Raw genomic sequence first — 60948 nt, 5'->3', positions numbered from 1 at the left:
AAAGGCCACATATTGTTGAATTAGCCAGAGGCCACTTTTTAAAAAAAGTCTACCTCGCAGTTCTGTGGCGAAGCTAAAAGGAGCCAGATGTACACAGTTTTGGGGGCTGGGATTATGATTTTGGGATTAAATATCCCCCCCCCCGCCTTACCTGCACCTTTGGAAGTCTAGCGTCGTACAAAGAAACCGCTGCAGGGGGAGTTTATCTAAGCATCCTTGCTCCGGAACAGTGAGGCAGACTTGGGCCTTGGAAGGAGCTTCGGAAAACAGGAGAAGCCGCCGAGATTGGGAGCCAAACCGGGGAGGAAGAGGAAGCCGAGAGCGGCTGGGAGTACACCTGAACAGGTAGAAGCTACCTTGTCCACCAACGCTCAGCCAACCCTCCGGGGTAAGAGGCGGTCTGCGAGGAGGAAGAGATCAGCGGCGGGCTTGGAATGTGAGTTAAAAGCAACCAGGAGTGTCTGCTTTCAGCGCTGCTAAAATCTGAGGGTGTGGAGCGTCCTTCTCAAGAGAGCGAAAGGGACAAGGACTTTGTCATATTGTGACATTTCAATGTGTCGTGGGGGTGTGTGTGGGTGTGTGTGGAATTGCAGACAGCTTCCCCCCACCCTGTTCGATTACATCTGTCATTGTCGTCTTCTTTTTCTTCTTCTTCAAGAATTTTCTGAAATTTTAACGCGTACAAATTTTTGTTATCTATCGGACACACCGGGGTCCCTCTCCCGAGGGCCTTCTGGCGGTTCCCTCCCTGCGAGAAGTGAGGTTGCAGGGAACCAGATGGAGGGCCTTCTCAGTGGTGGCGCCCTCCCATCAGATGTCAAGGAAATAAGCAACTCTCTGACTTTTAGAAGACATCTGAAGGCAGCCCTGTTTAGGGAAGCTTTCAACGTTTGAAGTTTTATTCTGTTTTCATATATACTGGCAGCCACCCAAAGCAGCTGATGGGAAAATCAGAGAGCCAGTATGGTTTAGGGGTTAGAATGACTTACTGGGAACTGAGAGATCCGGGTTCAAATCTCCCCTTGGCCCTGAAGCTCACTGGCTGTGACTTTGGGCCAGTTGCTGCCTCTCCGCCTGACCTAGTGAGGTTACAGGGAACTGGGCAGAGGGCCTTCTCGGTGGTGGCACCCTCCCATCAGATGTCAAGGAAATAAGCAACTCTCTGACTTTTAGAAGACATCTGAAGGCAGCTCTGTTCAGGGAAGCTTTTAATGTTTGATGTTTTGTTGTGTTTTTAATATTCTATTGGGAGCCACCAGAGTGGCTGGGGAAACCCAGCCAGATGGGTGGGGTATAACTAAGTTGTTGCTGTTGTTGTTGTTGTTGCAACAGCTTCCCCAACTGTGGGTTTATCAGCTCCCCTGAATGTGTCCATTCTCAGAAGGAAAGGGTCAAGCCTTTCCCTTGCCTCTTTGCACCAGGAGCAAAGCAGAGTTGGGCCATCCGCAGTGGGGATCAGGACAGACCTGGCCGCTGGGTGAAGCAGGGGTGCAGCAGGCAGACTCCTTTCGCAGGTGGGGCGGATTTAATTCCCCCCGAGCACATCCTTCCAAGACTCACCTCCGGGATCGCTGGCCTGGTTTAATCCCTTGACCCTTTTCCGAAGGGATCCTGCGGTTTCCGACAGCTTGGCTTCATTTTTGGGAGGCCGGCCGCGCCGCTCTGGCGTTTTCTGGGATTTACTGGGAACAAAGGCCCCAAACCCTGGGAGCTAAGCATAAGCTGACTGGAGTGTGTGGGTGTGTGCAATCCAGGACATTGTTGGGAACCTCAAACAAAAGGAGGGGGGCTCATGGGGGGCTGACCGGGCAAAATGCAGAAACCGGAATATTGCTGACCAGTGTGATTTCGGAGCACCCATGGGTGGGGTGGTCAGGAGCCTCATGCTCTACCGACTGAGCTACCGGCCCGGCTTTGTGGTTTTTCTCCCCCCAGATATACAAAACTGGCAGTGATCTACCCAGTTGTTGAACCTTTTTTGGGGGGAGAGACCCAAAGTTATTGACCTGTTGGACATGCCTGGTACACCGTATTTTTCGCTCTATAAGACACACCAGACCACGAGACGCACCTAGTTTTTGGAGGAGGAAAACAAGGAAAAAAATATTCTGAATCTCAGAAGCCAGAACAGCAAGAGGGATCGCGGTGAAAGCAGCAATCCCTCTTGCTGTTCTGGCTTCTGGGATAGCTGCGCAGCCTGCATTCGCTCCATAAGACGCACACACATTTCCCCTTACTTTTTAGGAGGGAAAAAGTGAGTCTTATAGAGCAAAAAATACGATAATTTGATGCCCTCTCCCCCCAGCTCTGACAAGCGAACGATAACGAGACTTGTGTTTTGCTTCGTGTCGATCTGCATTCAGGAAGCTTAGAGAACAGTTGGAGATAATTGAGCAGAGAGGCTGAGTACTGCTGCCCTTTTCTTTGATGGGGTCCCTGCTTCAGGCCAGTGGCTTAACCGGCAAGGTTCCTTGCCTGCGTTTCTGCTTGCAAGCGGGGAAAGTTGTAGTGCATTGAGTTAAAGCTCCACGCGTCCTGCAAATTGAACCTTCACCTTGGAGTTCGGTGCAGTTTACTCTCGGGGATTGGAGATCTGATAAATTGTGTGTGACGTTGACCCTATCCAATGTGGGCAAGAGAAGACTCCCTGGAAAAGACCCTGATGTTGGGAAAGATGGAGGGCGCAAGGAGAAGGGGACGACGGAGGACGAGATGGTGGGACAGTGTTGTCAAAGCTACCAGCATGAGTTTGACCAAACTGCGGGAGGTGGTGGAAGACAGGAGGGCCTGGCGTGCTCTGGTCCAGGGGGTCACAAAGAGTGGGACACCACTAAATGACTAAACAACAACAAGGGGGCATGGCTAGGAACCTTCCTTAGGTGTGTGGCTGTCCACTCCTAGAGACAGCGACTGTGGACTCCCCTTGGGGACATGGCTATGAATCCGTGCATTTCGGAATACCGTATTTTTCGCTCCATAAGACGCCCTTTTTTCTTCTTAAAAAGTAAGGGGAAATGTCTGTGCGTCTTATGGAGCGAATGCGTGGTCCCTGGAGCTGAATTGCCCAGGGGCAAAAAGCAGATCATGCTCCTTTTTTTTGAAAGAGGGAAATGGATGTTGAAACGAAGTCGCTGATTGTTTGCCGATCGGGGAGAGAGATAAGGGATGCTAGAGATAAAGGAGGCTGCCTGGGAGGGGGTAGGTAAAGACAGGAAACTTGCAAAGGGGGGAAACAGGAAGACTAAAGCAATGAGGAGAGAAATTAGAAGAAAAGGAGGAGCAAAAAACTGCTCCAGCTAAGGAAAAGACACTAAGGCAAACAAGAGGGAAGGGGGTGTTGAAAGGAAGCAGCTGATCGGTGGGATCGGAAGAGAGATAAGGGACGTTAGCGGAGGCTGCCTGGGAGGGGGGAGGTAAAGGCCCATGGATCCTCAGGATTTTTGCATTGGGTCACCCCAAATTCACCATCAGATCACATGTCTGTGGCCACAGCATGAACCACAAAAATCATACATCCACTGTTTCGTTCAGAATATTTTTTTTCTTGTTTTCCTCCACTAAAAACTAGGTGTGTCTTAGGGAGCGAAAAATACGGCGTATCCCTTTCTACTGCTGCTTGCTAGCAAACTGCGAAACTGCAAACTCAGGGGCGCGAATCCGTCCTTCCGACCTGTGGCAAAGGATGAGGCGTGTTGGCTAGCCATCAAGCCAACTTCACTGTAGACATTGGTCTCAGATGTGGCCCTCCGGCCCTCTCGATCCGGCCCTCGGAACTGTCCCCAGGCCACGCCCCTCTGTAGCCACACCCCCTCCTCAGGCCACACCCCTCGCCAGCCCTGCCTTGTGTGTTCCTTGAGTTCCTGGCTACAATGCACCCTCAAATCCTTGCTTGGGGCTGGAGGGAGGATAGCAAAGGTGTGTATGTAGCAAATTAGCCCAACTCCGCAAAGGCAAGATTGACTGACATGTGTTGCCCCGCCTACTTTCCCTGTGGCCCCACCCACTGCTAATATGTGGCCCTCCAGGAGCTGTCTGTGGCCCCTCAAGTCCCCTCCCAGACATACTATACCCAGAATTCCCTGGGAAAGAAGGATTGGCTGTTAAGCCACCCTGGGAACTCTAGTTCTCTGAGGGGGTCAAGAGCCTCTTAGCTGCAGTTCCCAGGGTTCTTTGGGGGAAGCAAGGAGCCTTCGCAGCAGAGAACTCTGGGAAGCCTAGTTCTGCAAGGGGAACAGGGAGCCTCCCAGGAACCTATAGTTCCCAGGATTCTTCAGGGAAGCGATGAGCCTTCGCAGCAGAGAACTCTGGGAACTGTAGTTCTGAAAAGGAAAATAGTGAGCCTCCCCACAAACTATAGGTCCCAGGATCTTTGGCGGGGAAGCCACGGCTGTTTAAAGCGGGTATTGCGCCAGCGCGTCAAACACACAGGTGTGGGAATTGCCAGTCGTTCAGACGGGCAAAGAGAGAGATCCACAGATCTGGTTTCGTCCCCCCAGATGATTCACACCTTTATTATTATTATTTTGCTCTGCTCAGGCATTATTACAAACCAACCGGCAGGGAAACAGCGGCGAGGTTGGTGGCAGGGAGAGGCGGGACGTCGAAACAGCTGGTGGTGGGTGGTCGATAAAGCTGCGGAGAAACGAGGGAAGGGCAAGCCGAGGGGGCCAGATCTGCGACAGAGGACCGGGGGCACGAAGGAGGGCTTGTGGGGTGGAGTGGGGACCCCCACATCTTACACGCTAGATGAGACAGAGGAGCGAGAGAAGGGGGCGGACGCACCAGACGTGACATCTCCGGAGAACCTGATGGTAAGGTAAAGGGACCCCTGACCATTAGGTCCAGTCGTGGACGACTCTGGGGTTGCGGCGCTCATCTCGCTTTACTGGCCAAGGGAGCTGGCGTACAGCTTCCGGGTCATGTGGCCAGCAGGACTAAGCCGCTTCTGGCGAACCAGAGCAGCGCACGGAAACGCCGTTTACCTTCCCGCCGGAGCGGTACCTATTTATCTACTTGCACTTTGACATGCTTTCGAACTGCTAGTTTGGCAGGAGCAGGGACCGAGCAACGGGAGCTCACCCCGTCGTGGGGATTCGAACCGCCGACCTACTGATCGGCAAGTCCTAGGCTCTGTGGTTTAACCCACAGCACCACCCGCGTCCCGCGTTTGATGGTACCCTCACTCAAATTTGTGCTGCTTGACTGTTCCCTCCCGTGGTCTTCAAATAAATCCAGGTTCTCGCCACATATATTTCTGTGAATCGCGGCCATGTGGCTGTTTGGGTGGCACCGAGGACAGGAGAATAGGCTGGCTGGCCAGTGGCATGGAGAGACATCCAGCTGCCCTGGTCTCCTCCCTGATAAGGGTGGCTAAGGGCGGGGGACAGCGGGGACGATGCCCCACGTCCAGCAAGGACACGGCGGCGTTAAATGTCCGGCGCCTGTTTGAGAAGGCAGGAGAGCAGTTCCTATCTGGTCTCCTCCACCTGCTCCAGCCCTAAAAGCCAGGCTTGGGGAGGGCAAACGTTCTAAGAGGGGGTCAACTTCCTGGTCAGGACAACGGAATTTGGGGTCCCAGGCCAAAAACAACCCAGAAAAATAAAGCCCATTGGATCAGACATTTGGGGAGGTCTTGGCACCCACCTCCCCAATGCTGTTTCGGAATTTTTTTTGTGGGGTGTCAAATTCTCCCCTTCTGCCCCCCATTCTTCAGCTCCCCATAACGAAATGGGGGAATGTGTGGGCCTGCTCACCTCTGCCTGGTGGATCCAAACTCCATTGACCCAAGGCATAGCTGTCAACGTTTCCCTTTTCTTGCGAGGAATCCTATTCTGAATAAGGGGATTTCCCTTAAAAAAGGGAAAACTTGACAAGGGATCCCAAGGGATTCCCGGAATCTGCTCAATTCCCTCTCTCTACACTCTTCAAAGCGCAGTCCTCGACTCCCCGACTTCCCAGCATCTCCTACCATCCACCGATTTATTCTTTGATCGCGCAGTAAATGCAACAATCCCACACCGGTTTATAAGCTTGGCGTTGTCCTAACTTCTGAGCGCAATCTTGCAAGCATCTTAGGGCCCAATTAGTTATCTCGGCTCAACTTTTCCTCCTCAATATTTTCAATCAGCACTGGTTTTGGGGGAACCTCCTTTGCTCTCACCAGCCTCCCCACCCCCAAAAAACTGGCTTGGTCTGTGGAAATTTGAGAGGCAACCCCTGTCAAGACAACATCGTCTTCCAACCCTAGAGAGGGGGGAACGGAAGGGAGAGACACTGCCCCACTTCCTGTTCCCATTTTGGAGCCGCCATGTTGGAAACAGTGATATAACAGATGTGAGGAGTTGTGTGCCTAGATGGACCTACATCCCCTCCAGCCTTTCTCCGGTGAAAATAGGGAGGTCCTATTTCATAATAAAAATGATGTTGATGATGATGATTTTATCATTTATACCCCACCCTTCTGACTCCGGGCAGCTTCCAACATATTAAAAAAATAATAAAACATAGAACATCGGATGTCCCTATTTTCAGGGGAGAAACGTTGGAGGGGATGGAATAGGACGTCCCTATTTCCAGGGGAGAAACGTTGGAGGGAATAGAATAGGATGTCCCTATTTTCAGGGTAGAAACGTTGGAGGGGATGGAATAGGACGTCCCTATTTCCACATGAGAAACGTTGGAGGGGATGGAATAGGACGTCCCTATTTTCACAGGAGAAACGTTGGAGGGGATGGAATAGGACCTCCCTATTTTCACCGGAGAAAGGCTGGAGGGGATGGAATAGGACGTCCCTATTTTCAGGGGAGAAACGTTGGGGGACATGAGATGAGCAGGTTGGGGATCCCTCAAGGCACTTCCTTATGCCAGCGTGGACCAAGTGGGTCAACAGAGGGTGGCCTTCCACGCATCACAAAGGGGGCACAGAAAGGAGACGCGGGTTGGGATGAACTTTGCAGATGCAAATTCAGGAACAGCTGCTAGCGCTTAATACGTCTCTGCATAGCTGGGGAGGCAGAAGCGGACTTGGGCACAGCGGCCACTGCTGGCCATTGGGACAGGTGGCTGCGGGAGGCTGGGAGCCTTCCAGTAGGTTGTGCCAGGGCTTGTGACGGGCAGAAGAGCAGGAAGAGGCAGCTGATGGACAGAGTAAGCAATTGACTGACGAGGGGAAACACTGGTCCAAACACATATACAGCGACCGACGTAAATCTGGTACAAATTTGCCCGGTGTGCACCTTTCAGAGAACCCAGCAACACCCCTGTTAGGCGGGCCGCTCCGTGATTGCGAAGAGGGTGGTTGATCACCCCGTAGGGACCAGGAGGTTGAGCTGTAGCTGCCTGCGTAAAAGCACCCCAGGTCTCAGTTTTTGTGGCTGGGGAGGGCAGGAACCCTGTTCTGTAGGCCCGTGAAACCCAAGCGACACGCCCTAAGCCCTGGCTGCTTTGGCACTTCGAATTTGGCAAGGGGGGCGGGTGGGCAGTGGAAAGACAAGCCCCTTGGACCAGCAAAAGTTTGCAGTAGACTCCGCTTCCCATCAGCCTCAGAGGTGGCTGGCACGCCCAATGGTCAGAGGCGCCAGGAATCTCCAGAAGCCCACCTCCCTAATCTAAATCCTTTCTGCCCCTGCTCCTCAGTCAGCTCACCTGCTCTGTCCACACCTGTCCGGCTTCCCCAGCCTAGCTAGAGCTGCCCGGCTGCCTCGCCCCCTTGTCTGAGCCTTCTGCAGCCATGCTAATCATTGGGACGGATCAGGCCCTCCCAGCTGGCTCTCTCGGCTTCGCTTGCCGGCCCTCACCTAAGCGAGTAAGTATCTTTTGCCAGCGGTAGTCGCCAGGACAATTTGGATCTGCGAGGCGGGAGGATGTCAGCAGGTGGCGCCAGAGGAGCCAACTCACAGGATCATAGAGTTGGAAATGACCCCACAGGGTCCTCTCGCCCAAACCCCACCCACAAAATAGAGGAATCTCAGCTAAAGCATTCGTGGCAGGTGGCCACCCGACCTCCTAGTTTCTCAACAAGGGGCAACACTGAGAATGAGAGGGAATTAGCAGTCAGGGTCACCACCTGAGGGTCTGGTTGCAGTGAGAGAAGGTTGGCTGAGGACCCACCAAACGTGGCAGGTCGGTGCCCCCGTTTTGCTCGAACCAACCAGCCTCTCCTGTATTTTCCTCCCGACCGGGTTTCGGTTTGGAACCGCTGGTCAGTCCTACAGTTTTTACAAGCCGGAGAGGTAACCGTCGAAGAATTAAGGAGGGAAAATGAAGCCACGTCAACACCGACGGTCTCAGAGCTGTCAAGGTCCGACCATCGCAATCTCCCCAAAACTTCTTCCGGGACTCGCACGACGCTTTCCCACGAAGCCGCGGAGAATGGGATTGTCTCGCCGACGGAGCAGATCGCCAAGCCCAGTGTCCGGACGTTTGCTCTCGGACCACAGCCGATTCCCGTCACCCTGGTCTCCCACCCACCCCAAACACCGCCTTTTTAAACGTCAGCAGGGCAGGGTATGTGTGCGCAAAACTAGGTTTTACCAAGCCGGATTCTTTCGTTGGCACGAGAAACCTGGCCAGTGACGTTCTCGGAGATCCCAGGAAGCGATCTTCGAACGCCGGCGGATTTGCAAAGGTCCCCAGAAGCGCAAGAACGAAGAGTCTCCTTAATCGATGTTAAATTTCCTTCTCCGGAAGGAAAGTCCGTTGGCGGAAATCGTGCCCGTTCGTTCCGAAGCGGCGGAAATACCGAAACGCACCCGATTCCCTTTCTTTCATATTCGGTTGAGCGTGAGTCCAAGAAACTTTGGCCACAGCGGTTTAAGGTTTCCCGATTGATTCTGCTTCGGAGCAAGGGAGCGGCGGGGAGAGGACAACAGCGTCTAATAAATATATTTCGCATCTGTTCAGCTTACGAAAAAGCGAACCGAGATGAAACGGGATGTAGCAGGGCCATCGCTGGGCGTCAGACACCAGCCGCCGCCACCAACTCTTGCATTATAATATTTCCCCAGTCACTTAAAGGGAACAGAAAAACAAAACCTCTGGGAGCGGCGGGAACTGCATGTCTTGTTAATTAAAAATTAAAAAAAACCAACCACAATAAACCTAGGAGTTTGTGGAAGAGGTGGGGGAGAGGGAGGGGAGAGAAGGCAGTCCTGATTGGCTGTAGAGTCGAGGGGGGGCGTCTTACATCACCGAACAACATTTGCAGCGCTGTTTCTTGGCGTCGAGATCTTGCTCTGCGTCTTTGGGGTCGGTGCTGTTGGCTGCTGGCGGCTCCCCAGCTTGATTCTCCACCTTCTGGGGGACGGACGTGGCCACCGCGCTGCCGTTCGGAGGGGCGTGATCCTTCCCTGTCGCCGATGCTGCCTTGTTTTCGGCGTCCTCAATCACCACCAGCTCCGCCCGGATGGTGCCCTCGAGACCCAGGACCTTCTTGGTCTCGTCCTCATCCTCCACGTTCTGGTAGCCCATGAAGATCATGGTGACCGGCTTTTCCTCGCTGGGTTCGGGGCCTTGGCTGGCCGGCATCAACTTTGGAGTTTCCACCGGCTTCGCCTGCACGCCAGTGATCTCCTTCCTCGGGGTCGCCTTCTGGCTCGGCGGGTTGCTGCGGGGCTCCTTGGCCGCCTCCGAAGCTTCGCTCAGGGTCACCTCGTCGGCCTTGTGGATGAGCTCGTCCACCTCGGAGGAGCTGAGCTGCTGCAAGCCGTTCTCCAGCGCCCCGTCTTCGACGCGGACCGCATGCACCACTGCAAGAAAAGAGACAGAGAGAAAAAGCCTTGAGCCCCGACCTGGAACCATGCTCAGTGGTTAAGAGTGTTTCATCGGTGGGCAGAACGACTCATGTTCAGTCCCTGCCCACGGACTGTCTGGCCAGAGCGGTGCATGCTCTGGTCATCTCTCGCTTGGACTACTGCCATGCGCTCTCCGTGGGGCTGCCTTTGAAGGTGACCCAGAAACTGCAACTAATCCAGAATGTGGCCGCTGGACTGGGGGCTGGGAGTGGAGACCATATAACACCGGTCTTGAAAGACCTACATTGGCTCCCAGGACATTTCCAAGCACAATTCAAAGGATGGTGCTGACCTTGAAAGCCCTAAACAGCCCAGAATCCCTGAAGGAGTGTCTCCACCCCGGACACCGGGGTCCCTGTCCAAGGGCCTTCTGGCGGTTCCCTCCCTGCGAGAAGCGAGGTTACAGGGAACCAGGCAGAGGGCCTTCTCGGTGGTGGCGCCCGCCTCGTGGAACGCCCTCCCACCAGATGTCAAGGAGATAAACAAACAACTACTTGACCTTTAGATAACATCTGAAGGCAGCCCTGTTTAGGGAAGCTTCTAATATTTGATGAATCGTTGTATTTTCATATTCTGCTGGAAGCCGCCCAGCATGGCTGGGGAGACCCAGCCAGATGGGCGGGGTATAAATATCATTATTATTATTATTGCCTCTGCAAGGACCATCAGAAGTTGCGATCTTTCCGTCACTTACCTTGGAGTAAACCCATTGACTTCTCTGGAATCAAAAGAACCGTAGAATCGCAGATTGGCAGGGACACCCAGCGGTCATCTAGACCAACCCCCTTTGCAATGCAATACACTGACAATAATACATTGACAAGCTCCAACTCCCAGCGGCCAGCATGGCCAATGGTCACAGACGATGGGAGCCGGAGCCTTGCAACATCCAGAGGCTCACAGTATCCCCATTTCTGCGTTACTTCCTGCGTTACGCAGCGCCCCGTGGCATGATAGGAGCAGACATCTGCTCAAGCTAGGGGAACCTATTTATTTCATTTCATTTCAAATAGTTTCTACGCTGCGTTGCATTTCGGGGTTGGAAGGGAGGCCCCTCTCCGTGGCTTGCAGCCGAACGTAAAACATCAAATTAAGATTTGTGAGTTTGCAGAGATGGCAAAAACGACGACCTCCCAGGCACCGTTTTCCGGACCCTGCCCTCCGCTGGCGCGTACCTTTCATCTCGTCCTCGTACACCTTGACCCCCTGAACTGAGCGGTCTTTGGGCAGCCTGGTGGTGCTGGACAGGACCTTGGTCTCGCCCGTCAGTTTGTCCTTCTCCACCGTGATCTCCACAGAGTACATAGCTGGGGGGCAAACAGGAGAGTGAAGCCCTGCCGCCCCACCACAGCTCCCGGGGCCCCGACTCCCACTGGAAAGCAAGGCGTGCGTCGCACGAGCAAGGCGTGAGGCCGCGAAGCGGGTGCAGAGGGGGCAAGCTCCAAAGTGCAAGGGGTGCGGTTAGAAAGCGGTGCGCAGGGTCCGTCCGTCCCCGTAAGGAGAAAGGGAGCCTCTTGTCTACAGTGCCGAGCGCAGCCTGCAAAAAGCAGCCCTTCCCTGCTTCGTGTTAATTCCCATTGGCGCCCGTGGGGCTTCATCTGTTGGACTGCACCTAGTGAGGAAGTGTATATATATATATATATATATAGTAAAGGTAAAGGGACCCCTGACCATTAGGTCCAGTCGTGGCCGACTCTGGGGTTGCGGCGCTCATCTCGCTTTATTGGCCGAGGGAGCCGGCTTACGGCTTCCGGGTCATGTGGCCAGCAGGACTAAGCCGCTTCTGGCGAACCAGAGCAGCGCACGGAAACGCCGTTTACCTTCCCGCCGGAGCAGTACCTATTTATCTACTTGCACTTTGAGATGCTTTCGAACTGCTAGGTTGGCAGGAGCAGGGACCGAGCAACAGGAGCTCACCCCGTCATTGCGGGGATTCGAACCGCCGACCTACTGATCGGCAAGTCCTAGGCTCAGTGGTTTAACCCACAGCGCCACCCACGTCCATATATATATATATACACACACACATACAGCAGTACCTTGGTTCCCAAACGCCGAAACCCCGGAAGCGGGTGTTCCGGTTTCCGAACGTTTTTCGGAAGCTGAACGTCCGGTGCGGCTGTCGGCGTTTGTTTCCGGTGTACCTGATCCAATCAGAAGCCACTGAATTTTGTGCAAGCTGTATTAATTTTCATAATGAAGGACTTGGATTAAAGAAGAAGAAGAAGCCGCGCCTTGGTTTTTGAACATTTTGGAAGTCAAATGGACTTCCGGAACGGATTACGTTTGGCAGAGATTTACAGAAGATTGGAAGAATTATACAAATTATTTGAACTGTAATCAACAAATTACGCGAGTAGGACTACAAGAAGTTTTGTAAGGAGAACTCTATGAAATATTGCAAAGAAGAGAAAGAAGAGAGATATTAGTTACACTATTTAAAGGTAACAGTGAAAGTAAGAAATGTAAATTAAGTGATAAGGTTGGGAAATTTTCAGATGTGATTGAAGACTGGAAGAAATTTAAAGACTATTTGAATAAATATTGTAACATTAAAAAATTAGAAGCTACCTGAAAGTACCATATAGGCCTAGGTTTAAATTAGGAGCTAATTAAATAAACGAGATTTAGAATGTGAAGAAAAGTTAAGAAATTTGACTATAATTGGAATATTGTTTTTGGAATAATGATGTTGGAAAACTGCTACATTCAGTTACAAGAAAATTCAGACGGGAGGAAGTCAAGTAATATGTTTATGAGGTTGGAAGTCTAATTAATTAATTAACTTGTATTGCTTATGTTTTTGTTGTTACACTTTTTTATTTTTGTTTTCTTCGTGTGTGTGTTTTTGCTTCATTTATTTTATAATATGTGTTTTGTTTGTATGAAACTTAATAAACATTATTGTAAAAAAAAATGAAAAAGCTGGGCACCGACACATATGCCTGAATACTTGCTCCAAAACGTGCGACGCGAGGCCAGAACGTTACTTCTGTTCTCCGCCGTACCCGATCTTTACGGAGCAAATTGCATTTGCACCGAACGCGGTTATATAAATGACATTTCAGCCCGCGGCATGGAAACCTATCGAGTCGAGCCCCTTGCTGAAAGGGCTTATTTTATTTTATTTTATTTGGCGCGTGACAACTCTGCAGCGGTTAATGGGCAATGGCCCTCTTTGTGGAGGGGGGTCCAGCTGCCTTTAGGATGCTTCGACCTTGCAAAAGGTCTTCTCTGACCTTTGAAACCTCTGGCAATTCAGGAATGCAAGGCTGCTTCCCAGGCAGGAGGGAGGAACCAGTCAATTTCATTTCCTACCCGTTCATTAAAAAAAAAAGGAACGGGTAGGAAATGAAATTGGCAGAGACATCACCTTGCCAACAAAGGTCCGTATAGTTCAAGCTCTGGTTTCCCCAGTAGTGATATATGGAAGTGAGAGCTGGACCATCAAGAAGGCTGATCGCCGAAGAATGGATGCTTTTGAATTCTGGTGCTGGAGGAGACTCTGGAGAGTCCCATGGACTGCAAGAAGATCCAACCTCTCCATTCTGAAGGAAATCAGCCCTGAGTGCCCACTGGAAGGACAGATCCTGAAGCTGAGGCTCCAAGACTTTGGCCACCTCATGAGAAGAGAAGACTCCCTGGAAAAGACCCTGATGTGGGGAAAGATGGAGGGCACAAGGAGAAGGGGATGACGGAGGACAAGATGGTGGGACAGTGTTCTCGAAGCTACCAGCATGAGTTTGACCAAACTGGGGGAGGCAGTGGAAGACAGGAGGGCCTGGCGTGCTCTGGTCCAGGGGGTCACAAAGAGTTGGACACAACCAAACGACTAAACAACAACAACAACAACCCGTTCCTTTACCCCCAATCCCACCCCCCTGCCCATATTCAGAATGCCAGACCTCCAGGGCTGGCCTGAAGTTTCTGGGTTCGCCTGCCCCCCTCCAGCCGGCTAGTGAGGAACGTGAGGCTCAAGGTGGACCAGTAAATTTTCACTCCTCATCTTCATTTATATATTAAGAGGACGGCGAATGCAGCTTGCAAAATTCGCTCCGGTAGGAGCTGGCTGCAAATGATAGCCTAGACCTTCCAACACAGAGGTGTTCCCTCCAACGTTTCTCCCCTGAAAAAAGGGACGTCCTATTCCATCTCCTCCAACGTTTCTCCCCTGAAAAGAGGGACGTCCTATTCCATCCCCTCCAACGTTTCTCCCCTGAAAAAAGGGACGTCCTATTCCATCCCCTCCAACGTTTCTCCCCTGAAAATAGGGACGTCCTATTCCATCCCCTCCAACGTTTCTCCCCTGAAAATAGGGACGTCCTATTCCATCCCCTCCAACGTTTCTCCCCTGAAAATAGGGACGTCCTATTCCATCCCCTCCAACGTTTCTCCCCTGAAAATAGGGACGTCCTATTCCATCCCCTCCAACGTTTCTCCCCTGAAAATAGGGACGTCCTATTCCATCCCCTCCAACGTTTCTCCCCTGAAAAGAGGGACGTCCTATTCCATCCCCTCCAACGTTTCTCCCCTGAAAATAGGGACGTCCTATTCCATCCCCTCCAACGTTTCTCCCCTGAAAATAGGGACGTCCTATTCCATCCCCTCCAACGTTTCTCCCCTGAAAATAGGGACGTCCTATTCCATCCCCTCCAACGTTTCTCCCCTGAAAATAGGGACGTCCTATTCCATCCCCTCCAACGTTTCTCCCCTGAAAATAGGGACGTCCTATTCCATCCCCTCCAACGTTTCTCCCCTGGAAATAGGGACGTCCTATTCCATCCCCTCCAACGTTTCTTCCGTGAAAAAAAGATGTCTCCTCCAATACTTCTCCAGTGAAAATGGGCTTTATCCAACCTCAGCCCTACTACTCAGAGTAGACACCCAGCATGATGTACTTCGGCTCGTTCGTATAAATAGGCCTACTCTAGGTAGGGTACAACTCCCCGCCTTGAGTCAGTAAATTCTTGGTGAAATCCATTCTTCAACTCTTTTATCCATTCAAAACAAACAAAACCATTAAGTTCTGCAGTCGCAATTAAAGAACGCAGATCTATTCCTCCGAAGCTGCCAATTAAACCTCGGTGTTAGAATATCACCCAGCGCATTTCGTCTCCCGTAATGTCATTTCCTCTAACCTAGAATGCGTTAGCGCTTATCTAACTCTTCCCCCCTTCGATTCCCCTGCGAGGCTGAAATAACGCAAATTGATTTCATCTTGAGCTGTGGAGTTTGGTTTCTGCCGCCGGAGCGAAACGGATGCAAATCTGTTTGTTTAATTAATTCATTTTTAAGAACCCAATTATTTCCCGCAATTAGAACAAATGCAAATCTATTTATTCACAAAATTTTCCAATTAGATCCTGCGATTAGCTCTTCTCGGTATTGTTTGTTTATTTGGAGAGAGCGAGAGGAGGAATTGTGGACTGAATCTGGGGAGACCACGTTCCATTCTCCCCTTTGCCATGCCAAACGTCACCCCCCCAAACCCCCCCACAGCAACGGCAGTGAAGAAAAGCACTCTGCACTTTCTCAGAGGCACTGCTGCTCACACATTCGGTTCAAGCACAAAGGGAAGAGTTATGTTGCAAGATCTGTGCTGGGCGGAATGCGAACGGGAATTTTTAAGAACTGTAAGACGAGGGCAAATGAAGAACCTTTTTGGGGGGTTCAGGTGGTCCCCCCAAATTCAGCTGAAAATGCAACAGCCGGTTCAATTTGCTCAGCGCGAACAGCCGAAAAAGCCTGTAAAATTTGGATAACGGTCCTGATATGCCCCGAGGGTGGAATAATTTCGTATGCAACCGGAGGGGGAGAGAGAGAGATTTGCATAGGGGAAGTTTTTAATGTTTAATGTTTTATAATGGTTTCGCGTACGCTGGACGCTGCCCAAAGTGGACTGGGTACAAATAAAATAAAATTATATATATAGAAGGAGAGAGAGCACTAGCCTGGAATCAAGAAGGAGGGGGAAATTGACGCAGCAATTCTCAAGTGCAGGATTCAGTCTTGAGTTTAAGCATGGCGTTCTCTAACCCAGGGCCGGATTTAGGTTGGATGAGGCCCTCAGCTCCTGAAGGTAATGGGGCCCTTTATATGTCCAGCTGTCCTTTGTCCACAACACATTGCCACTGTTTTTTTGTGTTGAATATATGCTATATTGTCATTTACGGACCTCATAGGTATCTCAAGCCGTTTGCGCATGTTGCCCTGCAACCAGTCCATGCAGAATGTAGGCACCCTATATACAGAAAGGAGCAAACCAGGGATATTTACGGGAGCAGGCGAGCAGGCGTGGCCTATGACTTACCGTATTTTTCGCTCTATAGGTAAAGGGACCCCTGACCATTAGGTCCAGTCGTGGCCATTTACCTTCCCGCCGGAGTGGTACCTATTTATCTACTTGCACTTTGACGTGCTTTCGAACTGCTAGGTTGGCAGGATTTTCACTCTATAATATGCCCTTTTCCCCTCCTACAAAGTAAGGGGAAACGTGTGTGCATCTTATGTAGCGAATGCAGGCTGCGCAGCTATCGCTGAAGCCAGGAGAGAAAGAGAGATTGCTGTGCAGCGATCCCTCTTGCTTTTCATGCTTGTGGGATTCAAAATATTTTTTTCCTTGTTTTCCTCCTCCAAAAACTAGGTGCGTCTTATGGTCGGGTGCGTCATATAGAGCGAAAAATACGTTACATCACAGGAGCCTACATCACACAAAACACTGTTGCTGTATGTAGGTTTTATTTTATTTGTTTTTTATCTTATATTTTGGAAATGTACATCCAGTTGTTTTTTTCCTTTAAATCTTTTGGCGGCCCCCAAGAGAGTGTGGCCTTAAGTGAGAGCTTGTTTAGCTTATACGTAAATCCGACACTGGCATAGATAGATAGATAGATAGATAATATTTTGGAAATGTACATCCAGTGGAGCCCTAAGATAGAGCTTGTTTAGCTTATACGTAAATCCGGCCCCACTCTAACCCATCACCAATTAAGCCATGTGGGGTTTGCCCCCCAAAAAACACAGGGGTTTCCCCCGAGATAGTTAGGCCACCCCACCCCACTCCCGGCGAAAGCAGGCGAAAGCAGCATGCCGCTACAGTCAGGCAGAGGGGCTTGCCGTCGTCCCCCCGGCCGCCCCATTTTTTGGGGGAGCCAAGAGCTTAAAGGATTAGTGCGCCCGTAAGAGCAAGAGGCCACGATCCGACCTACCTGCCTTCATCATCCCACCGCCTTCCACCACTTTTAAAGGGCTGTTGGAGGCTCTGTTTTCCACTTGGGGGGCAAGGAGGAGAAGGGTGGGGAGGGAGTTAGAATCACAGAGCTGTCGTAAGGGACCTCTGAAGGTCATCCAGTCCAACCCCCCACAAGGCAGGGACTCGAACCCGCAACCTTGGCGTTACCAACCTAGCATCACAGCAGGACAATGCACTGCTCCCTGCTCTGATGTCATACAGAGGCGCCGCTTCTGCGCATGTGCGGGGTGTGGTTTATAATAAATAATAATAATAATAATAATAATTTTTTATTTATACCCTGCCCTCCACAGCCAAGACCGGGCTCAGGGCGCCTAACACCAAATATAAAATATAGTTGAAAAAAACAAAACAACTCCCCGCAATTGATTAAAATACGGCTTAAAATGCAGCCTCGTTTTACTGGCGGCCCATAAATCAAGACCGTAAGGAGAGGAGACGTCAAATATTCACCAGGGCCAGCTATCCCTGCTGGTCCTACACGGGCCAGCAAAAGGGCCGAGGGAAAATTTATATGCAGGATCCTATAGAAGGGGTTCCATTAAAAAAAATAAAAGGTTTAGCGCTTCTGCGCATGCATGCGCGGCAGCGAAGAAACCCAGAAAAATACTTCCGGGTTTGCTGCGTTCGCCTCCCCGGTACGTAAGGGGAGGTACGGCTGTTGCTCCTTTTTGAAATCCAACCGGGATTTAAAAACGGGGGTAGAGGACCTCCGCCCCAGTGGCCCTCTAAGGAAGTCACGGGTTCGAGTTCTGCCCTGCAGAGCAGGAGAAAAGAAGCACGTATGTACACTCTTCCATGGGACAGCCCTCGAGATATCAGAAGATGGCTCTCCTATCCCTCCTCTTTCCAAGGCTAAACATCCCCAGCTCCTTCGACCATTCCTCATCCGGCTCGGTTCCCAGAACCCTTGATCATCTTGTCCACTTTCCACCTTGTCAATATCCTTAAATTGTGGTGCCCAGAACCAGACACGGGATTCTAGCTGCGGTCTGACCAAGCCGGAATCGAGAGGGACTCTTGATCTGGACACTGGACTTTTGTGGATAGCACTGGACTTTTTTGCTGATGCAACACGCCGTTGGCTCACGTTCAGCTTGGAGGAAAATGTGGGATATAGATGCAAACAAAGAAAGAAACAAACAAAGGTACCTACCTTTGGCCGAGCCTAGAGGAGTCTGTGGAAAAAGAAAGCAGACATTAAGAGGAGGGGGAGAAAATATATTTAAATGGAGTATATCAAAGTTTAAAAACACGGGAGCCAGACCAGCACCATCTCCTGAATTTGAGGTGGCCTAGGTCACACAACCCTGAGGGGCAGGCCAGGCTGAGATTTTTTATATATAAATAGATTTATACCTGCCCCAGCCACTCTGGGCGGCTTCCAACACACATAGTTGTAGTAATAGTAGTAGTAGTAGTAGTTAAAACATCAAGCATTTATAGCAACAATCTGACTCAATATAAAAAGTCACAATAGACAGCTCATATCAAATAAAGCAATATTCAATAATCCATTAGGATCCCATAGTATACAGTGAAATTAAACATCAGCAAATAATAAGTTAAGCAGTTTACATCTATCTATCTATCTATCTATCTATCTATCTATCTATCTATCTATCATCTATCTATCTATCTATCTATCCACCTGCCCCAGCCACTCTGGGCAGCTTCCAACACTACTATTAATATTATTAATAGTAATACAGTGGTGCCCCGCAAGACGAATGCCTCGCAAGACGGAAAACCCGCTAGACGAAAGGGTTTTCCGTTTTTGAGTTGCTTCGCAGGACGAATTTCCCTATGGGCTTGCTTCGCAAGACGAAAATGTCTTGCGAGTCTTGAGATTTTTTTCCCGCTTTCCCCCCCCTTTATCTAAGCCGCTAAGCCTTTAATAGCCTTTTAGCAGCTAATCCGCTAAGCCTTTAAGCCTTTAATAGCCGCTAAACCGCTAATAGCGCTAATCCGTTAAGCCGCTAATAGGGTTGCTTCGCAAGACGAAAAAACTGCTAGACGAAGACACTCGCGGAACGGATTAATTCCGTCTTGTGAGGCACCACTGTAATAATAAATATATTCTCAGGCTGGGGGGGGGGAGAGAAGGACGGCTTCTTACCTTCGGTGTGCGGGGCCCCTTGTCCTCCTTGCCCCCCGCCCGTGTCTCCTCAGCCATGTTCTCTTTGGTGGACGACGCTGAGATCCCGTTTTCCAGTTGCTCCAGCTCCTTCTCCAGCCTGGAAGAGGGAAACGGCATTGGAAGGGAGTGGAGACCACATAACACAGGTCCTGAAAGACCTCCATTGGTTCCCAGGACGTTTCCGAGCACAATTCAAAGGGTTGGTGCTGACCTTGAAAACCCTAAATGGCCCAGTATCCCTGAAGGAGCGTCTCCACCCCGGACACCGGGGTCCCTCTCCCGAGGGCCTTCTGGCGGTTCCCTCCCTGCGAGAAGTGAAGCTACAGGGAACCAGGCAGAGGGCCTTCTCGGTGGTGGCGCCTGCCCTGTGGAACTCCCTCCCATCAGATGCCAAGGAAATAAACAACCATCTGACTTTTAGAAGACATCTGAAGGCAGCCCTGTATAGGGAAGCTTTTAATGTTTTATTCTAATTTTAATATTCTGTTGGGAGCTGCCCAGAGTGGCTGGGGAAACCCAGCCAGATGGGAGGGGTGTGAATATTATTATTATTTAATTCTATGACTCCACGAACATGCCTTTCCTCCAGACCGAAAAGCAACCTTTGCAGAGATCCGCTTCTGGCTGGGGCTACCGCCAGGTCCGTTTCATCCCCGTGCAAACTTTGAAAAGACTCAACAATGGGATTTTCTCGCCCGTGAGACCCGGAGGCAGGAACAGCTACCAGCTGTCTCTTAATTGGAAAGCAGAGATGGCTTTTGCATCCGCTGCCTGCCCGGATCCCTTTAGAGCAGGAGAAGGGAAGAGAGGGGCTCTGGAGGGAGGGGAATGAATGCTCATTCCTGGAAGAAGACGGTTTCCTCAGTTTGCATAACCCTCTCTAAACCTCTCCCTTTCTTTTGGCCTCCCCAAATGCGGACCGCGGTTCAGCCCTTGCCAAAGGGAGAGGTGCAGCCTGGAACAGAGACATCGAAGCCTTGCCAGTGACGCTCTGTTCTGGAGGAGAGGCAGTTTCCCCCAGAGGAGTCTGCCGTACGAAACACATCAATGCAGCGGCCGGCATATAATAATAATAATAATTTTTTATTTATACCCCGCCCTTCCCAGTTCAAAAACCGGGCTAAGGGCGGCTAACAAGAAATTTAAAACACTTAATTGTAAAAAGCAGCATAAGATACAGTATAAAAACATGAATAACAATAAAATTCGAAAATTGATTTAGGGGAAATAAGCTTTAGATAATCCCCAGGGCTAGCTGGCTGAATTGGTCCTACTTGGGCCAGCGAGGTGGTCAGGGGAGAATTAGCTGTGGGGTCTCAGAGCGGGTGATCTTCATAGAAGGGGAGGGAAGGGAAGGGAAATAAAAGATCAGGCTGAATTCAAATTGAAAGCCAGGCGGAATAGCTCTGTCTTACAGGCCCTGCGGAAGGAGGTTAAATCCTGCAGGGCCCTGGTCTCATGGGACAGAGCATTCCACCAGGTCGGAGCCACCACTGAAAAGGCCCTGGTAGAGGATAGTCTGACTTCCTTAGGACCCGGGACCTCTAAGCTATGGTTATTTATGGACCTTAAGGTCCTCTGCGGGGCAGACCAGGAGAGGCGGTTCCATAAATACGAGGGCCCTAAGCCACATATGTGAGTCTTGTATCTCCTGCAACTTCTAAAGGCAGCGAACGCATCTCTCTCTCTCTGCCTTCCCTTTGCTTTATAAACTGTGCAACGAACTCAGCAGGGTTCATCATCATCTGTCATCGAAATTATCCAACTCCCTGTTATAGGAATTTTAAGGTACCCAAGGGACGCAGGTGGCGCTGTGGGTTAAACCACAGAGCCTAGGACTTGCCGATCAGAAGGTTGGCGGTTCGAATCCCTGCAATGACGGGGTGAGCTCCCGTTGCTCGGTCCCTGCTCCTGCCAATCTAGCAGTTCGAAAGCACGTCAAAGTGCAAGCAGATAAATAGGTACCGCTCCAGCAGGAAGATAGACGGTGTTTCCGTGCGCTGCTCTGGTTCGCCAGAAGCGGCTTAGTCCTGCTGGCCACATGACCCGGAAGCTGTACGCTGGCTCCCTCGGCCAATAACACACCTGAGCCCTTACCTCTGGATGCTTTCTTCCAGCTCCTTGGCCTTCAAGTCGTCCTCCTGCATCTGCTTTTTCAAGGCGTCACCTTCCTCGGCCGTCGACGAAGGGGCTCCTTCCAGCAACCATCTTTCCCTCAAGGTCTTTGACTGGAGGCAACGAAGAGGCAAAGGGAAGAATCGTAGAGTCGTACAACTTGGAAGGGACCCCAAGGGGTCATCTGGGTTATTGTTGCTATTGTTGCTTTTTAAATTTATTTAAAGCATTATTTAGCATAACCTCAGTTGCCGAATGTCTCTGTATGACCTTAAGCAACTTCTGGCAAACAGTGAGTGCCTCCCCCCCCCCCCGATTTTTTGGGGAGCGGGTTCAGATCCTAATTCCTTCCAGCCACAGGCCAGCAGCTCTCCCTACCTTTAAGTGTTGCAACTGACGCCGGTCGTCTTCCAGCTGCCGCCTCTTGTTTTCGATCTCGGCTTGGCGCTTCCTCTTCTCCTGAAATCGCAGGGGGGAAGAGAAAAAGTTGAGTGGCAGCCCCAAAATTTGGGATACTAGACACAGATATAGCCAGAGAAAATCAGAAAAGATTCCTTTATGCGACAGGGGCTGCGAGAACACAAACTGCCCAAAACCAGGGGGGAAAGAAATAATACCGACAAAAATAAATAAATGAAAGAACGGCAAGACAATTTGACTATATTGAATTGGCCAGGCTGACAGAGGCAATTAGGGGCCAGTACAAGCAAAAATAATATATATATTATTTTTTTAAGTGGGGAAAACCTTAAAAAGCAGTGCCCTCAAATTAATACTTGGGCTTGTTTCGATTCACTTCTGGGAGATAATTTATGGTACTTAAATTAAAAATGGTAAGAAAAAGGGGGAAATAACGAACAAAGAAGGAGACAGTTTATCAAAAATGAAAAGAGAACCGTGTTGAGGATGAAGGAAGTCAATTGGAAGAAAATAACTGAAACACAGTGGGTAGGTGTGTATCTATCTATCATCTATCTATCCATCTATCATCTATCTATCTATCTATCATCTATCTATCTATCTATCTATCCATCCATCCATCTATCTATATTGTTCACTATCTGTTCTGTATAAGTTTTCGTACGTTACTATGGATTATTTATACAGTGATCTTATTCCCCTCTTGGCCATGAGATGGGGAAGGCGGTTACTTTTTCCTTATTATTATTATTATAAAAAAAAAGCTTTTATTTATGAATTTTTCAAACTACAACAGGATTTGCCCCTGCAATACAAAGCAGTTTGGGTATGTTATTTCCCCTGACGTACATGTGCTGTGCATATTTTTTTTTTTTTTTTGCAAACATCGGTCGGTTGCAGAACTGCGTCGCAAAATCCAAGCACGGCCGTATTTCATTTCTCTCTCTTTTTAATGCTTTATTGGTTTTGAAACTGTAGAACGGAAATACTCAATAGATGTTGAAGACAAAATAAAAATAAACAGCCATTCGTTCCTTCATTGATACTTCATCATTTTATAATTGAATTTAACGTGACCTCTGATCTTCGCATTGCGTTCCCGAATTGGATTCCGCACTTAGCTTTGTTTCCTCCATGTTGTTCGGCTTAACTTTAAATTTTATAAAGTTATCCGATTTATAAACGAGAAACTCAGTCGAAACCTGCCAGCCGATTGATATTTTGACATTCTTTTACACAGGCGTATTCCACCTATATATTTCGGTTCTCGTTTCGCTCCGGGAAACGCAAATTCGACGGGTTTGCCTTTGAAGACGAACTGGATCTGCGTTTCGCTTCTGCCAGGGACAGGGAACCTTTTCCAGCCCAAGAGTGAGGAAGCAGAGAGCTCAAAGAAGATACAGAAAAGCAATTCTCTCCGAAAAGGGACCTCTTTGGGCTCCTGCGGGCCTTCAGCCAGGCAAACCTCGAACAAGAATCTGTTGTTGTTTGCAACCGGGAGAGAAATTCCATCCCTCTCGGGGCTGCTCCATGCTCGATTTCCCTCTCGAAACGAGGGCAAGAATGTGTCGCAAACAAGGGATGCTTTTGTTGTCCTCCTCTCGGACAGCAGAGGCTCCCTGTCGCCCTAGTTAAATCAAAATCCCGCTGGGAAAACAGGAGGTGGAATACAAGCCCATTAATAATAATAATAATAATAATAATAATAATAATAATAATATAATAATAATTTATCACTTATGACCCGCCCATCAGGCTGAGTTTTCCCAGCCGCACTGGGCGGCTCCCAATCGGATATTAATAACAATACAGCATTAAAGATTAAAAGCTTCCCTAAACAGGGCTACTGCCAGATGTCTTCTAAAAGTCAGGTAGTTGTTTATTTCCTTGACATCTGATGGGAGGGTGCCACCACCGAGAAGGCCCTCTGCCTGGTTCCCTGTAACCTCGCTTCTCGCAGGGAGGGAACCGGCAGAAGGCCCTCAGGAGATGGACCCCAGTGTCCGGGCTGGACGATGGGGGTGGAGACGCTCCTTCAGGTCTACTGGGCCGTTTAGGGCTTTCAAGGTCAGCACCAACCCTTTGAATTGTGCTCGGAAACGTCCTGGGTGCCAATGTAGGTCTTTCAGGACCGGTGTTATGTGGTCTCCACTCCCAGTCCCCAGTCCAGCTGCCGCATTCTGGATTAGTTGTAGTTTCTGGGTCACCTTCAAAGGTAGCCCCACGGAGAGCGCATGGCAGTAGTCCAAGCAGGCGATAATCAGAGTCAGTCTCCGGGAACGCTCTCCCGCCAGATGTCAAGTGAATAAAGAATTTGTTTAAGCAACTCCTGTTTTAGGAGTGTTGGCATTAAAAGAATAAAAAGACTCGAAAGAGGCATCTAATTTGTGCATTTTCCCTAATCTGCGTATTTTTGTACACATTACTGCAGGGCTGGAAAAACTCCTTTGCAAAATTCGGAGAAGCGTGAATATCATAGCTCGGCTCCGTTCCAGTTTGTGCCGCGTTTCCAAAAGGAGAAATTAGTTAAATGCAAATGGAATCGCACCTCCCCAAATTTGCACTTCCAAAAGGGACCCCCCTGCTAATATTTCAACACCCAAAGAAGGTCTCTGTGGAGGAGAGTGTTTTTTCCACTGGCGTGCAAAAATGCAAAAAACCCACTCTCTGTTGCATTTCCGGAGGTGGCCGGGACAAGGGGAGTTAAACCCTGGAAATGTCTTCATTCCGGCCCCACATGGAAAAACCAGACAATATTCCTTTGGCGGCCAAGCCTGTTGCAAGCTCTTCCAAACGCATCGCCTGTCTGCCAAGCGATGATCCGTTTCTCTCTCTCCTTTTCGGAACAGCCTGCAAAGATCGCCTCCCTCCCTCTGAACTTTTTGCAGAGTGTTGCAGGAATTTATGTATAGGTTGGGGGGGGTTGCCCCTCCAGCAGATATCACGCACATGCAGCCCACTACCAAAACCAGCACAATCGCTTTTGTGACTTTTGTGATTTGTCCCCACAAAACACTTCATCGCAGTTTCTTCCTATCTATTCAAAGGGCCTTTGCTGCACGATACCAAATGTCAGAATTCACTGGTAAATGTTCCTATGTACTGGCTCACTGGGAAATTCATCTAGACATGTGAGCTCAGCTCCTCAGCAGCCCCTCTGCCTGAGTGATAATCCCTGACATCCTGATACCTGAGTGCCAGACAGGTAGCCATTCCAGAAAGAACAAACCCAGATGAAGACAAAAGGGTGAGATGAACTTGGCTGGGAAACAGGGAAATGTAAATATCTCTTTTGTTCCACTTGATGGGTGTTTGGTGGAGGGTGAGGGGAACCATGGGGCAGGGTCCAGGATGCTCAGATTGTGGCTACCAGACCTCCCCTTTCATGATGTAACCATGATGTATGAGTGATGTAGTTTGGGGGGGTGTAATGGGGATTAAAAAGGTAAAGGGACCCCTGACTGTTAGGTCCAGTCGTGACCAACTCTGGGGTTGCGGCGCTCATCTCGCTTTATTGGCCGAGGGAGCCGGCGTACAGCTTCCGGGTCATGTGGTCAGCAGGACTAAGCCGCTTCTGGCGAACCAGAGCAGCGCACAGAAACACCGTTTACCTTCCCGCCGGAGCGGGACCTATTTATCTACTTGCACTTTGACGTGCTTTCGAACTGCTAGGTTGGCAGGAGCAGGGACCGAGCAACGGGAGCTCACCCCGTCATTGCAGGGATTTGAACAGCCGACCTTCTGATCAGCAAGCTCTAGGCTCTGTGGTTTAACCCACAGCGCCACCCGTGTCCCTGTAATGGGGATTAGCAGCTAATAAAAGTTTGGGTTCTCTTTTGTTTGGGGCTTCCATCTTGTTCCACCTGGTGGCAGGTGGGAGTCCTGTCTGTCTTCAATAAAGACCAAGCCTACTGGCTGCTGTTTTGCTCTGGTATTCCTGGCTGGGGTCCTTGTTTTTTGTCCAAGGGAGCCTTCAGATTTCTCCGTTAACAGAGGCTCATGTTCATTCCCAGGACGGACACAGAGCTGGCCAAAGTCTCTTTGCTCCTGACTGTTTCTCTTCTCTCTCTCTCTGCCCTTCCTTTCCCTATGAAACAATACTCTCCTTTGTTGTGAAGGGCCTGTATCTAGCGAACAGTGTCGGGGAAAAATGAGCGTCTGAAAGGGGACTTCAAGGTACGGGAAGCCACCCAGGGCCAAAGCAGCGCTGGGTGTGCCTTCGATTGGCCGATTCCGGGTTAGATTAACCAACAAGGTCGGCAGCAGGTGAAAGGGAGGCAGCAGCTCTGTCGCAGACCACACCTGTGCAAGCCTCAGCTTGCCCACCTAGGGCGAATCATGACCGTCATAATTTTATTATTTGTTCCCTGCCCATCCGCCTGGGTCAGCCCAGCCAGTCCGGGCGGTTTCCCACACATATATAAACATAATAAAACACCAAACTTCCCCAAAGAGGGCTGCCTTCAGATGCCTTCTAAAAGTCAGGTAGTTGTTTATCTCCTTGAGGGTGTTCCACAGGGAGGGCGCCACCACCAAAAAGGCCCTCTGCCTGGTTCCCTGTAACCTCACTTCTCGCAGGGAGGGAACCGCCAGAAGGCCCTCAGGAGAGGAACCTCAGTGTCCGGGATGGAGACGCTCCTTCAGGTCTACTGGGCCATTTAGGGCTTTCAAGGTCAGCACCAACACTTTGAATTGTGCCTGGAAATGTCAATGTAGGACTTTCAGGACCGGTGTTATGTGCTCTCCACTCCCAGTCCCCAGTCTAGCTGCCACATTCTAGATTAGTTGTAGTTTCCGGGTCACCTTCAAAGGCAGCCCCACGGAGAGCGCATGGCAGTAGTCCAAGCGGGAGATAACCAGAGCATGCACCGCTCTGGCCAGACAGTCTGCGGGCAAGAAGGGTCTCATCCTGCATACCAGATGGAGCTGCCCTGGGCACAAAACTGACCTGTGCCTCCATGGACAGCTGTGAGTCCAAAATGACTCCCAGGCTGTGCACCTGGTCCTTCGGGGGCACAGTCGCTCCATTGAGGACCAGGGAGTCCTCCACACCAACTAACTTCCCATCTCCTACAGGTTCTGGAGAATTACGAGAAGGATGAGAGCGACGCCGACATCTTCATCCCCATCATCCTGTACGACTCACTCCGGTCCGTGTTCGACCGCTTGAAGGAGCAACAGGGGCAGGGTTACACCGTTCAGGACCATTCAGACACGCCAATTTTAAACCCACCATGAGGACTAGGATCTTGCAGCTCAGCCACTGGGTGTCTGCTTTGGCAGGCGGAAACTCTCAGTTCCTGGCCTCACCGGGAAAGTTTGGGAAAGGACAGTGAGTCTGCCGCTCAGACAACCCTGAACTAGACAGGCCCCCCCCTTCCCACAAACACATGTTAAAAAGTCGTAAGACACAGCCTCGGCCTCCCCGTGTCTCTAAATGTGCTCGTGTGGACCTCAGGGCATCCTGCGGCGATTGGGCAGCCTCCCATCACATGCCCAGCGGGGTGCAAAACTCCATCATCCTGAGCTGTTGATAACAGATCATTACAGGACAATTGCGGTGTGTGTGTGTGTGCGCTTTCCCTTCCTAGCCTTAAAGCCGACATAAATGCTCTTTGTTGTGAGATCTGTACAGGATGGGTAATTTGGAGAGGCCAGGAACATGGCGTACTGCGAACGGCGGAGGGGGAACAGCCTTCAGCCACGGGCGCCCAGTGCCAAAACAGGGGGGTGTCATGAATCGCGAGCGGTGATTTGTTTTCCGGGAAACCGGGGCCAGTCGAGACGCTTGGCTTTGGGCTCCCTGCACTGCATACCTTCCAGTGTTTCTCTGATGAAAACAGGGGCGTCATTATGGGGGGAGAGAGAGAAAGGGGCAGGAGGCAAAAGACCCCAATGATGCCCCTTTTCTGGTAGATTCCAGACCCTCCGAGTGTCCCTATTTCCCAGGGACAGTCCCGGATGTACAGAAGCCGCCCGGTTTCTGATCTGATCCCGGAATGTCCTGCTTTTCCTTAGGACGTCCCTATTTTCAGGGGAGAAACGTGGGAGGGGATGGAATAGGACGTCCCTATTTTCAGGGGAGAAACGTGGGAGGGGATGGAATAGGACGTCCCTATTTTCAGGGGAGAAACGTTGAAGGGGATGGAATAGGACGTCCCTATTTTCAGGGGAGAAACGTGGGAGGGGATGGAATAGGACGTCCCTATTTTCAGGGGAGAAACGTTGGAGGGGATGGAATAGGACGTCCCTATTTTCAGGGGAGAAACGTTGGAGGAGATGGAATAGGACGTCCCTATTTTCAGGGGAGAAACGTTGGAGGGGATGGAACAGGACGTCCCTATTTTCAGGGGAGAAATGCTGGAGAGTATGACCCCCCAATAAAATTTTTTGGGGGGGGGAATGAAACGAGAAGCAGTTTGTTGCGCTCTCCCAAAAGATGAGGAAGAAGATTTGGGCAGGTGGCCAGCGCTCGCTGTAGGTTTCGGAGGCCCCCAGAGCTTGAAGGCCACCTCCAAGGGGTTGCTTCTCTCAGCGGGGGCCTACCTCCCCATCGCGGGAGATTCGGCGGCCCCCATGGTGAGGTGTGTGCCAGGGGAACGGCCCTGCCAAGCCCTGGCGCCGGCCCCTGCCAGCCTCCCAAGCTCAGCTGCCCGAGAATGCGGCATTCTTGAAAGGGTACCCGATGGGCACATTTGTTGGGAGTCCAAAGACCTCCGTTTGCCCAGCTCTGTCCGAATTGGCGGTGCCAAACGGCAGGGAAAGGTCGACGCGTTCCTCGCGGCCTCCCCAAATTTGGCTGCCCCCTCCAACCCACATCCTCGCGGCTCGGGGAGGAAGCGGGTTACCGGGGGACCCCTGCCGCGCAGCGCTGGCATCCGGCTGATGTTGTAGCTTTGCCGGCTTCTAAAGGCAGAGAAGAAAAGGGCTTATGTCAGGGAGCAGAAAAAGGATGCCATTGTCTCAGCGAGAGGAGCGTTTGAGCTGAGGGGAGAGCTCCACATTTGTAGCTCTCTCTCAAGGTTACAACCCGGGTTTGGGAAGATGCAGAACAGGCCAGGAGATAGCGAGCTTTCTTGCTTTCACCCTCCTCCTTCCCCAGGAAGGAACTGAGCTCATCGGTCAGATAAATGGCATTTTCGCCCCAGGGACAAATCCGAGAAACGGGGGCAGCGTTGTGGGACGACCCACTGGACAATACCAGGTCCCCTGTCCATTTCTCTCTCCCCCCCGACCTTTAGCATCCCCTCCAACGTTTCTCCCCTGAAAATAGGGGCTCCCTAAGGAATAGCGGGACGTTCTGGGATCAAATCAGAAACTGGGACGTCTTCTGTAAACCTGAGACTGGAAAATAGGGACTCTTGGTGGGTCTGCAGCCTTGAAGTGACTGCCTGGAAGTTCTCAGAGTCTGGTTCTTCACCTATGTGCCAAAATGAATGTGAAAAGGAGTCGATTCTCGCACCCTCGCCCTTCCGGATGGCAGCGGACCAGGAGAGGGTGTTCCCAGTCACAGGCCCTAACCTGCAAACTCCCCACAGAGGGGGGGGGTGCAGTTTTGGGTGAATGGCGAAGACACACCACTTTAACACAGACCCAGGTTATATTTAGCAATTGCGTTTCATCCTGCAAGTTTCCAAACAGTTCTGAATGTCTTTTCAATGGCCGCAACCTGCCTGGGGAAATCTGGGTGCAGCGCAGGTAATAATTTAAAAGAATAATAATAGGGATGGGGACAATAGAACCAAATAAATCTCGACACAAGCCTGAGACCTCTGTTTTGGCATGTCCTATCAATGCACACGTCCGTATAGTAAAAGCTATGGTTTTCCCAGTAGTGATGTATGGAAGTGAGAGATGGACCATAAAGAAGGCTGATGGCTGAAGAATGGATGCTTTTGAATTCTGGTGCTGGAGGAGACTCTTGAGAGTCCCATGGACTGCAAGAAGATCCAACCTCTCCATCCTTAAGGAAATCAGCCCTGAGTGCTCCCTGGAAGGACAGATCCTGAAGCTGAGGCTCCAAGACTTTGGCCACCTCAGGAGAAGAGAAGACTCCCTGGAAAAGACCCTGATGTTGGGAAAGATGGAGGGCGCAAGGAGAAGGGAACGACGGAGGACGAGATGGTGGGACAGTGTTCTCGAAGCTACCAGCATGAGTTTGACCAAACTGCGGGAGGCAGTGGAAGACAGGAGGGCCTGGCATGCTCTGGTCCAGGCGGTCACAAAGAGTTGGACACAACCAAACGACTAAACAACAACAACAACAACCCGTTCCTTTACCCCCAATCCCACCCCCCTGCCCATATTCAGAATGCCAGACCTCCAGGGCTGGCCTGAAGTTTCTGGGTTCGCCTGCCCCCCTCCAGCCGGCTAGTGAGGAACGTGAGGCTCAAGGTGGACCAGTAAATTTTCACTCCTCATCTTCATTTATATATTAAGAGGACGGCGAATGCAGCTTGCAAAATTCGCTCCGGTAGGAGCTGGCTGCAAATGATAGCCTAGACCTTCCAACACAGAGGTGTTCCCTCCAACGTTTCTCCCCTGAAAAAAGGGACGTCCTATTCCATCCCCTCCAACGTTTCTCCCCTGAAAATAGGGACGTCCTATTCCATCCCCTCCAACGTTTCTCCCCTGAAAATAGGGACGTCCTATTCCATCCCCTCCAACGTTTCTCCCCTGAAAATAGGGACGTCCTATTCCATCCCCTCCAACGTTTCTCCCCTGAAAATAGGGACGTCCTATTCCATCCCCTCCAACGTTTCTTCCCTGAAAATAGGGACGTCCTATTCCATCCCCTCCGACGTTTCTCCCCTGAAAATAGGGACGTCCTATTCCATCCCCTCCGACGTTTCTCCCCTGAAAATAGGGACGTCCTATTCCATCCCCTCCAACGTTTCTCCCCTGAAAATAGGGACGTCCTATTCCATCCCCTCCAACGTTTCTCCCCTGAAAATAGGGATGTCCTATTCCATCCCCTCCAATGTTTCTCCCGTGAAAAGAGGGACGTCCTATTCCATCCCCTCCAACGTTTCTCCCCTGAAAATAGGGATGTCATATTCCATCCCCTCCAACGTTTCTCCCCTGAAAATAGGGACGTCCCATTCAATCCCCTCCAATGTTTCTCCCCTGAAAATAGGGATGTCCTATTCCATCCCCTCCAACGTTTCTCCCCTGAAAATAGGGACATCCCATTCCATCCCCTCCAACGTTTCTCCCCTGAAAATAGGGACGTCCTATTCCATCCCCTCCAATGTTTCTTCCGTGAAAAAAAGATGTCTCCTCCAATACTTCTCCAGTGAAAATGGGCTTTATCCAACCTCAGCCCTACTACTCAGAGTAGACACCCAGCATGATGTACTTCGGCTCGTTCGTATAAATAGGCCTACTCTAGGTAGGGTACAACTCCCCGCCTTGAGTCAGTAAATTCTTGGTGAAATCCATTCTTCAACTCTTTTATCCATTCAAAACAGAATGGATGCTTTTGAATTCTGGTGCTGGAGGAGACTCTTAAGAGTCCCATGGACTGCAAGAAGATCAAACCTCTCCATTCTTAAGGAAATCAGCCCTGAGTGCTCACTGGAAGGACAGATCCTGAAGCTGAGGCTCCAAGACTTTGGCCACCTCATGAGAAGAGAAGACTCCCTGGAAAAGACCCTGATGTTGGGAAAGATGGAGGGCACAAGGAGAAGGGGACGACGGAGGACGAGATGGCGGGACAGTGTTCTCGAAGCTACCAGCATGAGTTTGACCAAACTGGGGGAGGCAGTGGAAGACAGGAGTGCCTGGCGTGCTCTGGTCACGAAGAGTCGGACACAACTAAACGACTAAACAACAACAACAACATCAATGCACAGTTCAGCATCCTTGCATTCTGACTAACCAGGAACTAGGAAACGGCCGATTTAAGTTTCTCATTCTCTCCCCCGCCACCAGTATTAAATGGAGTTTCCACATCAATTTGCATTTAAAAAATAAATAAAAAGTCCTTACAAAAATTTGCCAGCAGTTTTGTGCAAATTTCCCTATCTGGACAGGGATAGCCTAACTCCTGTCATCTATGCTCTGGTAACCTCCAGGTTAAATTAATGCAATGCTTTCTATGTAGGGCTGACTCTGAAGATGGTTCGGAAACTTCAGCCGGTGCAGAATTTGGCGCCAGGTTGCTCACCGGACGGCAAGACGGTTGGAGCCTTCTGGTAGTTCCCTCCCTGCGAGAAGCAAGGTTACAGGGAATCAGGCAGAGGGCCTTCTTGGTGGTTGCGCCCTCCCATCAGATGTCAAGGAAATAAACAACTATAATAATTTAATAGTAATAATTTATTATTTATACGCCGCCCATTTGCCTGGGTTTCCCCAGCCACTCTGGGCGGCTTCCAACAACATATTAAAATATAATAGTCTGTGCAATATTAAAAGCTTCCCTAAACAGGGCTGCCTTCAGATGTCTTCTAAAAGTCAGATAGTTGTTTCTTTCCTTGACATCTGACGGGAGGGCGCCACCACCGAGAAGGCCCTCTGCCTGGTTCCCTGTAACCTCGCTTCTCGCAGGGAGGGAACTGCTAGAAGGCCCTCGGGAGATGGACCCAGGTGTCCGGGGTGGAGACACTCCTTCAGGTTTACTGGGCCATTTAGGGCTTTCAAGGTCAGCTGGACCTCAGTATCTGACTTTTAGAAGACATCTGAAGGCAGCCCTGTTTAGGGAAGCTTTTTAATGTTTGATATTTTATTGTGTTTTTAATATTCTGTTGGGAGCCGCCCAGTGTGGCTGGGGAAACCCACCCAGATTGGGGGGGAGTATAAATAAGAAATTATTATGACGTTGATCCTTTATTAGGATGCAAAATCAAGGACTTACCGCTATGGCCTGGAGTCTTTCCTGCTGAATTGTACTTGTGTCGATGATCCTGGAGAGAAAGACAAGAGGAAGACTTAAGAAGACGCAGGAACTCAGACTTCAAGGGACACATAAAGGTAAAGGGTAAAGGGACCCCTGACCATTAGGTCCAGTCGTGGCCGACTCTGGGGTTGTGGCGCTCATCTTGCTTTACTGGCCGAGGGAGCCGGCGTCCAGCTTCTGGGTCGTGTGGTCAGCATGACTAAGCCACTTCTGGCAAACCAGAGCAGCGCATGGAAACACCGTTTACCTTCCCGCTGGAGCGGTACCTATTTATCTACTTGCACTTTGACGTGCTTTCGAACTGCTAGGTTGGCAGGAGCAGGGACCGAGCAACGGGAGCTCACCCTGTCATTGCGGGGATTCGAACCACCAACCTTCTGATCGGCAAGTCCAAGGCTCTGTGGTTTAACCCACAGCGCCACAAGGGACACATAGATGCCCTATAAACATCGAAATCAGTCACCTTGAACCAACGCCCGCCTCTCCGCCTCGCTGGGTTGTTGTAGAGAGAGAAAACGAGCAAGAGAAGGGATCGTGTCCAACACAAACAAAGGGAAAGAAGTAAAACCCAAAGCTGTTTGCAAAGCTGCGTTTTTAGCCGAATCTGGGGGAACCGCGTGTTCGATTTGCTTCTTGCAAACGGCTGAAAGTCTGTACATTTTAACAATAAACCTGATTTGCAACGGGGAGGGCGGAATAATTTCGATCTCGCACCCGGATTTTCACTTTTTAAAATACTGGTTTAGCAGCACGTTTATCGAGGATTCGCCCTGGGAAGTTTGCAGGAAGATCAACCAACGTCGCCTCTTTCTCGCGCTTCCATTCCGATGGGTTTGCACGAAGGTTTTGCCGCGCCGGAGCTCTCGGTCCTTCGCCCCGCCCTCCCCGTCACTTTCCTTCCTGCAAAAACACCTGCTTCTAGCTGGAAACCAGAATATGCCAATTTGTGACTAAATCCCATCCCAAAATAGCAACTGACCCGAAGTGGCTTTCGATTTGATTTCGAGCTGGTCGGCACACAAACGCATGCACACACCCGACAATCATCACAGCACCTTGCCATATAAACCCGGGAAGCCTTTAAAACGCCTTTTTTTGACACCTGCAAAGATTCCTGGTTAGAGAGTGTCGACGCTTTTATGGAACGCCAAACTCTCGGTTTGCAGGGAAAGGAAACTGGAACCGCTTTGACGCAAGGTTGCGGTTTCCGACGTGTTGTTTCACGGGGCAACCGGCAAGCCCAAATCTACCGTATTTTTCACTCTATAAGACGCACCAGACCACGAGACGCACCTAGTTTTTGGAGGAGGAAAACAAGAAAAAAGAATATTCTGAATCTCAGAAGCCAGAAGAGGAAGAGGGATCGCTGCGCAGTGAAAGCAGCAATCCCTCTTGCTGTTCTGGCTTCTGGGATAGCTCCGCAGCCTGCATTCGCTCCATAAGACGCACACACATTTCCCCTTACTTTTTAGGAGGGAAAAATGAGTCTTATAGAGCAAAAAATACGGTACTTGCTATGGTGACCCATTTCTCTGCATTATTCCTCCTACACGCAGTAGACAGACCCTCCAAGTGCCCCTATTTTCCAGGGCAGGGCCGGATTTAGGTTTGATGCGGCCCTCAGCTCCTGAAGGTAACGGGGCCCTTTATATGTCCAGCTGTCCTTTGTCAACAACAAATTGCCGCTGTTTTTTTGTGTTGAATATATGCTATATGGTCATTTATGGACCTCATAGGTATCTCAAGCCATTTGCACATCACAAAATACGGGGTTTATCAAATAATATGGGTTTTATCAACAAGAGGTGTAAATATATGGTGCAAACTACTAATAATTATAAAGAGCAAAATGTAGGCACCCTATATATAGAAAGGAGCAAACCAGGGATATTTTAGGGAGCAGGCGGGGCCCATGACTTACACCAGAGGAGCCGACACAACACAAAACACTCTTGCTGTATGTAGGTCTTATTTCATTTGTTTTTTATCTTATATTTTGGAAATGTACATCCAGTCCCCCCCCCTTTAAATTTTTTGGGGGCCCCCAAGAGAGTGGGGCCCTAAGCTAGAGCTTGTTTAGCTTATACGTAAATCCGATGATAGATCCGATGATAGATGATAGATGATAGATGATAGATAGATATAGATAGATAGATAGATGATAGATAGATGATAGATAGATAGATAGATAGATAGATGATAGATAGATAGATGATAGATAGATAGATAGATAGATAGATAGATATAGATAGATATAGATAGATAGATGATAGATAGATAGATAGATAGATAGATAGATAGATAGATATAGATGATAGATAGATAGATAGATAGATAGAGATAGATAGATAGATAGATAGAGATAGATAGATGATAGATAGATGATAGAGATAGATAGGTGATAGATAGATGATAGGTAGATAGAAAGATAGATAGATAGATAGATAGATGATAGAGATAGATAGATAGAGATAGATAGATGATAGATGATAGAGATAGATAGGTGATAGATAGATGATAGATAGATGATAGATAGATAGATAGATAGATAGATAGATAGATACAGCTAGATAGATAGATAGATGATAGATAGATAGATTATATTTTGGAAATATACACATCCAGGTTTCCCCCCCCTTTAATTTTTTTTGGGGGGGGCCCCAAGAGAGTGTGGCCCTAAGCTATAGCTTCTTTAGCTTATACGTAAATCTGGCACTGGCTGTTGCCCCAATCTAGCAGACTCTCATGTTTCTATTACTGAAATAAAGATTTTTTCTTTTCTCCAGCACACAAAGCCCCACCATCCTGGGGCGGGGGCAAGGAAGACTCGGGGAGGGGTTTTATTTCTGTTGTGGGGGCTCAGATACAATGAACCGGACACAGCAGGCGGACATCAAACGACCTCTTCCTTCCCACATCTGACTCCCCGTTCCCTCCCTCGTCCCTATTCTCCACATTTTTGTAGCTAAAAGCAGATACTTCCTCCTCCGTCTGTTGTTCGCCGCTTCCTACGTTGTCCTGCGTGCGAGTGGCGGCGAAAGCCTCCTGCGCCAACCGGTCAGAAAATAACCTCTTCCTGTGCCCTTAAAATGAAGGCGGGAAAAACTTTTCCCAGTTCAAGAGACGCAGGCTTTTTAGCCGAAAAAGCACACACACACACCCCTGGGAGGCAGCCTCTTACATCATTAGTAAGATGTTAATTAACCGGGTAGGGAGATTGCTAGAGACAAAAGGGGATTATATTTTTGCACACACACATACACACACACACACCAGATAGAAAAAGTTTGCTGAGCCCTGCCCTTGATCATCTCCCTCCTCTGCCCACCTTCCAGCTTCTCAACATCCGTCTTAAATTGTGCTGCCCAGAACTGGACACAGTATTCCAGGTGTGGCCTGACGAAGGCAGAATAGACAGCATCTCAAAAGGCAGAGACATCTCCTTGCCAACAAAGGTCCGTATAGTTAAAGCCAAGGTTTTCCCAGTAGTGATGTATGGAAGTGAGAGCTGGACCATCAAGAAGGCTGATCGCTGAAGAATGGATGCTTTTGAATTCTGGTGCTGGAGGAAACTCTTGAGAGTCCCATGGACTGTAAGAAGATCCAACCTCTCCATTCGGAAGGAAATCAGCCCTGAGTGCTCACTGGAAGGACAGATCCTGAAGCTGAGGCTCCAAGACTTTGGCCACCTCATGAGAAGAGAAGACTCCCTGGAAAAGACCCTGATGTTGGGAAAGATGGAGGGCACAAGGAGAAGGGGACGACAGAGGACCAGATGGTGGGACAGTGTTCTCAAAGCTACCAGCATGAGTTTGACCAAACTGCGGGAGGCAATGGAAGACAGGAGGGCCTGGCGTGATCTGGTCCATGGGTCACAAAGAGGCGGACACGACTAAACGACTCAACAACAACATGACTTCCCTTGATCTGGACACTAGACTTCTGTGGATGCAGCCTAGAATAGCATTCGCTTTTTTGCTGCTGCATCACATGGTGGGCTCACGTTCAGCTTGCGGTCCACTAAGACCCCCCAGATCCTTTCTCCCATGTCCTGCTAATAAGCCCGGTGTCCCACATCCTATATTTGTGCATCTGGTTCTTCCTGCCTAAGTGCAGAACCTGACATTTGTCCCTATGGAAATTCATTTGGTCAAATTGGGTAGTTCCCTCCTTTAGCCAGCTGCGTTGTGCGGACCGAATTCTTGCCTGCTATCTTGGGCGATCCCTTGTAGCCGAGTAATAATAATAATAATAATAATTTATTATTTATACCCCGCCCATCTGGCTGGGCTTCCCCAGCCACTCTGGGCGGCTTCCAACAAACTATTAAAATACCGTAATGCATCAAACATGTAAGATTGTCTTCCATAAACACGGTCTTAACGATGAGTTCGTAAGTGACTGTGGAGGCCAATTCTGGATCCCCACGTCCTTCCACAGTGAGGACACTGGTTTCCAGGCGGGAGTTGATCCCGGTGTGGGTTTGCCAAGCGCGCCTTCCTCTTGGCACGTTTCTCCCTCTTGTTCTGAGTTCGAGTGCCTTCAAAGCCCATGACACCTTTGGGAAAGGCTGTTCTCCAACTGGAGCGCTCGCAGGCCAGTGTCTCCCAGTTGTCGGTGTTTATACTACATCTTTTAAGATTTGCCTTGAGACGGTCTTTGAACCTCTTTTCTGGACCGCCAGCATTACGCTTTCCGTTTTTAAGTTCGGAATAGAGGAGTTGCTTCAGCAGGTATCCGCACAACATGACCGGTCCGATGAAGTTGATGTCGCTTCAACACTGGCGATCTTTGCTTCTTCCAGTACACTTTGGTCCTGGGTTCAAATTCTGACGTGCTGAGTGATGTGGGCCACATGGCCACCAGACGCCGCTGCTGAGACAAAAACACACCCATCCCTTTCAGATCATCTTCCCGCGGTTGATTTCCAGAGGGAATGGAAGACTCCTGACAGGGCCGGGATTTGGGCATGTCAAAATGCGCTCTCTCTCTCTCTCTCATCTTCCCACCCCCACCAGGGCAGAAGCCATCCAGCCCCTTCTCCCTTTCCGCCAAGGAAGCCACTTAGCCGTAATTTATAATGCTCAGGGAGCGGGGAGGAGGGTGCTGAGGATGTCGTTGCCTTGGCAACAGAGATTAGCCCGGCAACGGAAGATGCTCTGGGGGAGCGAAGGAGGTGGCCTTCAGATGAGACTTATCTCACAAATAAATATACCCAGAGGAGGGAGCGGCGTCTGGAACAAGTGGCGTCTCTTGCACACACTTCCTGTCAGCTCTCTTTGCTGCCCTAGGGTCCTGGCAGGGTGCTCCAACCACTATACCGCACTGCCTCTCAAGGTGAGGAATAAATTATAATTAAGACCACTTGCGGGTGGCGCTGTGGGTTAAACCACAGAGCCTAGGACTTGCCAATCAGAAGGTCGGCGGTTCGAATCCCCGTGACGGGGTGAGCTCCCGTTGCTCGGTCCCTGCTCCTGCCCACCTAGCAGTTCGAAAGCACATCAAAGTGCAAGTAGATAAATAGGTACCGCTCCAATGGGAAGGTAAACGGTTTTTCCGTGCGCTGCTCTGGTTCGCCAGAAGCGGCTTAGTCCTGCTGGCCACATGACCCGGAAGCTGAACGCCGGCTCCCTCGGCCAATAAAGCGAGATGAGCGCCGCAACCCCAGAGTCGGCCGAGACTGGACCTAATGGTCAGGGTTAAGACCACTTGTAAGGGCAAATTCAGTCCCCAAAGCCTTGTCCGCAACACAGCCCAGGACTCCCCACCACGATGACACCCCACACATGTAGCATACCAAGGTAGCGCTGTCTATCCCCAGAGAGAGAAAGGACTCTGTTGCCCCTTTCTCCCTGGGCGCAAATAAATAATAATAATAATAATAATAATAATAATAATAATAATAAAAAATTTTCCCCAGCCACTCTGGGCGGCTTCCAACAGAATATTAAAATACAATAGTCTATTAAACATTAAAAACTTCCCTAAACAGGGCTGCCTTGAGATGTCTTCTAAAAGGTGACCCGGAAACTGCAATTAATCCAGAATGCGGCAGCCAGACTGGGGACTGGGAGCGGCCGCCGAGACCACATAACACCAGTCCTGAAAGACCTACATTGGCCCCCAGTAGGTTTCCGAGCACAATTCAAAGTGTTGGTGCTGACCTTGAAAGCCCTAAATGGCCCAGTATCCCTGAAGGAGCGTCTCCATCCCCATCATTCAGCCTGGACACTGGGGTCCATCTCCAAGGGCCTTCTGGTGGTTCCCTCGCTGCGAGAAGTGAAGTTACAGGGAACCAGGCAGAGGGCCTTCTCGGTGGTGGCGCCCTCCCTGAGGAATGCCCTCCCTTCAGATGTGAAGGAAATAAGCAGGTATCCTGTCTTCAAAAGACATCTGAAGGCAGCCCTGTTCAGGGAAGTTTTTAATATTTAACGCTGGACTGTTTTTAACACTTGATTGGGAGCCGCCCAGAGTGGCTGGGGAAACTCAGCCAGATGGGCGGGGTATAAATAATAAATTTAATAATAATAATAATAAAGTTCTCGCCCATCTCTCCCCGGGACAAAGGGCTCTCTTCCCCATTTCTCTCCGGGAACAAAGGTCTCCTCCATCACCCCCTGGGTACAAATATCTCACTTGCCCAGCTCTCCCTGCCCCGGGGGCAAAAGTGCCCTTCCCTTTGCGGCTGGACGGGGGGGGGGGTGACCATTGTCCCACCTGCCCCAGAACCCCCCCAGCGCCGGATATCTTCCGGAAATCCTCTATTCCGTCTCGTTTTCCACCCGCTTGTTTGCCATGCGCTGAGCTCTGCCCCAAACAAAAAAACCCTTCTCTCCCTCCATCTGTGCAGAGCCTTGAACCCAAGATTTATCTACCCCTCCAGCTTTTATTTGGGGTGGGGGGTGGCGAACCACCTGCTGCGAAAGAGAGCAGAGATGTGGATCTCCCCGGGTGATGATTTCCAGAGGAGCTTAATCTTTGCAGCCACAACCCGCCCTATGATCTCACCCAGCCAAGGTTCAGCGGAAAAACAATTGCAGATATATATGGGGGGGAAAGGGAAACTTTGATGGAGAAAGGCTGGCTTGGTGTGTGTGTGGTTGTTGTTGTTGTTTTAAAAAAAGAGAAACCATTGGCAATTTTGTTCTGCGTCGCTCATGCAGGAACAAGGGCTGGAGGTGCCAAGTGTGACTAACAGGATAAGTGTTTTGCTTGTGTGTGTGTGTGTGTGTTTTCGTACGCACGTCTCAAGCCTGGTGTGATTTGCTTCCCAGCCAGAGATAAAACAGACGAAACGCTCAAGAGAGGAGGCGAGGAGGCAGCTGGTTTCTAAATGCATCTGGGAAAGGGCTGGGAGACTTGAACTCAGGACACAGGGCAGTTGGGGAGAACGCTGGACCAAAGGGCTCTATAGGGGACCCAACATTCATCCGCTACTTTGGCCAGTCATTATCCCTGTCTCCACCCCCATCGTCCAGCCTGGACACCGGGGTCCATCTCTCAAGGGTCTTCTGGCGGTTGCCTCCCTGCGGGAAGCGAGGTTACAGGGAACCAGACAGAGGGCCCTCCATCCCCTCCAACGTTTCTCCCCTGAAAATAGAGACGTCCTATTCCTTCCCCTCCAACATTTCTCCCCTGAAAATAGAGACGTCCTATTCCATCCCCTCCAACGTTTCTCCCCTGAAAATAGGGACGTCCTATTCCATCCCTTCCAGCGTTTCTCCCCTGAAAAGAGGGACGTCCTATTCCATCCCTTCCAGCGTTTCTCCCCTGAAAATAGGGACGTCCTATTCCATCCCCTCCAACGTTTCTCCCCTGAAAATAGGGACGTCCTATTCCATCCTCTCCAACGTTTCTCCCCTGAAAATAGAGACGTCCTATTCCATCCCCTCCAACGTTTCTCCCCTGAAAATAGGGGCATCCTATTCCATCCCCTCCAACGTTTCTCCAGTGAAAATAGGGACGTCCTATTCCATCCCCTCCAACGTTTCTCCCCTGAAAATAGGGACGTCCTATTCCATCCCTTCCAGCGTTTCTCCCCTGAAAATAGGGACGTCCTATTCCATCCCCTCCAACGTTTCTCCCCTGAAAAGAGGGACGTCCTATTCCATCCCTTCCAGCGTTTCTCCCCTGAAAATAGGGACGTCCTATTCCATCCCCTCCAACGTTTCTCCCCTGAAAATAGGGACGTCCTATTCCATCCCCTCCAACGTTTCTCCCCTGAAAAGAGGGCCGTCCTATTCCATCCCCTCCAACGTTTCTCCCCTGAAAATAGGGACGTCCTATTCCATCCCCTCCAACGTTTCTCCCCTGAAAATAGGGACGTCCTATTCCATCCCCTCCAACATTTCTCCAGTGAAAAGAGGGACATCCTAAGGAAAAGCAGGACATTCTGGGACGGCTTCTGTGAGTCTGGGACTTTCCCTGGAAAACAGGGACCCTTTTAGGGTCTGTATTCTGCTTACAAAATTGTCACCACTCCACAACCTCGTGGGGCTCGGAGCTTTGTAAAAAAATTGCAAATGTGATGTCCTGATCTTTGTTGATCTCTCTCTCTCTCTCTCTCAGACAATTCCACTCAGCTGACGAGCAAAATATTTTCCCCCTACTTGCTGATGTGGGGCGATTTTCCTTTTTATTCCAGGATCGTAGGGAAAGGTCTAGCGACCTTTTGTCTCTCTCCACACCCCTAACGCGGAACAATAATGTTTGTTTGCCGGCCTGCCCCGGCCAGTTTCTCATTATATCATCGCCAAACGACGCGTTTTTAAAACGACGCCCCCCTCTGCCCCCTCGCTCTTGCACAACAGATCATCTGGCACAAGCCTTACACTAAGGGGAGCTGGTCCCAGTTTGCCCAATAAACCAGTTTATTCTCAGAAGAGAAGTCCTGGGAGCAAGTTTTGCACAGAGCCGAATAAAGGATCATAGTCATAATAATTTCTTATTTATACCCCGCCCATCTGGCTGGGTTTCCCCAGCCACTCTGGGCGGTTCCCAACAGAATATTAAAAACACGATAAAACATCAAACATTTAAAAGCTTCCCTAAACAGGGCTGCCTTCAGATGTCTTCTAGAAGTCAGATACTGAGGTCCAGCTGACCTTGAAAGCCTTAAATGGCCCAGTAGACCTGAGGGAGCGTCTCCACCCCGGACACTGGGGTCCCTTCTGGCAGTTCCCTCCCTGCAAGAAGCGAGGTTACAGGGAACCAGGCAGAGGGCCTTCTCGGTGGTGGCACCCTCCCTTCAGATGTCAAGGAAATAAACAACTATCTGACTTTTCCATCCCCTCCAACGTTTCTTCCCTGAAAACATTGCCCCCCCCCCCTTCTCCAATCTCCTGAAATCCCCCCCCCCCCAGTTAGGGCTGTGGGGCACAATCTGGATCCAATCCACATTTAAAGGGAACCCGATCTAATGGTTCGGGGCAGGGGGGGAGAGGTGAGAACGGGAACTCATCCCTAGTTTGAAATTCCGCCGTTCTCTAAATTTTGCAATGTGGTCATTGTTGGATTGCTCCATAATTTCCTTGGCCTGAGACCACCAGGGTAAGCACCTAAAAAATTTCCTCTCCCAAATCTGCAGACCTCCTTCACGTTAGTTGTTCTTGTTTGCCCAGACCCTCTGCATAGAGGGATCTGCAATGGTCCCTTGGTTCTCAAACGTAATCCGTTCCGGAAAGTCCGTTCCAAAACCAGAGCGTTCCAAATCCATGGCGCGCTTTTCCATAGAAAGCAAAGCAAAACGGATTAATCCGTTCCAGACTTTTAAAAACAACTCCCGAAACAGCAATTGAACATGGATTTTTACCAACGAGCCCACCGATCCATAAAATGAAAGCGATAAACAATGTACTGCAGTCACACAATCAATCAATCCGTTCCACACAGTCACAAAAACGAAGCGAAAAGAGCCGCAAAAACAAAAACGCAAAATAAACAGCAAAAAAACAGACAGACCTCAGTGTGACACTAAAATCGGAAGCGTGGCACTCGAAACGGAGCACGTTCAGCTTCTGAAAAAAGTTCACAAACCGGAGCGCTTCCTTCCGGTTTGCAGTATTTGGGTTCTAAGTTGTCTGAGTACCAAGGCGTTTGAGAACCAAGGTACCGCTGTATTCAGCTCCACCTATCCCTGTCTCCCTGAGGGATGCGGGTGGCGCTGTGGGTTAAACCACAGAGCCTAGGGCTTGCTGATCAGAAGGTCGGTGGTTCGATTCCCTGCAATGATGGGGTGAGCTCCCGTTGCCCGGTCCCTGCTCCTGCCGACCTAGCAGTTCGAAAGCACAACAGCACAAGTAGATAAATAGGAACCGCTCTGGCGGGAAGGTAAATGGCGTTTCTGTGCGCTGCTCTGGTTTGCCAGAAGCGGCTTAGTCCTACTGGCCACATGACCTGGAAGATGTACGCCGGCTCCCTCGGCCAATAAAGCGAGATGAGCGCCGCAACCCCAGAGTCGGCCACGACTGGACCTAATGGTCAGGGGTCCCTTTACCTTTATCCCTGTCTCCCAGGCCACTATGCCTGCCTTGCTCTGCCACCGATAGATATTAGACCAGCTGGAGGAACTTTTAAACTCCTCAAAATGTAGGCTCTGCAAGGATGTAGGCTGTGTGCCTTTTCTTAATTCCCCAGGCATCGCCCACCTCGAGCCAGAATCGATGGACCTTCTTTGCTCTGATGTGATTCTGAGATTCCCAGTGTTGCGGCTTGCTGCAGGGAGCCAAAGGGTAAGGAAAATATCCCTGCAGAGGCTAGGCACTTCTCTTCCTTTCCTTCAACGTGGTTATGACTTCAGGCTAGTGATTTCCCCACCAAAGAAATCATCCTGATGTGATCTTGCAACGGAGAATTAACATCACCCAACCCTATAAGCGTGCTTACTCAAGGGTAGGCTTACTCCCGAGTAAGCCCCGCAGCCTCAGACCTGGAGGAATTGCCCTCTGCGGCTGCTGGTGGAGTTTTTTTGGGTGGTGGGGGGAAACAGAGGCAGAAGCAATGATGTCAGCCCTCGGCTGCAGCAGAAACAGCGGCTTTCATTCATAAATACGCCCGGTGTGGTGGGAAAGAATCAACGCCATTAAAATGCCTCCAGCAGGCCTGCCTGGAAATAATAATTAAAGGGGGGGGGATCCAGCTCCTTTTCCCCCTTCCCCTCCTCCAAACAGCCTCTTCCATCAAATATTCATGGCCTCCATTTTCCCCGGGCGAAGCATCTCTCTCCGCCGCCGTCCTCCTAATTCGAAGGCCGCCTGCAATCTCTCATCTCCCCTTTCTCTTGCTGGAAAGCGAACCGCCAGGTTGGGAAGGGGAGCAAATGGAGACGCCACGGAATCAGGGATTTGGGTGGCAAGGGGGCTTCCGGCCGTGGACCCGATAGATGTTAGGGTGGTTGTGACCGTCCCCACCAGGAATCGCACTTGCACCCCAAGAGCAGTCAGTAGCCATGGAGGGTCCATAGCTACATACCCTCAAGGGGAGTCTGTAGCCACGCCCCTGGGGAGTGTAGCCACGCCCCTATATCTGTAGCCACTCCCCTGGGGAGTCTATAGCCACGCCCATGGGTCTGTAGCCACTCCCCTGAGAAGTATAGCCACGCCCCTGAGACTGTAGCCATGCCCCTGAGGAGTCAGTAGCCACGCCCCTGAGTCTGTAGCCACGCCCCTGAGGAGTCTGTAGCCACTCCCCTGAGACTGTAGCCACGCCCCTGAGGAGTCAGTAACCACGCCCATGAGTCTGTAGCAACTCCCCTAGGGAGTCTGTAGCCACTCCCCTGAGAAGTATAGCCACGCCCCTGAGACTGTAGCCACGCCCCTGAGGAGTCTGTAGCCACGCCCCCTGAGGAGTCAGTAGCCATGCCCCTAGGGAGTCTGTAGCCATCCTGCTAACCCAAACACCTTGTTACACAGGATTTCCTTTGGTTTTTCCATCTTGGATTTTCAGAAACCCATTATTGAAGCGCAGGGCTTTTCTTTTGCAAGGTATTTTGCAAGGCCTTGGTTCCCAAACACCTTGGTACTCAAACGACGTGGAACCCAAACACTGCAAACCCGGAAGGAAGTGTTCCGGTTTGCAAACTTTTTTTGGAAGCCGAACGTGCTCCGTTTTGAGTGCCACACTTCCAATTTGAGTGTCACGCCGAGGCCGGTCTGTTTTTGCGATTTATTTTGCGTTTTTGCGGCTCTTTCCATTTTGTTTTTGCAACTGCGTGGAACCCAGTCCAGCTACTGATGGATTGATTGATTGTGCGATTGCGGTACATCGTTTATTGCTTTCGTTTTATGGATCAACGGTCTCGTTAGATAGTCAAATTCACGTTAAATTGCTGCTTTTAAAAGTCTGGAATGGATTGATCCGTCTTGCATTCCTTTTCATGGGAAAGCGCGCCTTGGTTTTGGAACGCTTTGGTTTTGGAACGGGACTTCCGGAACAGATTAAGTTTGAGAACCGAGGGACCACTGTATTGGGGCCAATTCCCTAGCAGAGGTGCCCAGGGTTGCGTTTCAAATGCCTCCGGCGTCTATGGTTTCCTCTCTGCCTGGTCTACCCCACAGGGCTGCTAGGAGGACCAAACAGGACGCAGCTCTCAGACCCTCGCGGCGGAAGGAAGGACCGTTTGGGACCCGGGTGCGAAACGAAACGGAGAGGGAAGGCTGCTTTGCATTGCAGAGGGGAGTCGTGGCTGGGCGGCAGTTCGGAAGACTGGGAAAAGCGGCTACAGACTCAGCATAACCCGAGCTGACCTTGCTTAGAGAAACCTGCTTGTTCAGCAACTATCTCAGCTGTGAAGGGAATGTTTCAAACAGGGCCGGCATCAGAGAGAGGGAGAGGCAGAGGGGCTGGCTGGAGAATCCGGCCTCATTTTCAGCCATTCAGAGCCCCGTGGACAATGGGCAAACGAAGCCCATTTAGTTCCGCCTCACTGTGCACAAGAGAAGGGAAGGTTCTGGATTCGAATCACGCTCTGTTGCTGGATTTCGCCATGGAGCGCCTCTTCCCCACTAGGGGCGGCCAGAACTGCAATTTGCACGCCTCCCAGGCCACGTTATAGCACGGGGACGCCACTCAAAAACGCCACGGCTTCTTCCCTTAAGGCAGGCATGTACAAAGTCTGTTTTGGGAGCCAAATTGCAGTTTATTTTCTGGGGTCAAATCCTAAGAAAAGCTCAACCACCTTGGGGTAAAATCATAAGACACCCCTGCCTTAAGGGATTCTGGGAGCTGTAGTTTTTTAAGCATTTGCTTGAAGCGTTTGCCTTTTATTCGCATCCCTGAGCTACAATTGCCAGAGTGTTTCAACAGTCATTATTCTTCGCAGCAGAGAACTCTGGGAACTGTAGTTCTGGGAGGAGACGAAGGGAGTCTCCAAACAACTGGCCGTCTCAAACTACAGTTCCCAGAATTCTTTGGGGGAAGGCCATGACGGTTTGAAGCAACATCGCTGTGTAAATGCGACCACAGTTTCTCAGGTATCCGGTCTTCATTTCTCCATCAGTTTGCAATTTTTTCTTTTAAAGGGCCTTGTGAAAATTCACCAGCGGTTCAGTGTGACTTTATTCTAACACACCCGTTTTAGGATCCAGTTTTGCCTAAACTACAGGTTTCTGCAAAACAGCTCCCCACAATACAATACAATCCTTGCGCCTTCTTTTCGACAACCATGCATTTTAATGCACGGTTTAGCCTAGTTTTACCCGTTTTCTGTTTCTTTCCCCGCACTACTCGTCCAAAAGGAAAAACGCATTACAAAATTTAGGTAAAGGTAAAGGGACTCCTGACCATTAGGTCCAGTCGTGGCCGACTCTGGGGTTGCGGCACTCATCTCACTTTATTGGCCAAGGGAGCCGGCGTACAGTTTCCGGGTCATGTGGCCAGCAGGACTAAGCTGCTTCTGGCGAACCGGAGCAGCGCACAGAAACGCCGTTTACCTTCCTGCCGGAGCGGTACCTATTTATCTACTTGCACTTTGACGTGCTTTCAAACTGCTAGGTTGGCAGGAGCAGGGACCGAGCAACAGGAGCTCACCCCGTTGCAGGATTCAAACTGCTGACCTTCTGATCGGCAAGCCCTAGGCTCTGTGGTTTAACCCACAGCGCCACCCGCGTCTCCAAATTGCAAAATTTGGAGCGTTGAAAATTTCACAGGACACAGCTGCGATCTGCTGCGCACATTGCTTGGGGAAAGTATGGGTTGAGAATTTTCGCCTTTGGATGCAAATCAAAAGGGTCTCCTTAGCTCTGCCTGGCCTTCCCCGCCGTCAAAAATAAAGCCTGCCCCTTTCCGTCAGACCTTCTCTTCCTTTCTTTTGCACAGGAAACTCAACAATGGATGGTGGCTAACAGATTAAGGTTGAATCCTGAGGAGACAGAAGTACTGTTTTGGGGGGACAGGGGGCGGGCTGGTGTGGAGGACTCCCTGGTCCTGAATGGGGCAACTGTGCCCCAGAAGGACCAGGTGCGCAGCCTGGGGGTCATTCTGGACTCACAGCTGTCCATGGAGGTGCAGGTCAGTTCTGTGTCCAGGGCAGCTCCATCTGGTGCGCAGGATGAGACCCTCCAAACCCGCAGACTCCCGCTTGGACTACTGCCATGCGCTCTCCGTGGGGCTACCTTTGAAGGTGACCCAGAAACTGTAACTAATCCAGAATGCGACAACCAGACTGGGGACTGGGAGCGGCCGCTGGGACCACATAACACCGGTCCTGAAAGACCTACATTGGCTCCCAATACGTTTCCGAGCACAATTCAAAGTGTTGGTGCTGACCTTTGAAGCCCTAAATGGCCCAGTATACCTGAAGGAGCGTCTCCACCCCCATCGTCCAGCCCGGACACCTGGGTCCATCTCCCGAGGGTCTTCTCGCGGTTCCCTCCCTATGAGATGTGAGGTTACAGGGAACCAGGCAGAGGGCCTTCTCGGTGGTGGTGCCCTCCCACCAGATGTCAAGGAAATAAACAACTATCTGACTTTTAGAAGAAAGGCAGCCCTGTTTAGGGAAGCTTTTAATGTTTAATAGGTTATTGTATTTTAGTGTTTTGTTGGAAGCCGCCCAGAGTGGCTGGGGAAACCCAGGCAGATGGGCGGGGTATAAATAATAAATTATTGTTGTTGTTATTGTTATTATTATTATTATTATTATAACAATACGCATTGGCAAGTGTAGCCATCAAGCAGCCCCTTAAATAAATATCAAATAAAGTTGTCCCATCTCTCCCGGAAACGAAATCAGAGCGACTATGGACATCCCTGCCCCAACACACATGTACAGACTTGCGGGCACCGACATCCCAAGCAACCTTATCGGTTTCAAAGTACCATATTTTTTGCTCTATAAGACTCGCTTTTTCCCTCCTGAAAAGTAAGGGGAAATGTGTGTGCGTCTTATGGAGCGAATGCAGGCTGCGCAGCTATCCCAGAGGCCAGAACAGCAAGAGGGATTGCTGCTTTCGCTGCGCAGCGATCCCTCTTGCTGTTCTGGCTTCTGGGATTCAGAATATTTTTTTTCTTGTTTTCCTCCTCCACAAACTAGGTGCGTCTTGTGGTCTGGTGCGTCTTATAGAGCGAAAAATACAGTAAATAGCAAACGCACGAATTAACACATAAATAAAGTCCGCGGTTCACAGCAGAGGGAACTGAGATGCAGCTATTTTCTTCATGATTGTGGGGGAAAGCAAATTTTAGCTTTGGTCTAGCCGTTTCCCACAGTGCTCCGGACAGCCTGTGGCATTCCGAGATAGACTGCTCTTGGAAATGGGGGCTCCATTTGGTTCCACCACCGGGGCGTCCGGGCACAATTTCTGAAAATCTCAGAAATGTACTGGGGAAAACCCAGGTGACCCCGTGTTGGAAGTGTTGATTTCTCCCCCGAAGGTTCTTAGAAATAGCTCAAGAAGTTAGTGGGGTTTTTTTGGGGGGGGAGATATTGGAGGGGGGAAAGGGGCTCAACAAATTTGTCACACACAAAAAAGGACCCTCTAATAGGCAGGTCCGTGTAAAGCTCAAGAAACGACCGGACCGCAGGGGAAGGAAGCCTAAGAAGGTAAGAAAATGCAATTCTCTGCATTTGGGATCCCTGCTTCCTGCCCTGAGCCTGGCTTTGGCTGGGGAGGACGGGATATAAATAAATTATTATTATTATTATTATTATTATTATTATTATTATTATTTCAGATCTCCAGCAACCGCCATTCAGAGACAGGCTGTCTTTGCCAGGTGAGGTAAAGCCAGAGGTAGAGTGTGCCAGAACCGGGAGGCTCTATTTTGCAAACACGTCTAACCGCCGCCGATAGCCCCTTGCTTCTCCTTCGCGAATTTGTCTAATACGCTTTTAAAGCCATCTGATTCCCGGTGGCAGCAAAAACAAAACAAAAGCGTGTTTCTGCAAGGTGGCTTTTTGCAAAATAAGTCCAGGCCCACGTGACGATTCGCCTGTCAGTTTGTGCTCAGGTTGAGTGTTTGGGGTCTGAGAGGGGGGATGAAGTGGAAGGGAAGGGGTTTTCCTAGAGCTACTCCCTTGCTTGGAAGCTGTTTCTAAAACACAAATCAGGTGGTATATAAATTTTAATAAGATTCAAACAAACATGCTCTGGGAAGCTACGGGATAAACTTCGCTGTTGTGCGATGCTCAGAAAACAACCCCCTTTAGCTGCGATTCCTGCGGTGCGTGGGGTTGGGCTAGATGACCGCATGGGGTCCCTTGCATACAGCTGTATGGTTCTGTGAGTCAAAAAAGCAACGCTCTCTGGAGCCCGGGAAACCAGTTTGCAGGTGCAGAGGAGGAGGAGAAGCTGAGCGGCTGATTGGATCTGCTTAATCTCTCTGGGAAGCAGCTGGGGGCCTAACTGAAACCCACACTAATAAGATCTAGCCGAAGTTAAGAAACTAGTTGCAGGCCCTTGAGGAACCAGCAGGCCCAGTGGTTAAGACTTGCAAGGCTGTCGCACAGGACATGGGATGGGGACAGGTGGAGGCATTCAGATTTGAGCCACCTTTAAAGTGAATCCACCCAGTTGTACCTTGCAAAACAGAGGCCGACGCTTTTCGAACTCTGAATTTTGCAGCCAAGTCATGTGCCCAAAATAAATGCACAGACCAGGGGTACAGTGTGTGTGTGAAGACGCACACATCGGAACTGGGAACGTTCAGCCTAACCGCATCCCCCAAGGAGCGTTCGTTGGGAGAAATTAGCCCCGGAAACGCCGGTGAACTCTCAGTGGCATTTATTTGCCATGTGGTAAAAGGTAAAGGGACCCCTGACCATTAGGTCCAGTCGTGGCCGACTCTGGGGTTGCGGTGCTCATCTCGCTTTACTGGCCAAGGGAGCCAGCTTCCAGGTCATGTGGCCAGCAGGACTAAGCCGCTTCTGGAGAACCAGAGCAGCGCACGGAAACGCCGTTTACCTTCCCGCCGGAGCGGGACCTATTTATCTACTTGCACTTTGACGTGCTTTTGAACTGCTAGGCTGGCAGGAGCAGGGACCGAGCAACGGGAGCTCACCCCGTCGCGGGGATTCGAACCGCCGACCTTCTGATCGCAAGCCCTAAGCTCTGTGGTTTAACCCACAGCGCCACCCGCATCCCTTGCCATGTGGAGCTGGATGCAATATGGGGCATCCCTACACATAGAATTGTAAGAGTTGGAAGGGACCCCAGAGGTCCTTTGCAATGAAGGAATAAATTTGTTTTTCTGTTGCTCCCGGAAAGTTAGATCCCAAATCACAGCGGTTCAAATTCTGGAAAAGGAGGGGATGTCAGGAAGGACAACCTGAAGGTATGAAGTCTAGAACAGACTTGCCTCTGAAATTAGCAGATTCCTCTTCCCTTGAGTAAGTTTGACCCAAAGTAGATCAATTTTTTTACGGGGTTATTAAGAGATGTTATGATGCTCAGCGACCTTGCCCAGCCAAATGCCCAAAAGGGGATGACAAATCTGTTAATTTCACTTCCACTCATTTTTCTCATTTTCCCACTCAGTATTCCATATTCCAGGGACGTGGGTGGCGCTGTGGGTTAAACCACAGAGCCTAGGACTTGGCGATCAGAAGGTCAGCGGTTTGAATCCTGCGACGGGGTGAGCTCCTGTTGCTCGGTCCCTGCTCCTGCCAACCTAGCAGTTCGAAAGCACATCAAAATGCAAGTAGATAAATAGGTACCGCTTCAGTGGGAAGGTAAACAGCGTTTCCGTGCGCTGCTCTGGTTCGCCAGAAGCGGCTTAGTCCTGCTGGCCACACGACCCGGAAGCTGAACGCCGGCTCCCTCGGCCAGTAAAGCGAGATGAGCGCCGCAACCCCAGAGTCGGCCACGACTGGACCTAATGGTCAGGGGTCCCTTTACCTTTACCTATTCCATATTCCACATCAGTCTGCATTTTTAAAGAAACATTCTCATGGAAATCCTTCAGGATTTCAGGCCCCAAATGCACAATATGTTTAAAGGAGCACCGCACCACTTTAAAGAGAGTCCTGGAAACCGTAGTTTCTTACAGGTGTTGAGAGTTGTTAGGAGACCACACACACACACCCGGTTCACCTCCCGGAGCTAAAATTCCCGGCGCGGTTTTAAAAAATCAATCCCTCTTCCCAGAGAGCTCTGGGAATTGTAGCTCTGAGATGGAAATACAGGATCTCCTAACAACCACGAACAAACTACAGTTTCCAGGATACTTTGTTATGATGCTGATTCGAATGCATGGTGAAGATGGAAACTTTTTTGTACTAATATACCCATTTCCTTATGCAATTTTGCCTAACGCAAACATTTGGTTCGCTGAACGCATTCCATCGCGCAGAAATCTTGACTGTAAGCTGCCGGGGGCAGAGACCTATGCCTGTTTCGGCACGTGCAACTCTACCAAACTCCCGTGATTGCGACGGCACTCTAGCAGCAACCTCTAGATATAGCAGGACAAACGTGGAAATATAGGCCAAGACAATTTGGAAGATATCTTGCAAGGCGCTTATGAGAAACAAACCAGGGATCTAAACCGAATTGTGGGAAATTAGCGGGGGGTTTTCCTAATTTGCTCCCCTGCAGGAAAAAAAAAGTCCTTGGAAGATTTACCCTAAAAACTGGAACCTTATTAGAAACCCTATAGCCTGCTTTATTTTTTAAAAAGGCTTTCTGGTTCTTTCTCCCATGGGAGTGTATCAAATGTGATGCAAACCCTTCCATTCTTTTCTATCTCTCCAGAATAGGAGGGATTTGGAATTTAAAAGCAGGCTCCGAGGAAACAGGGGATGCGCTCCCGTTACGTCACGGAACGTCCACAAACATTCGGGGCAGGCACACACATTGCCAAAAGCCCCGGACCCCCGGCCTGGAGCTGGGAGCGAATCCTTTGCTGTGGAAATGTAATCCTTCTCTCTCTCTCGCTCTCTCTCTGGTGCATGCTGATGTCAAGACAACTCTCTGGGCTAGATCTCCCGGGAGATTCTGCCTGGCGCCAGCAAATCCTCATGGAGGCTGCTGGGGAAAGCACAAATTATTTTTTTTTGTTCTCGGAAAGGAGAGTGGAGGGTGCAGATAAGCAGCTTTACAGAGGTGCCGACTCCCTGGGCCCCCGCGAAATTCCCCACGGAACGGCCAGGCACCCACAATTTCGGTGCCGCCAGGAGCAAAACGAAGCTTTATTTCACCCAGTTTGGCACCCACAAGGCCAGTGGCAGCCCCCTGGAGGCTTCAACCCCCCCCGACTAGCCCTCCTGTAAGATACGGCTATGCCAGGGCCGTGCCCGCTGCATGGCACACACCCACACACACCCCGGGCACCCACGGTTGTGGGCCAAAGCTGGCACTCATTCATGCAGCCTCCCCTTCCAAATTTGTGCCAGGCGAGGTTTCAAGTGAGGGGGGAATCCCAGGACGCTGGGCGCCGCTCTGCCAAACGGGTGGGCCGGAAGAGACCCCGCTGGGGGGAATATCCTAGCAAAGGCCGGGGTGCTGGTACCGACAGAGGTCTCGCCGGGGGGAATGCACAGAGGGAGCTCAAGCATCCAAAGTCCTGTTTCTGTACCACCCTGAGAAACCTCTGAGAAGCTTCCCCCATCGAGATATTTGGTCTGGAAACCCCAACGGTTTTGTTTTTTCTACAAAACCATCCGCAGATCAGCACCATGCAGAAGTTGAAATGAATGTTTTGAGGGCTTAGGGAGTAAGATTTCTGGGTTCAGATCCCTTTTAAAAATGACACAGGTCCCGTTTTTAGGGCCAGATTTCCAATGAATGACCCTCTTTGCTTTTAAATGTTCTCTTTCTACGATTCCATCCTGCCTGTGGCGGCCCGCTGGTCTCATCTGTGCTGCTGTGCCCGTTTCCAACATTTTAGATACAGTGGAACCTCAGGTTAAGTACTTAATACGTTCCGGAGGTCCATTCTTAACCTGAAACTGTTCTTAACCTGAAGCACCACTTTAGCTAATGGGGCCTCCTGCTGCCGCCGCGCCGCCAGAGCACGATTTCTGTTCTCATCCTGAAGCAAAGTTCTTAACCTGAAGCACTATTTCTGGGTTAGCGGAGTCTGTAACCTGAAGCGTATGTAACCCGAGGTACCACTGTATTGATATTTGCTGCTACAAACGGTTTCACGCTCGCTTTCAACATTTTAGACGTTTGCTGCTTCGACGTTGCTCTCTGTTTGTGGGGAGCCTGCCTTGAGAGAACCGTGGTTTGAAAGGCGGGGTAGAAATCTCCGAAACAAAAATAATAAGAATAATGAAAGGAGCCCTGGAGGGCAGCTGCCGGCCAGAGCAGAGCATCCTAAGTTTGACAGACCATATATATATATATATATATATACACACACACACACACACACACACACAGTGGTACCTCAGGTTACATACGCTTCAGGTTACATGCACTTCAGGTTACAGACTCTGCTAACCCAGAAATATTACCTTGGGTTAAGAACTTTGCTTCAGGATGAGAACAGAAATCGTGCTCCGGCGGCAGCAGGAGGCCCCATTAGCTAAAGTGGTGCTTCAGGTTAAGAACAGTTTCAGGTTAAGAACGGACCTCCGGAACGAATTAAGTACTTAACTCGAGGTACCATTGTGTATATATATATATACACACACACACACACACACACACACAACACACACACGTTGGGTCATTCCCCAGGCCTAGTAACATATTCCATATGGCCGTCCCAAGCCATTTTGCCGCCCGAGGCAAAGGAAAAGATTCCCCACCCAAATCCCAACAGGGCCAGCCACTAGATTTTCAACGCAGGAGATGGCCCGGCAGGTTCGCTGGGTTCAGGGAAGCGACTCCGGCCCACGTGGCGGAGAGGCGGCTCCAAGCACCTGCAATCCTTCTATCCTCTGCTGACTGAGAATCCTTCCTCAGCCTGCCTAATGACAGGGCCAGACCTCCTTTCTCTCTCTTCCTCTTCCTCTCTCTTCCTCCCTGCCCAAGCTCAATGGAAGACGCCTCGTCTTCTCTGTACGCGCCTGCCCTTCCTTTGAAAACAACAACAACCAAAAGAATCAGGATTGGAACCAGGGGAGGATGTGGAGAGAGAGAAGAAGGCAGCCTCTGGGAACCGCCTGAGTCACGGCGAGTGGGGAGGGGGGCGAGGAAAGGGGGGGGAGATGGGTGGAGGCTGCCACGCAGAATCACGCAGGAAACAAACAACAGGTAAAAAAAAAAAAGGAAGAAGAAGTCAGAGAGATGGTTCGACCACATGCCAAAATGCAAACGCCACCAATCGTCCCCAAATCTCTTCCACTGGGAAGTGGAAGCTGTGTTTCCCCCACCACAAAGTGTTGATGAGCAATACGCAGGGTAGGGTGGAGGGAGGGCAAATCTGGGGTGCGGGAGCCCTCTCGGATTTGGGGGTGTCCATATAGCCACGTCTCCCCTTTTCTTCCCTCCCTCTCTCCACGCAAACAAACGCACAACCACCCACCGCCTGTGCGCCAAACCACCGACGAACATCAGCCGAGATGGGCTTTGCAGCAGGGAGAAAAACAGCAAGCGCGGAGCGGGGTGGGGTGTGGGTTTAAGGAGGAAGGTGCACGCAGAAGGGAGGAAGGATGGAAGGAGAAAAGAGCTCGGGGAAGTGAAGCGAAAGGGAAGACTTACTCCATTTTCGGTGCCGCGGCTGGCGCGCTCCGCTCCTACAGCCTGGCAACCTTGCAAGGTGCAAAGGAGAGAGGGAAGGAGACAGAGAGAGGCTGCTGGGCTGGATTGATCTCGCTCTCCTTTTCCCCTTTTCCCTCCTCCTCTCTTCCTCCTCCTCCTCCTTCAAGATCTGCGCGTCCCAGGGGCCGCGGAGGAAGGCGGCTGCCGGCAGCAGCAGCAAAGCATCCCCTCCGCCAACCGCTTATTGTCCGGAGCCGACGATGGATGCGCGAGGAGAGGCTGGCTTGTTATGGAGGAGCGCGGACTGTGGGTGTCCTTGCGCGTTTTGCAAACCGCACCCCCCCTCCGTCTCTCTCTCTCTCTCTCTCTCTCTCTCTCTCTCTCTCTCTCCCCCCCCCTCTCTCTCTCTCCAGAATCACAACAGCACCTCCTGCCGGCCGAGGCGCGCCGCCGTGCGTCTTTACGCGCAGACTGTCCGCGCCAGGCTTAGGGCGCGCCGGCGCGTCTTCCGCCTGCGCGCACCGCGGCGGCTGCGGGCAGCGCTGGGTGTACCTATAAGCTATAAGCTCTAGCTTAGGGCCCCACTCTCTTGGGGGGGAGGCCCAAAAAAATTAAAGGGGAAAAAACAACTGGATGTATATTTCCAAAATATAAGATAAAAAACAAACAAAACAGCAACAGTGTTGTGTAGGCTCCTCTGATGTAAGTCATGGGCCCCGCCTGCTCCCTAAAATACCACTGGTTTGCTCATTTCTATATATAGGGTGCCGACATTTTGCTATTTATAATTATTAGTAGTTTGCATCATATATTTGCACCTCTTATTATTTCATGTTATAGCAAGTTTCCGGAGACCAGATGATGAGTCTTTGTAAATTGTAAAGGAACTTTTTTTACTGCCAAATGCCAATGTGTTTGCATTATTAAGTTTGTTAGAAATCAAAAATCATTTTAAGTTAGAGGTTAATAATTATATCACTATTTATGTACTTCTTCTTAATTGTATTTCATTATCAATGCACTACTTCTTAATTGTATTTCAGTCTTCAACAATTACTTTGATAAAATACATATTTTGTTACGTGCAAATGGCTTGAGATACCTATGAGGTCCATCAATTACCATATAGCATACATTCAATGCGAAAAACAGTGACAATTTGTTGTTGACAAAGGACAGCTGGACATATAAATGGCCCCATTACCTTCAGGTGCTTAAAGGTAAAGGTAAAGGGACCCCTGACCGTTAGGTCCAGTCGTGACCGACTCCTGGGGTTGCGGCGCTCATCTCGCTTTACTGGCTGAGGGAGCCGGCGTACAGCTTCCGGGTCATGTGGCCAGCAGGACTAAGCCGCTTCTGGCGAACCAGAGCAGCGCACGGAAACACCGTTTGCCTTCCCGCCGGAGCGGTACCTATTTATCTACTTGCACTTTGATGTGCTTTTGAACTGCTAGGTTGGCAGGAGCAGGGAGTGAGCAATGGGAGCTCACCCCGTCATTGCGGGGATTTGAACCGCCGACCTTCTGATCGGCAAGTCCTAGGCTCAGTGGTTTAACCCACAGCGTCACCCTGCTTAGGGCCTCATCAAATCCGGCCCTGCGAGCGACTCTCTTTTGTTCCCCAAAGGAGAGAGAGACGCGTTTGCATATGGATGCCTGGGCACCCACAGAATTCCCCATGAAGGGAGTCGGGCACCCACAAATTTTGGTGCCAGGGCCAGGCAAGCTGTATGGCACCCACCCGCGGTTTGGCATGTTTCTTTGCAGAGAATCTTCGCAGGGTTCCTTTCTTAAAATAATATTGGGGAAATAAAAACTCCCTTTCTCTCTATCTGTGGGTGTTTTGGGGGTGTTTTTTGATACTATTCCGCTTTTGTTTATGTCGATAAACTTTCAATATTTTTCAGGGAAAAACCCACACCTGCATTCTGACTGCAATTCAAAGGGTTGGTGCTGACCTTGAAAGCCCTAAACGGCCCAGTAGGCCTGAAGGAACATCTCCACCCCCATCGTTCTGCCCAGAAACTGAGGTCCAGCTCTGAGGGTCTTCTGGCAGTTCCCTCCCTGCGAGAAGTGACGTTACAGGGAACCAGGCAGAGGGCCTTCTCGGTGGTGGCGCCCGCCCTGTGGAACACCCTCCCGTCAGATGTCAAGGAGATAAACAACTCTCTGACGTTTAGAAGACATCTGAAGGCAGCCCTGTTTAGGGAAGCTTTTAATGTTTTGTTGTGTTTTTAATATCCTGTTGGAAGCTGCCCAGAGTGGCTGGGCAATCCCAGCCAGATGGGCGGGGCAGAAATAATACATTCAAAGACCCTGATGTTGGAAAAGATGGAGGGCGCAAGGAGAAGGGGACGACAGAGGACGAGATGGAGGGACAGTGTTCTCGAAGCTACCAGCATGAGTTTGACCAAACTGTGGGAGGCAGCGGAAGACAGGAGTGCCTGGTGTGCTCTGGTCCAGGGGGTCACAAAGAGGTGGACACGACTAAATGACTAAACAACAACAACACCTTACAAAGCACTCAAGGTGCTGTTCACGATTCTCATCCTCTCCATTTCGCCCTCACAACAAGCCTGTGAGGTTGTCCCTTCGAATCCAGAAGTGCAGAGAGAGAATTCTTCGGCTCTTCCAGTGAGTTCTCGATCTGGTTTCCAAATCCGGAGCAAGCAAGTTCCCCGTCTGGAAAGCGACCGAGAACACCCCACCCCTGAACTTGGCGATGGGAGGCTAGAGAAGGCCATCTGGGAGGGAAGATGTTTTGATTTAGAGGGGCTAAATCTCTCTTATGAGCTCTTCCGGCCTGGGAATGATGCAATTTCTCAGCAAAACAGATCCTCCCAACTTTAAGCCAATCACAGAAGAAGGGGTAACCGTGAGCCAAGTCTCTGAAATAATGCAGGCAGGAGTCCAAAGAGAAGAAGGTATTGATGATACTTCACTGGGCAAACTGGACAAAAGGAGTAAATAATATGAGGACAAATCGTATTATTTGCCTGCCTTTTATTTGTTGCAGAAGCAGAAACAACCGCAACATAGCCAGTACGCAAGGCAAGCGCTGTGCCCCTTAACCCAAAAAAGTTATTTACACTGGTACCTTGGTTCACAAACACCTTGGTTCTCAAACGTCAAAAGCCCAGAAGTAAGTGCTTTTGGATGTTTTCCGGAAGCCAAACGTCCGACGCAGCTGTCGGCTATTGTTTCCGGGGCGCCTGCACCAATCAGAAGCTGCGCCTCGGTTTCCGAACATTTCAGAAGTCAAACGGACTTCCGGAAAGGATTAAGTTTGGCGCTTTTGTTTTCGCTCTTTATTTGGCGCTTTTGTTTTTGCTCTTTATTTTGCATTTTTGTTTTTGAGGCTTTTTCGGTTCATTTGTTTTTTGTGCCTGTGCGGAACCCAGTTCAGCTACTGATCAATTCATTGTGTGACTGTGGAAATGGATAAAAGCCCCCCCATCCGAACAAGGACTGTCATCAGTGCAGGGAAGACGAAAAATTAATTTTAATTTTTATCATCTACAATACTGTCTTATTTATTTTATAGTACAGTACATTGATTCTTGCTTTCGTTTTATGGATCAATGGCCTCACTAGATAGTAAAATCCATGTCCAATGGCTGTTTAGGGGTTGTTTTTAAAAGTCTGGAACGGATCAATCTGTTTTGCATGACTTTCTTTGGGAAAGCGTGCCTTGGTTTTGGAACGCTTTGGTTTTGGAATGGAATTTCCGGAACAGATTAAGTTTGAGAACCAAGGTACCAGTGTAACCTGATTTGCCAGTCTTTTAAAGTCGGGACAGCTTCTTGTTTCCTTCTCTGGTCTAACAATATCCAGGCAGCTGTTGCGGCATACGTAAATAATTTCTTTAACAATTACGGTATAAAAGGAAACTTCTTGGCAGAATTAGACTGAACCTTGCATTGCAGAAATATAAGTTTGTAGGGTAGTTAACAGAAACTATATAAGAAATATATAAGGGATGCGGGTGGTGCTGTGGGTTAAACCACAGAGCCTAGGGCTTGCCGATCAGAAGGTTGGCGGTTCGAATCCCCGTGATGGGGTGAGCTCCCATTGCTCGGTCCCTGCTCCTGCCCACCTAGCAGTTCGAAAGCACGTCAAAGTGCAAGTAGATAAATAGGTACCGCTCCGGCGGGAAGGTAAACGGCGTTTCCGTGCGCTGCTCTGACCCGGAAGCTGTACACCGGCTCCCTCGGCCAGTAAAGCAAGATGAGCGCCACAACCCCGGAGTCGGTCACGACTGGATCTAGTGGTCAGGGGTCCCTTTACCTTTTATATAAGAAATATGTAGCTGTGCGGTATAAGATAATAAACGGATAAAGTACCGTGAGACTAATTGGAAGTCATTTTTAATTTCTTGTTTTACAAGTTTTACAATTGTTCACATCACTGGGAGTACACAGGATGTTAGTTATAAGAATTGAGTTGTTTCATATATTGCTACTGTCTGTCAATTTATAGTTTGTTTACTTGGACCTCTGCATTCTGGATCACTTTCCTCATCTTCACAGCAAGGAATTCCCCCCAAAAACCCACGCTTGGCCCTCACAGCAGCCTCGCACTGGGTCAGCAAACTTCAACTTTTCGGCCAAAAGGGCACTCCAATCGTTTTCGTTTTTAGAAAAACAAAACAACCCTCTCGCTAGCAGGCCACAACAGGTCCAGTTCCTGCTTTTGCAAACGGTGACCGGGTTAAGTTTCGATTCTGAAAGCTGAGCTCATCCTCCACACCGCCAGTACCATTTCTGCGAAGTCAGCGGGATAAGAGGAAAAGAAAGTTTTGAGATAGCTTTGGAGGAGGCGTGGAGTTTCGGGGAAGGAGGAGAGTTTTGTCCTGTGTCTGGAGCAGAGATCTCTCTTTTTGGGTTTCGCTTCTGATGGGTGGAGAGGTTTCATACGAGCGTTGTCCCCAATCCCTGACCGAGATATCGAAGAAGCCCTCAAGTCCAAAATGGAAGCTTTGGGTCACTGTCTGCGGTTTGGCTGTCACCTTGGTCCTGTTTTTCACCTTCCTGGCTTTATACATAAAGGAAAGGACTGAATGCAAATCCCGGTGCTACAACCTTACCTTCTCCGCTGAGGACAAAATGACAGGAAGCGATGCGCTTCGGGCACAACTGGCAGCTGTCAATCAGAGCCTTGAGAACACCACAGAGCATTGGAACTCCTGCAAAGAAGAAGTGGTAATCTATCTTCTATCTGTCTATCTATCTATCATCTATCTATTTGTCTGTCTGTTTGTTTGTTTGTTTGTCTGTCTGTTTGTTTGTTTGTTTGTTTGTCTATCATCTATCATCTCTCTCTCTCTATCTTCCTATCTCTATCTATCTATCTCTCTATCATCTCTCTCACTCTATCACCATTCTATCTATCTATCATCTATCTATCATCTATCTTCCATATATGATCTCTCTCTCTCTCTCTCTCTCTCTCTCTCTCTCTCTCTCATCTTCCTATCTCTATCTCTCTATCATTCTATCTACCGTATCTATCTATCTATCTATCTATCTATCTATCTATCTACTATCTATCTATCATCTATCTATCATCTATCTATCTATCTATATCATCTGTCATCTACCTATCTTTGTGTACCGGTGATCTTTTGAGAGATCATCCACCCATCGCCTCCATTCTTCCGTAAACACGTCGCCATTCTGCTGCCTTAGTTTGGCAGTTAATTTCACCATTTTAGCAGGGTCCGTCGGTTCACAGGTTGGGGCGACGGGTGCAAATTTTGCCCCCGATCAGGAAGTTCGCTTCCAAACGCACCCATTCGCACAATGCTCCTTCCAGGGAAGGAAGAGGCATGTTCGGAGTCCAAGGCCACATCCCAGCCCTTCCAAAATGCCCAAGGAGGAGTAGTGAGGTGGGGGCCGGGGAGAGTCCCAGGGGCCACAAAGAGAGAATTAATTGGCAGGCCATGTCCGTTCTCCCGGAAGCCAGAGGTTCCCCACCCACGACCTCAAACGTCTTGTGTTTTCGTTTCCTGTCCATAGCAACATTTGAGGAAAAACACATCTGTGCTGGAAGATGCCATCAAAGCGAAGGAGGAAGCGGTCAAACATCAGAAGGGTGAGATAACCGAACGGCGGGGGTCTCAGAAGCCCCTTGGGGCTTGGCAGTTGGGATGGGGAGAGCCAGGAGGAAAGCAGAGCCCCTCTTGCCCAGGAGTGGGGGGAGGCCTGATTCACTGAAAGGGACCCCCAGGGGTCATCCATCCCAACCCCCTGC

General features: G+C 50.1%; 2 protein-coding genes across 3 annotated transcripts in view; one reads left to right on the top strand and one right to left on the bottom strand.

Moving 5' to 3' along the window:
- Positions 1-4482: 4482 nt before the first annotated feature.
- Positions 4483-55101, bottom strand: PALM (paralemmin). Of its 2 annotated transcripts, XM_080989111.1 has the most exons (9): positions 54698-55101; positions 32574-32622; positions 21677-21757; positions 21281-21411; positions 19163-19280; positions 18200-18221; positions 17000-17062; positions 10967-11098; positions 4483-9746 (listed from the first exon to the last, which is right to left on the bottom strand). In XM_080989111.1, the coding sequence occupies exons 1-9, from the start codon at positions 54700-54702 to the stop codon at positions 9181-9183; spliced, it is 1167 nt and encodes a 388-aa protein (XP_080845237.1). In that variant the 5' UTR covers positions 54703-55101; the 3' UTR covers positions 4483-9180. The 2 variants fall into 2 exon arrangements, with proteins under 2 accessions (XP_080845237.1, XP_080845238.1); XM_080989112.1 differs by lacking the exons at positions 10967-11098; positions 17000-17062 and having other exon boundaries at positions 54698-55077.
- A 4450-nt stretch (positions 55102-59551) lies between these two features.
- LOC308467494 (uncharacterized protein) overlaps positions 59552-60948 on the top strand; it is a 4687-nt gene continuing 3290 nt past the window's right edge. The window contains exons 1-2 of the mRNA XM_080989282.1: positions 59552-59897; positions 60714-60789. Coding sequence (XP_080845408.1) covers positions 59592-59897; positions 60714-60789 — 382 coding nt within the window. The 5' untranslated portion in view covers positions 59552-59591. The remainder of the gene's footprint in view (positions 59898-60713; positions 60790-60948) is intronic.

This window comes from Podarcis pityusensis (genome assembly GCF_964106645.2).
Source record: "Podarcis pityusensis genome assembly, chromosome: 18".
NCBI classification, from domain to species: Eukaryota; Metazoa; Chordata; class Lepidosauria; order Squamata; family Lacertidae; genus Podarcis; species Podarcis pityusensis.
Note: the sequence above shows the minus strand (reverse complement) of the source record. Positions and strands in the feature narration are given on the sequence as shown.

What these genes read in the sequence shown, in the direction of transcription:
- PALM (XM_080989111.1), bottom strand. An exon ending in AAAGACTCCAGGCCATAGCG is followed by an intron (nt 21,758 to 32,573) that starts GTAAGTCCTTGA and finishes CTGCGATTTCAG; the next exon opens with GAGAAGAGGAAGCGCCAAGC. An exon ending in CTGGAAGAAAGCATCCAGAG is followed by an intron (nt 19,281 to 21,280) that starts GTAAGGGCTCAG and finishes TCCCTCTTCCAG; the next exon opens with GCTGGAGAAGGAGCTGGAGC.